Source organism: Zingiber officinale, chromosome 5B (assembly GCF_018446385.1).
Source record: "Zingiber officinale cultivar Zhangliang chromosome 5B, Zo_v1.1, whole genome shotgun sequence".
Classification (NCBI taxonomy): domain Eukaryota; kingdom Viridiplantae; phylum Streptophyta; class Magnoliopsida; order Zingiberales; family Zingiberaceae; genus Zingiber; species Zingiber officinale.
Genome location: NC_055995.1, coordinates 96,341,580 through 96,413,668, shown reverse-complemented (window position 1 = coordinate 96,413,668; position 72,089 = coordinate 96,341,580). Strand labels below are relative to the sequence as shown.

The 72,089-nt window shown below is 44.0% G+C and overlaps 1 protein-coding gene across 1 annotated transcript; it reads right to left on the bottom strand.

Moving 5' to 3' along the window:
• Window positions 1-49,952: 49,952 nt before the first annotated feature.
• On the bottom strand, window positions 49,953-51,309 carry LOC121985099 (probable WRKY transcription factor 41). Its single transcript, XM_042538376.1, has 3 exons — window positions 50,825-51,309; window positions 50,605-50,739; window positions 49,953-50,525 (listed from the first exon to the last, which is right to left on the bottom strand). The coding sequence occupies exons 1-3, from the start codon at window positions 51,106-51,108 to the stop codon at window positions 50,081-50,083; spliced, it is 864 nt and encodes a 287-aa protein (XP_042394310.1). The 5' UTR covers window positions 51,109-51,309; the 3' UTR covers window positions 49,953-50,080.
• Between the last annotated feature and the right edge of the window lie 20,780 nt (window positions 51,310-72,089).

The window sequence follows — 72,089 nt, the reverse complement described above, 5'->3', positions numbered from 1 at the left end:
TGCACCTCAGATGTCGCTGACTAGCCACTCGGAGTGCACAGTTGCTAGACTTCGTGCTCCAAAAATGTGAGCCTCTGGCACATGGTCAGGCTCTCGACCCAGTACTACAGCAATAGAAAAATGGTAAGAGCCAAGCGGATAAAAATAAGTAAGTTCAAAGGCAACTTACATACCCCAGTGAACATCTGGATATAGCTGTTTGCAAGCTCCCCTAGAGAAATGACTACTGTGTGAGCCAGCACATCAGCCTATATTTGCGCGAGCGGCCTTTGGAACCTTATCTGGTGCTTAGGGGTGTGGCATGTGACATCGTCTGGGCCGCACCACTCATATGTTGGCAAATGGATGATTATCGTTATTGGTCTATGACCACTCAAGCTAGAAGGTTCCAAGGTATCCCTGCCCGCAGACTGGGACGTTGGAACCGATTGGATGCGAGACACTTGGGTCGCCGGCAACGATTGTGGCAGCATGAAAGTGACTGGCAGTGCATAAATGGTCCCCAGTGGCATCCCGGACAACGATGGTGTCCGCTCGGATGAAAGGGAGGTGTGGAGCACTGTGGCTCCTTGTTCAAGAGGAGCATGTGTGGAGGTCTCGCCTCGCTCAAAGGATGGTCGCGAGCCACCTTGCACTGGAGTTTGTAGTGTGAAAGCGGTAAAACAGGAGGATGCTTCCGCATGGTGTCTCTTACGCAGTCGCAGTGGCTCGCTAGAAGTGGTCGACTCTGAAGCCACCGAGATTGGCAACATAGAAGGTCGCTTGGGAGGAAGATCTGCTTTAGTGGCCACTCCACTAGCAGCCTCTTGGCTAGCTCCTCGTTCGCTAGTCAACGCTTGCATTCCTTCGGCTTCACCGAGAAAATCCTCATGGGAACCGATTGGTTGTAGGATGTGACTCTCCAGCTCGATCACTGCCGCAGTGTTGATCTCCACATCCGCGAGCTTGCTCTTATCGGCCAGATGCCCCCTTAACATGATACAAGCTACAAAAATGAAAGAAAAATCAATTAGATTCAAAGGTGAAGAGAAGAAAGAACATACCTAGGTTGGACGAAAGCTGCGTACGGATCGGGCTCAAGCCAAACACGTAAAGAACACTTTCCAGCAGCAATTAATGAATGTGGTATTTTTGACCAGCCAAACTTGAAGCTGCATGGAGATAGTAAGATCGACTTTTGTATTTCCTAAGCGATGGGGGATTCCTCACCTCTAGTTTCCAGCCGGCCGAAATGTCTGGTCGCTTGGGAAAACGAAGGAAGAAGTAGTTGTCCCTCCAATGCTTATTGGAGGATGGTATTTTATCAAAAAAGACCAAGCTTACTCAGGCTTGGAACAAGAAGGTCGCCGACTTGGCCAACTTAAGGTAATAAAAATAATAGAAGAGTCGAGGAGTCAAAGGAATATCGTGCAGGTGGAACAAGACAATGATCCCACACAGCAGTCTGAAGGAGTTTAGTACTAACTGATTAAGAGAAATATGAAAACATTTGCAAATAGCAGAGAAGAACAGATGAATAGGGAACCACAGACCAGCGGTAAACTGATCTTTAAAGAAACACAAAAAACCTAGTAGTGGTTCATGTGGTCAGTTGAAGGCAGAAGGAATAGCAATATTGTAGTTGGAGGAAAATTGGTAGGCAGATTTCAGACTCTCAACGACATTCTCGTCGACCCTTGACTTGGTGGAAGTATACCAGAGCTCAGGGACGGGGACTGGGATGGGGACGGGGGGTTGTGAGGGACTGGCCATCGAAAATAGAGGAGTCGAAGAAGAACAATGAATAGATTCGAGTAAGAAAAAGGCAAAGAAGCTTACAGAAAAGATCACCGAAGAAGAAGAAAAAGTGAAGCATCGCGGAAGAAGGAAGAAGATGAAAGCATGAGGAAGGAAGAAGATTGTGACGCAAGTAAGGTTTATAAACCCTGCGGCTGATCGACCTGAGCCATCCAATCTAGGGTTGCAAAAAACTAGGATAAGAACTTACCGTTGAATTTAAAACGGGGCCACGTGCGGCGGTAGAAAGTGGGACACATGGAGTGCAGCTAGCGGAAGACATTAATGAGGCCTAATTAAAAGGTATGGTTGCATGCTTAGCCATATTTATCAAATATTTGTATGGTCTTCAAGAAATTTGGATAGCGTCAGGACGCTCAGCCGAAGGAGTGTAAGGAAAGGAGAAAATTTGCCAAGTGTTGTCGTCCATCGTCCGGACCAGGCATAGATAATGGACTGTTACACAGCCGAACAACTGAGACACCATATGCTTTGGGAGTCATGCTCTAAGTGGCAGCTACGGACCTAGCCTGGCGAAACAAAGCCAAACTGTGAAGACGTTTAGGCTGATCAGAAACTGGGGAGCATATGTAGGGTCCGATCGGTCGTGTAAGATACCAGAGGTGCTACTTGTCCAGTCAGTCGGACTTGCAGCCTCCTTCAACTAGACTTGAGAGGGAGACTTATGATGCGGTGATATAGGGAGGCCCACCTATCACGGGGTCAACTGTCAAGGTGGAGGTCAAAGTTAAGGTGGTCAACGCCAAGGTGTCAAAGGGCTGAACGGTGGATGATTGCAAAGACCAGTCGGAACAATCAATGCCCAACCAACAGGAGACATGTCCAAACGGACCACCCGTCCAGCTCGGGATAATATGATAAGATAATCTAACACTCAAGATGGAACAGTAGGATACAGAGGAGATCAGGGAGCTTGTCCAAACGGGGAGGTCACGCTATTATACAGTCATCGTAGGGAAGAGTAACTAAGGTTGACAGAGCGGAGGGGTCCCGACCGAGCGCCTACCCCGCTTGGCTAAGTAGTGGGACCTGGCCATCAATGGAGCGGAGTTTCGGCCGAGCAGCTACCCCGCTTGGCCAGGCAGCAGGACTATGGTCATATCACTTGATATCCTTCTGGGAGATAGTGTCGCTGACACGAGGCATGGTCAACAGGCAGATCGTATGACGGAAGCTTCTACTATCTTGTCAAGGATATGCACGTCCTATTAAGGTATAGTGTCAGAGGTACTTTCCTGATAGATCTCTTCATAAGGCATATTGGAGAACATGCCCACACCTCAAGGAGTGTGCATGTCGCCCGCCAGGGCTCTATATATAGGGGGGTCATCACTGGCGGAGGTAAGCGTTATTCACTATTTGCGCTAGGGTTACTGTTGTTCCACTATTCCGGTGACTTGAGCGTCGGAGGGCTAACACCAGTGACCCCTTTCCTGGTTCGGCACTGACGTTACTTATTTTATAGAGCGGAGCGAGATCTATAACCAATCAGTAAAACTACCACATCCCCAGCTTTCCACCTTCCTGCTTTCGGACAGGATCATCTTGGTTTCGGGTTCGAGTTCCCTTAGCAACAAATAAATCCTCCTTTGAAGGGTCTGTTGACTGAGGTGTTGTTTTGGCAGTAAGCTCTTATCAACACAATGGTAATGTGCCTCCAAAAAAATCCCTTAGGAGGTTTTCTGATAAAGAGTCGCTTTGGTGATAGGGCTGGTCACTATAAAAAGTTTACATGGATAGTTTTTGGTCCCCTCGGGGCGGTGCGGTGGTTAAGACATAGGGTGTTGCCACATGAGGTCATGGGGTTGAAACTTGGCACGTCCGAGCATGCCCTCCCCCATGCCTTGCTACTTGACTTATGGTTAGTAGTCACCCGTGATTTACCTCCTCGGTGTTGACCTAGGGATAGGTTGGTGAGGGCGCTGGGGGCGAGCGAATTGCCTTTTTCCACATGCCATATTGTAACAAGCAATTGGTCCTCTCGAAGTGGTACCATGGTTAAGCCATGATGTATTATCATATGAGATCTTGAAGTCGAAATTCGGCATGCCCGAGAATACCTCCCCCCATGCTTTGCCACTTGCATTAAAGGCTAGTAGACATCCGTGATTTACCTCCTCCGTGTTGGCCTATGGACGAGTTGGCGGGGTCTCTAGGGGTGAGCGAATTGTCTTTTACCACATTGTAACAAGCAGTTGTGTCCAAGGAGCTATGGTGTTGTGATAGGACATTCAGGTTGTCATCCAGACTCTCACGGTTTGATCACCAACTATGACATATTTATAGGAATTTTTTCTCCAAATGGGGGGGGGGGGGGGTATAATCAAAGGATATTGGGCTTCTAGGCTGGGCACCACGTGCGCTTCTAGATTTATCCTAGTGGTCGGTGGAAAACTTCTGTAGGACCAGGCTGGTCACCCCAAGGATAGTCAATGAGGTTAACTGGGATTATCATTTGTCCCCGGGGCTATGGTGCTGTGGTAAGACATTCAGGTTGTCACCCAGGCACCCGCTGTTCGATCCCCAGCTATGACATATTTGTAGAAATTTTTCCTCCAAATGGGGGGCGCAATCAAAGGATGATGGTTTTCTGAATTGGCCGCCGCATGCGCTTCCCGCTTTACCCTGGTAGCTGATGGAAAACTTCCATGGGATCGGACTGATCACCCCAAGGATAGTCAATGAGGCTAACAGGGATTATCATTTTTTTTATTGTAACAAGCAGTTATTTGAGTAGATCTCCAGGTTATAGTACCATGATAGGATATTTATATTATCACTCAGGTATTTACAGTTTGATCCTCAATTATAGCATATTTGTAAGAATTTTTTCTTCAAATGGGGCACGCAACCAAAGAATGTTGGGCTTCTAGGCTACCTGCAGTGTGCGCTTCCCGATTTACTCTAGTGGCCGGTAGAAAATTTTCATGGAGCAGAACCAGTCATCCACAGGGCTAGTCAATGAGGCTAACTAAGTTTATCATTTTTTTTATTATAACAAATAGTTGTTTGAGCAGGTCTTCCTTCCTGCTTTGGCCATTGTACTAATGGCTAATAGTTATTTATGATTTATCTCCTCCGTGTTGACCTGAGATGGGTTAGTGGAAGCACTGGGGTGAGCGAATCGCCTTTTATCACATTGTAATAAGCAGTTGTCCCTCATGCCTTGACCACTACACTAATGGTTAATAACCACCCATGATTTACCTCCTCTATATTGGCCTAGGGACGGGTTGATGGGGGTGCTGGGGGCGAGCAAATAGCCTTTTGCTGTAATACCCCAAATTTCCTCAATTAGAGTCCTAAAAGTAATTTAAAAATATTTAAAAATGCTATAGAAATATTCTAGGGATTTTTAGAAATTTTTAGAGTATTTTTATGTAATTTTTGGAGGTCGTTTGGTAATTTTACTAAACGAAGGAAGTTTCGACAAAAAAATGTCCAAGCCGAGAATTGAACCCACGACCTTTGACTCGGTCAAAACCCGACTGACCAGGTGTGCAAATGGATTTTTCTGTTTTAAAAAGGTAGCGAATTTATTTAAGATAATTAACAGAATATTGGATTATAAAAGGGATAAGTTGATGTTGGATTTGTCTGTTTAGAAAAGTTAGAAAAATTTATTTTAGGAGTTAACAGAATATTGGATTATAAAAGGGATAAGTTGATGTTGGATTTGTCTGTTAGAAAAGGTAGCGAATTTATTTAAGATAGTTAACAGAAATATTAAGTTATAAAAAGGGAGAACTTAGGGATTATTTTCCAAAACCTAAACCTCTCCTCTCCTTTTCTCTCCCGACGGCACAGCGTCTCCTGTTTGGGCGAAGGAAAAAAAAAAGGGGGGGGATCTAGGGTTCCTCTCTGGCGGCCGGCCAAGGGAGATTTCCGGGAGATCTTCACATGGTTGTGATCCTCTCGTCAAGGGGAAATCGTGAGCACGAAGGAAGGGTTGAAGCTTGCAATTCCCGCAAACCCTAGAGGTTTTCTTTCCGGTTGTAAGCCCAAGAACGCAAAGGTAAGTGCTTCTCACATGCAGTAGGAGTAGTTTCGGACCTTTGTTCTTCTTGAATTCGAAGCATGAGAAGCGTTTATAGTGCAGATTTTTAATTAAGCCTATAGTGCAAATTTTAATTAAGCTTATAGTGCAGATTTTTATGTAGGCTTATAGTGCAGATTTTAATTAAACTTGTAGTGCAGATTTTTAATTAAGCCTATAGTGCAGATTTTAATTAAGCTTATAGTGCAGATTTTTATGTAGGCTTATAGTGCAGATTTTAATTAAGCTTATAATGCAGATTTTTATGTAAGCTTATAGTGCAGATTTTTATGTAAGTTTATAGTGCAGATTTTAATTAAACTTATAGTGCAGATTTTAATTAAGCCTATAGTGCAGATTTTAATTAAGCTTATAGTGCATATTTTTAATTAAGCTTATAGTGCAGATTTTTATTTAAGCTTATAGTGCAGATTTTAATTAAGCCTATAGTGCAGATTTTTAATTAAGCTTATAGTGTAGATTTTTATGTAAGCTTATAGTGTAGATTTTAATTAAGCTTGTAGTGCATATTTCTTAGAGCTTAAAATGCAGATTTCTTTAGAGCTTGTAGTGCAGATCTCTTAAAGAGCTTATGGTGCAGATTTCTTTAAAGTTTATAGTGCAGATTTTTGGTGGAACTTGTAGTGCAGATTTTTGGTGAAATTTATAGTGCAGATTTTTTGTGAAACTTGTAGTGTAGATTTTTGGTGGAACTTATAGTGCAGTTTTTAAAGAAAAAGATTATAGTGCAGTTTAGTTAAGTATTATAGTGCAGAATTTATGTTTGCATAGTATGCAGAAATAGTGTAGCATAGAATGCAGAATCTTGATTAGTATAGTATACAGAATTTTGATTAGCATAGTATGCAGATTTTTGTTTATGCATTTCAAAGTTAGAATTTGTTTAAACATTTCAGTTTTTAAAGAAGTCTTCTTTTATTAGAGGTATTAACAAGTATAAGAAAGATAAAGAAAAGAAAGAAAAAGGCCAAGGCCTTAGGTAGATCCCAAAGTCAAGACTTTAGGGATTTTGGCATACAAGGTGCTTAAAGAAAATACCGAGGCATTATATATTAGAAGTATTAAAAGATAAGTAATTAAGATAAATCAGCTTATAAATCAGTATTTTACTTTTATCAGTGACACTGTGTTGGACTCTTAGTTGTCCTTGGGTTGGGCTCTCATAGTCGTCCCTAGGTTTAGATAACCTAGTAAACCCTACTAGATTCGGGACCAGCTATCTCGGATCTAGTTAGGGATGCGCGCATAGCAAGTACAGTTGTCGGGCCCATCAGCAGTTTGATTATTATTTTTATCTATTATGAAAATAGTTTTCAAAACTTCACAAATCAGTTTTAGATTTATCTTATTCACATGCATATTCGAGTTTTGTGAGTTAGATAACGCTTACTAAGCAATTTTGCTTATAGTTGCATTTCCTCTTATTGCAGATAAAGATAAAGGAAAAGTTATAGCAAAGGAAGGCGACAAGGAGGTGCGGATGGATGTGTGATGCCTGGACTATAGAAGCCTTGGGACCTAGCATAAGAATTTATTAAGATTGCCATTTATTAAGAATGTATTAGATGAGTCATTTAGTCTTCCGCTGCTAGTTAATTGTATGCTTTGAGTTCTCCGAGAGTTTTAGGAATTACTATCAACATGTGAATAAGGATAGTTAAGCAAAGTTAGTAGTCCAGTATCGCTCCGTCCTCACAGTCAGTAGTGAGGAGGGTGGGGTGTTACATTTGCCACATTGTAACAAGCTATTGTGCCTCCGGGGCTATGATACAGTGGTAAGGACGCTCAGTATTTCCTAGGTATGCACGATTCAATTCCTAACTACGACATATTTACAAGGATGTTTCCTCCAAATGAGACTTGTAACTAAGGGATGATGGACTTCTAGGTCGCCCATCGTAAGTGCTTTCTAATTTACCCTAATGGTCGATAAGAAACTTTCATGGGGCTGAGCGAGTCATCCCAGACTTGACATTACCCAGTCTGGTTAATCAATTTTTATTGTAAGAAGCAGTTTCACCCTTGGGGCTATGGTGTAGTGGTAAGGGCGCTCAGTTGTCTCCCAGGTACTCATGGTTTGATTCCCATTTATGGCATATTTGTAAGAACTTTGCATCCAAATGGGACTTGCAACTAAGGGATGCTAGGCTTCTGGGTCGCTTGCCGTATGTGCTTCTTGATTTACCCTGGTGGTCAGCGGGAAACTTCTGTGGGATTGGGCCAGTCACCCGAGGCTCAAAGTTACCTACCCTGGTTAATTATTTTTTTTTACAACAAGTTGTTGTTATTATTATATGATAAATTTATAGAATTGAGTAAGGACTGAATCTTGATAAAAATTGAGGAATTATCCTTATATGTGATGGTTAACTTCGATTTCCTGATTTACTCCCTTCTAATGGTATGAGACAGTCGTGGGGGGTTGTCAAAGTGACAGATTTCACATTTTTTAAGAATTGTAAGAGGCAGTTGGGTAAGAGATCAATTCCTAATGGACGCATGTTCTTGGAAAAAAATCCCTCCCACCCCCTATCCAATTTGACGGTCGACTATAAGCTGACCTTGTGATTTACCTCCCTTTATATAACCTGAGGACGGATTGTATGAGGCTCCTGCGGTGAGTGTAATCACCTTTTGCTATAATTGTAAAGGCAATTGTTTGGACCGTTTGGTGGGAGCGTCATCATCTTTTGCTCCAATTGTAAGAGGCAGTTGCTATAGGGATTGATGCGGTTGATATTTATATGAGTGGTTACTTTAATAGGTTTTAAGCTCAATTATCAGTAGATACAAAATGTCTTATTGGATGACTGATCTCTCCATACAAAGGGTTGTTGTGCTAAGACAAATGCCCCCTCCCCCCATGATTTACCCCTTTCCACAGAGTGTGGAACCATCTTGGAGGGGCCGCCAAGGTAACGACTTCACCTTTTTATTCTAATTGTAAGAGCCAGTTGATATCTACATGAGTGTTTACTTCAATAGATCTTGGGGTCAATTCTTAGTGGTGTAAAATGCTTTGTTGGGTGTCAGAACTCTCCTATGTAAAGGGTCATTAAGATAGGGTAAAATGCCCCCTGTGATTTATCTGTCTATATCTTAACGTGGGATCGATGATATTAGGTCGCTTGGGGTGAGCGATAACAACTTTTTACTCTAATTGTAAGAGGCAGTGCAATGTCAGGGTGTTCATGTAGTCTCCCAAATATTCACAATTTGATTTCTAGTTATAGTATATTATATGATATTTTATTTTAGTGGGATGACAAACTTAGAATGTTGGGCTGGTAAATCACCCGTTGTGAGTACTTCTGGATTCACTATGATTGTCGATGAGAAACTTCCATGAGACGAGGTCATTAGAGACTATTTTCTAGAATATTTCCTTAGTGAATATTTTTTAGAATATTTCTTTAGTTTGTTTATTTATTTGTTTCCTAGTATTTTAGGTGTTTTTCCTATTTGTCATCTGTAATGGTATTTATATACTACATACATCATTAATAAAGTTTTGTGCATTTAACTCTCAACATAGTATTAGAGCGCTAAGCTTAACAACAATTCTTTTTTTTTCCACAAACCCTAACCACACACCACTATAGCCACCACCCATAATGGCCACCACCGATACCATCATCCATCAGCCGCCTCCCATAAATGCTCCTGATTCATCTTCCAGTCTTATGGTTCTCAACGTCAATGCTCAAGCATCGTTGAAACTCACCATCTCCAATTATTCTACCTGACGCTTTACAATTCACATCTTTCTATTCGGGTATGACTTATTGGGATCTGTTGATGGCTCGCATCCTTGCCCCCTTCGCAGATAAAACCTATAGACGTCATGCTCCCTCAGGTGAATCATGATCATATTCTCCAGCTCTGCCAGGATTAACTTCTTCTCAATGCTATTGTTGGATCAATGTCTCCTACTCTTGTGTAGTTTATTTCAACATCCACTTCATCTAGAGACTTGCGCTGCTCCCTCACATGGCAGGATTATGACTCATTGTCAAAATCTTACAAGCCCTCACCAAGATAATAGATCTATCACTAATTATATACAAGACATCAAAAAAAAAATATTGACGCTCTTACGCTTATAAATGTCAAAGTTGACTTTGATGAACTCTTTATTCATGTCCAGAATAGTCATAGTCAATACTATTCCAATATCTCACATTCCTTGCAAGTTCGTGATGTCCCTATTACTTTTGACGAGCTCTTCGAGCAGCTCCTTAGCTATGATACCCGGTTACAAATCTCAACACTATCTCCATCTTTGGTACCGACAACTGCTCTTGTGGCTCCGATAGGTAATTCACTTACTCAATATTCAAACTCTTGTGGTGGTCGTCAACAAACTTTTAATTTGTATAATCGTAGGCATAGCAAATTTTGATGATGTCCTATCAGCTGCACCCACCTGCGTAGCCGACCATGTTCGATCCCAATCGCTATCTTGGGCATTGTCAGATCTGTGGTGTCACAGGTCACTATACTCGCTAGTGCATTCATATGACTACCTCAATGCTAGCCTTGCTTCAGCTGGCTCTGTCGCTTGCTTCAAGTGGTTGACTTTGGCACCTCTCATCATGTCACTACTGATTTCGCTACTCTATCATTACATGAGCCTTACTCTGGAAACGATAATGTTGTTATTGGTGATGGTTCTAGATTACATATTATCTACACTGGTTCTTTCTCTTTCTCCACTTTATATTTACTTTTAGTTTTTTCCAATTTTTATATTCGCCGACCATGTAGAAAAACTTGATTTCTATCGTTGCACTTTGTACTACGAATCTCATTACATTTCTTTTCTTTGATTTCTATTTTCAGGTGTTGGATCATATCGCGCGGGGGGGGGGGGGGCAACATTGGTCAATGGAGTCGGTAGAGATGATATCTATTACTAGCCAAAATTTTCATCTAAACTATCGTTTGCTTCTGCCCTTTTTACGTTTGTCTCATCATCTGTGTCCTTATGACATAGTTGTTTAGGTTATCCATTGTTAGGTATTTTGCTATAGTTTTTGTTTCCTATGAATATTTTGCCTAATTTTTCTTGCACTTCATGCTATATCAATAAAAGTCATAAGCTATTTTTTCATAAACCTAGTATTTCATCTCGTGCACTTTTGGATATTATCTTTTTTTATGTATGGACATCTCTTATTTCATCATTTGATGAACTAAGATATTATATTATCTTCGTTGATCATTTTACGAAGTATATATGGCTTTATCATTTACGTAAAAAATCATATGTATACTCTGCTTTTATTACGTTCAAAACTCTTGTTGAAAATCAGTTCTCAATGACTATAAAAACACTCTTCATTGACAATTCAGGTGAATTCTTAGTTCTTCGCTCCTTTCTTACTTCTCATGGTATCAATCACCTTACCAACCCTTCGCACACTCCAGAACACAATAGATAGTCTAAGGTGACGTTTGGTTTAGAGGTTTGGGAATGAGAGAATGAATTCATTCCCAAACCTTGTGTTTGGTTGATGGGAATGGAATCGAGATTTTGGAATGAAACACAAAAACTTGGGTATGAATGAAACTCACCCCCTCCCTTAGATTTTGATGGAATGGGAATAAGAATTAAGTTTTGGACGATAATACTCTTAATATATTTGTTCAATTTTTCTTTTATTTCATTCTCTCTCCTTGTTCTCTCTCATCTTCTTTCTCTCTCCTCATTCTATTATCACATTTTCTCTCTCAACACACTTTCTCTCTCCTCATTCTCTCTCATCACATATTTTCTACCATTTTCTCTCTGTATTCTCTCTCATCACACACTCTCTTTCATTATTTTCTCTCTCATCATTCTTTCTCTCTCCTCAATCTCTCTTACCATACTCTCTCTCCATATTTTATCTCATCACACTTTCTCTCTCTTCATTCTCTTCCATCACACTCTCTCTCCTCATTCTCTTTCATCACACATTCTCTATCATTTTCTCTTTGTATTCTCTCTCATCACGCACTCTCTCTCTCATTATTTTCTCTCTCTTCATTCTCTTCTCATTTTTTCATCATACTTTCTCTCTCATCATACTTTCTCTCTCCTCAATCTCTCTTACCATACTCTCTCTCCATATTTTCTCTCATCACACTTTCTCTCTCTTCATTCTCTTCCATCACACACTCTCTCCTCGTTTTCTCTCATCATACTTTCCCTCTCTTCATTTTTTCCCATCACACTTTCTCTCTCATCACATTTTCTCATCATACTTTCTCTCCTCAATCTCTCATTTTCTCTCATCATACTTTCTCTCTCTTCAAGTTTTACCCATCACTCTTTCTCTCTCAACACACTTTCTCTCTCATCATACTTTTTCTCTTCTCAATCTCTCCTATCACACTCTCTCTCCTCATTTTCTCTCATCATACTTTTTCTCTTCTCAATCTCTCCTATCACACTCTCTCTCCTCATTTTCTCTCATCACACTTTCCCTCTCTTCATTTTTTCCCATCACATTTTCTCTCTCATCATTCTCTCTCATCATATGTTTCTCTTACATTCAACTTTCTCTTCCATCTATTTTTTTCTCTTATTTTCCTCTAAGGGTAAAAAAAGAAATTTAAGTTCATTCTGATTGAAAATATTCAACTAACCGAACATTATTTTTAAGAATGATACCTAAGCTCATACTCATTCTCATTCCGCAATACTATGATATCCATTCCCATTCCGATTCCTCGGAGAGAACCAAACGCCACCTAAATGTTGTCACCATCATATAGTCGAAATTGGTCTCACTTTGTTGCACAGAGTGTCTATTCCACTCACTTTCTAACCTTATGTTTTTGTTGCGGTAGTCTATTTGATTAATAACATGCTTAAGGCCGATCTTTCTCACGTGTCCTCCTTTGAAAAATTGTTCACCACCGTTCCTGATCTTTGAAGCTTCATGTCTTCGAGTGTTTGCAATTTTTGGATTGCTTCCCTACTCCCACTATAAGCTTGATCCCAAGTCAACCTCCTGTGCCTTTCTTGGCTATTCTCTCACTCAAAGTGTCTTCCTGTGCTATGATCTCTCACTCAAAAAAGTCTTTGTATCTCGTCATGCTAAGTAATAGGCATTGACTTTAAGCTCTCTTTTACACATGTCCTCTTATGGGACCCTCCAACATTGATGTCACAACCTGCCACTAGCCGTAGTCGTCCGCAGCTGACTCCTTCACCGCCGCCTCCTGTCGGATCTTCCACGCTGCCTAGTGGCGACCGACCTCTAACCCATCACCTCTCTCTTCTTCTCTCACTTCCCTAAACCAACATCCCATGCAAACTCGTTCCAAAAATGTCAACTACAAATACGACCCAAAGTATATCCTTCATACTAGCCTTTCATAGTCCTGTGAACCATCCTCTGCCACATAGGATCTCAAAATCTGAATTGGGTAAAGGTCATGCATAACGAGTATGATGCTCTTCTCCATAATCAAACTTGGACTCTTGTCCTGCCTTCGCCATACTAGAAACTTGTGGATAATCGATGGGTGTTTCACATTAAGCACAAACCTAATGACTCTATTGATTGGTATAAGGCTCGCCTTATTGCCAAGGGTTTTCATTAATGTCCTAGTATTGACTTTCATGATACATTCAACTCTGTTATTAGCCTAGTGAACATTCATATTATTCTTAGTTTGACTATTAATCAGAGGTGGTGTCTTTGCCAACTTGATGTCAACAATGTATTTCTTAATGGTCATCGTACAGAGGAGGTTTATATGATATAACCTTCTAGCATGCGCAGTGCTGAATTTTCAGATCATGTGTGTTATTTTCATAAGACGCTTTATGGTCTGAAGTAGGCTCTGCGCGCTTGGTCTTTGGAGCTTCATGTCTTCTTGGTCTCTCTTGCCTTTATCACTTCTCGGGTTGACACCTTCTTATTTGTTTATCATCAGGATAGTAGTATTATTTATTTCCTGATATATGTTGATGATCTAATCATTACAGGTAGTGATGCTTTTTTTGTTGATGTCATCGTATGTCAAATTAGCGTAAAATTTGTAACTAAGAATCTTGGGGTTCTTTCCTTCTTCTGCGGGATTGAGATTTGCCCAACCTTAAATGATCTTATTTTATCCCAGCAGAAGTATGCCATTGATCTTCTCTCCAAACATAATATATTTGACTCAAAGCCAGCCTTCACTCCTATTACCACTGGCTCTCATTTTACTCTGTATGATGGGTCTTCATCCTTTGATGTGACTAAGTTCCGACAAGTGGTTGAAGGTTTACAACATCTTCATATGACCCATTCTGATATTTCCTTTTAGGGCAATAAACTCTCACAATTTATGCATACCTCTTTAGAGATGCACTGGGGTGCTCTGAAGTGTTTATTTCGGTATCTCAATGGTACTAGAGATCTTGACATTCGTCTTCTTGTAGATACACCTCTTGTTGGATCGATGAATTCGCTAGAGGGGGTGAATAGCGATTACAAAATATCGTAAAAACTTGAGTCGAGTGCACAACGGAAGAATAAAATGATCAATGCTAACAAGAGTCGTTTTACTTGGTTCGGAGCCTTAGTCGACTCCTACTCCAAGGCCCGCACTCGTTGAGTGTTTTTGTTAGGCAATCCACTAGCAATTCGAATAAGTTTTTACAAATTGAAAGTACATGAATGCTTAAGAAGATTAAATACCGACAATAATTAAGAAAGAAAAGAAATAGCGCAGTGTCGGAGAAGCTTCAGCGTCGCAGGAGCACAGCATGGCAGAGTAAGCTTTGGAAGGCTTTGTTGTCATTGTTCTTTGCTCCAGGGTGCATCCTCCTTATATAGGAGGCTCCGGGCGTCTGGATCCCTTCCAGGTGCCTAGAGTGTGACGTAGCCCGTCCAACCTGAGTGCTCCACGTGACGCCGTGCGTCGGCGATAACTTTTGCATTCCTGGCGCCCGGATCCCTTCCGAGCACCCGGATCCCTTCCGAGCGCCCAGACCTCTGGGCGCTCAGACCTTTGTTTTTTCAGCAACCTGCAAAAAACATTAGTCCTAGGAAAAATACAAAACTACCCTGCAAAACAAAGTGTTAGCACAGTTAAGTTATAAGAGTAATAAAAGCAGTAATTAGATTCCGTCTCCTCGAGACGGAATCTAGTCACGATCTCAACTTAGATTTTCGAAATGGATCTAAGTTTGATCAACGCATAATGTTCCCTTCCCGGGAACGCGTCCTCACAGTCACTCCCCTCCAGTGACTTACCTTAACTTACCTGCCAAACGTCCGATCAGCCCTTCGACCCGTCTGGACTTCGTGTCAGACGTCCGGTCAGCCCTTCGACCCGTCTGGACTTCGTGTCAACTATCAGGTCAACCCGTCGAAGTGTTAGATCAATATGAAACTAACGTAACTTAACTTACTTTGTCAATTATCAAAATTTGAGTTAAACCGTTAGTTCTAATCACACCAACAATCTCCCCTTTTTTGATGCAATGATAACCTGGGTTAAGTTAGTGAAAAAGATGCAAGTAAAACAAGCATTTTATAAGATTTTTAAGTTAGTCTTGTTTTTATATTTTGTATTTCGTTGTTTTAACTAACTTAAACCACTTAACCCTCCCCCTTTGATATTCATCAAAAATAACACAGAAAAAATAAGTAATTTTGGGAAGTAAAAGAAATTCATCAAAGAATTAAAGTCAGATTGACTTGGGGGAGTCTAAAGTAAAAAATATAGAACATTTTACTTTAAACTTTAGCTTTTTCAAAAATAGCTAAGTTTAAGAAATCATTAACTTAGAAAGATAATTTTAGAAAGATAACTTTGTAACTTTTAGAGTAATTTTCAAGGATAAACTTTTGCAAAATTAACCTAATTTTCAATATAAGCTTTGTAGGTTTAAAACAATTTTTAAACACAATCTTTCAAAAATAAGGATTATAAAGACTAATTTTCATATATACCATCTTTAAAAAAGTGAGATTATTAAAGCCAAGTTTATATAATCTAAATTTCAACTTAGTGGATAAACTTAATTTTCAAACTTAAGTTTGTAAAATCTAATTTTTAAAACTAACTTTAGAAAATCTAATTTTTAAAATTAAATAAAATCTAATTTTTAAAACTAAGTAAAATCCAATTTTCAAATCCTAATTTTAAAAGCTAAGTTAAACTTCAATTTTCAAAGCTAATAAGATTTAAATTTAAAAAAAAAAACTTAGTTAGTTAAAAAAAATTAAAATCTTTTTAAGGAAATATTTTTCAAAAACTAATTTCAAAATAAGTATTAAAACAGTTAATCCTCCCCCTGAACCTGACATAACAAAAACTGTCTAACCAATTAGTTACTTACTAACTATCAGAGGATAGCAGTTTTCACTTGGTTAGCCAAGTTAAGTCAACCGTAATCAGTTAGTGTTTGACTAAACTGAATAACTTAACCTAATTGATATGTATTTTGTATTTAACGCCCAGACTTATATCGATGCACTGAAATAAGCATCTTAAGTCCAGACAATCTGCCTATGCATCTCACCCCTTTCTATGTTCAACAATCACAAACAAGGTAGTCCTAGTGTGTTGGTGAGATGCTCAAATTCTAGTCCTATAGGAACATGCTTTTTAAGGAATTGAACTAGTCTAAGGCTAAAATTGATTTTTGAAATTCTAATAATGGGAAGTTTTGAAAGTTTTATCCTAGAATTTAAAAACACTATTTTTTAAAATAGTTTTTGTTATGTCAGGTTCAATTTAAAAATTGATACAACTTGTTAGATCAATGAATTCGCTAGAGGGGGGGGTGAATAGTGATTAAAAAATATCATAAAAACTCGAGTCGAGTGCACAGCGGAAGAATATAATGATCAATGCTAACAAGAGTCATTTTACTTGGTTCGGAGCCTTGATCGACTCCTACTCCAAGGCTCGCACTCGTCGAGTGCTTTCATTGGGCAATCCACTAGCAATTCGAATAAGTTTTTACAAATTGAAAGTATATGAATGCTTAAGAAGATTAAATACAGACAATAATTAAGAAAAAAAGGAAATAGCGTAGTGTCGGAGAAGCTTTAGCGTCGCAAGAGCATGGCAGAGCAAGCTCTGGAAGGCTTTGTTGTTCATTGTTCTTTGCTCCAGGGTGCATCCTCCTTATATAGGAGGCTCCGAGTGCCTGGAGTGTGACGTAGCCCGTCCAACCTAGTGCTCCATGTGGCGCCGTGTGTCGGGGATAGAATTTGCATTCCGAGTGCCCAAATCCCTTCCGAGCGCTTGGACCTTTGTTTTTTCAATAACCCGCAAAAAACATTAGTTCAAGGCAAAATGCAAAACTACCCTGCAAAACAAAGTGTTAGCACAGTTAAGTTATAAGAGTAATAAAAGTAGTAATTAGATTCCGTCTCCTCAAGACCGGAATCTAGTCACAATCTCAACTTAGATTTCCGAAATGGATCTAAGTTTGATCGACGCCTAATGTTCCCTTCCCGGGAACGCGTCCTCACAGTCACTTCCATCCAGTGACTTACCTTAACTTACCTGCCAGACGTCCGGTCAGCCTTTCGACCCGTCTGGACTTCGTGCTAGACGTCCAGTCAACCCTTCGACCCGTCTGGACTTCATGTCAGCTTTCAGGTCAGTCCGTCAACCTAGCTGGACTTCGTGCCAGACGGCAAGTCAGCCCGTCGACTCGTCTAGGCTTCTCCTTCACACTTGGTCAAAGTGTTAGATCAATATGAAACTAATTTAACCTACTTTATCATTCATAAAAAATTTAAGTTAGACCGTTAGTGTTAACCGCACCAACACGTTTCACTCTTCATGGCTTCTCCAATGTAGATAGGATAGGAGATCCGGATGATCGGTGTGCTACATGTGCATTTGTTATTTTTCTGGGTGCTAATCCGATTTTCGAAAATCTATCAAGCCACGCATGGTTGCACGCTCTTTTACTAAGGCTGAATATCACGTCATTGACTCTACGGCATCGGAGTTTCAATGGATTAAGTCACTTCTAACAGAACCGCTTCTTCCTATTATTACGCATGCCATGCTCTTCACAGATAATTTGGGTGTAATTTATCTCTCGGCTAACCCGGTCTTTCACTCTCGGATGAAACATCTTACTATTGATTATCACTTTGTTCATGATCTGGTGCAGTCCTCCGAACTACGAGTTACTTATATTCTTATTACTAATCAGTTTGTCAATGCACTCGCCAAGTTGCTTTCTCAACCTTGGCTACTAGCTATTTGCACCAAGAATAATGTCATATCCGGGACATCATCATGTGGGGGTGTATTAGAAAATATTTTTTCAAAATATTTTGTTAGTGAATATTTTTCAAAATATTTTTAAAATTTATTTATTTCCTAGTATTTTAGGTGTCTTTTTAAAATTTGTAATTGTACTTATACTGCACACATAATTAATAAAGTTTTATGCATTTATCTCTCAATCAATCATCTTTAAATTAGTCAATTTGAAGAGTTAGATATTTGATGTTAATAAAAAAATTATAATTAACAAGATACATTTCTCAATGGTTCAATTCCCATGTAGGATACGCCATGATTAAACTATCATTGAAATTAAGGCGCCATGTGAGGAGCCACCATGAATTGATCGTGATATACTCAACCTTTTTTTTTCTCGATATTCAATTCCATCCCATTGGATCAAATCTCTTTCAAGTAATTAAGACTTCCTGCTTTATATTATTATTATTATTATTATTATTTTTTATTAGAAACATCTACATTCACTCTCCTCTCCTTCAATCATCCCATGCTTGTCGTAACATTAGAAATTATTTTAGATTGCCTCAAATTCTCTATCATTCCAAACTTGCTGTAGGTGATCCCGGACTAAGTAGGTCTCGAATCTAAATCCTCGTTGACCTTTGCATCAATTTAAAATTTAGAAACCTTGTCGTATGACTCACCCCCAACGTGGCAAAACGACAGGCGAGATCTAATGAGAATCCAACAGCTGGGGCGGCCTGCTGATAGTCAAACCTTCCAAGGACGAAATTGTCGACGGCGGAATTCCGACCCACTCGGCGTGCTTGGCGGGGCGGGAACATTGACCGGACGGTCTCAAGAACAGCAAGGCGCAGCGTCGGCAGCAGGGAAATTCCACGAGAAATTAGGTGGGCGTGGAATAAAACCTGAGAAAAAAATGTGCATTGATTTTGATTTGCGAGATTAATTATAGAAGATTATCCTTCTCGAATGTGTATCGTTTTCTAACCAGATACCCAAACTATGGGTAAATTAATATCCACGTCCATCATTTGTTTCATGCGTCAGCAACATCCCTGTTAGTATATCACAGGATTAATACAGAAAAGATAAATCATGAATGATTGTTAATCTTTAAAATAACGTCTAGCATATAAGAGAAGATATTTATTTCAGTTATGTTGAGATTTAAATTTCAAATTTTATAATGATAATACTAACTACTAAATGATCCCGAGGAGAATATATATATACATGCATATAACTATTTTGGGCTAATTTAGAGAGGGAAAAACAGATAGCATACTTCAACAAAACAATTTCAACATGCAAATGAGATATAAGGCTCAACAATCAGTGTGCTTAGACAATAGAAAAAGGTTGTATACCTTCACCGGCCCATATGAATAGCCGACTTTTAGATCAGACGGAGGGAGAGTGGGAAAAAACTTCATTGTGCACCTTCGGCATGTGCCGTCCACTCATGTCCTCAGAACATGGGCAGTTTGGATTGAGCTATCTCATTTTTTTGGGACGGTCTAGTAACTAACATATAAATTACTATCATCATAAAATTTAGGATTCGAATCTCGACATAATCAAAATAAATATCTTCCTCATACGTCATTCATTATTCCAAAGATTAATAGTCATATGTGACAAGTGTAATATCTTTTGCCATCATAGTTGCATGACCCGTCTTGAGATTTGAGGATTGATCTGACCCAAAATCTTTGGGTTGGACTCAGACGCGGGATCTGTTCTAACCAGCACCCTTGCATGGCCCTTCCTCCATGTCAGATAATTATCTGATTAATTGGATTAATGGTGGTTTAATTTGTCAAGAGATCTTTTTAGTCGATCGGAAGTTATTTGTAAATTAGGCTGAATATGTACCAGATCGAAGCTTTGCCGGTGATCCTTTGAACCATGAGTCACGAGTTGCCGGTCGAGGACGCCGGCGACGAATAAACAGTTGGGTGCTGATAAGGATATTAAAATTAAATTTGATTTTAGATAAAAATAATAATAAATTAATATGGAGTTAGTGGATAGAGATAGAATTTGATAAGATGGTAATGAATAAGAGTTCGTGGAGATAGAATTTGATGAGGTGATAATTTTGATAAGGATAAGAGTTCGTGAAGATATAATAAAGAAAAATAAAATCTAGCTAGGTTCAATGTATCTGAGATTAGTGCTTATCCAATAAGTCTATAAATATGTATTTTTTCCTCAATAAATGAAGCAAGTTGAGTTCTTTTGTTTTATTCTTCTCTTCCGTATAGAGTGAATTCTTCTTCTATAATTTTTTTTCCAACAAGTGATATCAGAACTATGTCTAATAGTGGTATGATTCCCTTTCAAGTTCCGGTACTCAAGTATGGTTCCCTTTCAAGTTCCAGTACTCAAGGTAAATAATTATGATAATTGGAGTATCAAGATTAAGACACTTCTTGGAGCTCATGATGTTTGAGAGATTATAGAAAAAGGCTACGTTGAGCCGCGTGATGACTCGACGCTATTTCCGACTGAAAAAGACAATCTAAAAAGGAGAGATAAGAAGACTTTCTTCCTCATTTATCAAGCTTTAGATGAGGATGATTTTGAGAAGATCTCAAGTACTACTTCAACCAAGCAAGCATGGGAAAAGATCCAAGTCTCATATCAAGGTGAAGAAAAAGTAAAAAAAAAAAGTACGATTACAGACATTAAGAAGTCAATTTGATGCTCTTCGTATGAAAGAAGGTGAGTTATAATATCTTATTATTTTTCTAGAGTCTCTATCATTTCCAATCAACTAAGAGAAATAGTGAGAAACTAGGAGTAACTATCATTGAGAAAATTCTTAGATCATTGGATTCAAAATTTGATAGCATCACAACCATCATCGAAGAGACCAAGGATCTATAAGCCATGACCATAGAGCAACTCCTAGGTTCTTTACAAACCTTTCTATGGTCAACTCCTAGGTTCTTTACAAACCCATGAAGAAAAGAAGAAGATAAATGAAGAAATTACACAACTCCTAAATACGGCTCTTCATCCCACAAAAAAAAAAGATGAAAGTTTCAGTAACAATAGAAGTCAACATGGAAGAGGTCGTGGATATGGACGAAACCGTCCTAATGAGCAAGGATGGGTTTCCAACAACAACAATGAAAGAAGAGAACATTCAACAAGAGAGCGTGGAAAAGGGTATACAAACTCGAGGTACGATAAGTTTCAAGTTAAGTGATACAATTGTGACAAATTTGGACATTATGCTAAAGAATATAGATCACCCAAGAATAAAGTATATGAAAGAGCAAACTATATGGAAAAAAGGAAAGAAGAAGATGACACCCTACTGTTAGCATATAAAGATAATGAAAGAGGCGAAGATACAATAGCTGGTATCTCGATACTGATGTAAGCAATCATATGTGTGGAAAAAGAAATATGTTCGTAAAGCTTGATGAATCAATTGGTAATAATGTATCCTTCGGAGATGAATCAAAGATCGAGGTGAAAGACAAAGGTAACATTCTCATCCGTTTGAAAAATGAAAAACATGAATATATTTCAATTTTTTTTTTTGCGCCAAATATAAAGAAAAACATTTTGAGCTTAGGACAACTTTTGAAAAAGGATATGATATTCATCTAAAAGATAATATGCTTATCTTGAAAGATAGTATTGGTTGCTTGATTGCTAAGGTGCTTATGTTAAGAAATAGAATGCTCTTGCTTAATATTCAAAATGATGTTGTCAATTGTCTCAAAACTTGTTATAAAGACATCACTTGGCTATGACATCTTCAATTTGGGCATCTCAATTTTGGAGGACTAGAATTGCTTTCAAAGAAAGAGATGGTGAGAGGACTACCTTGCATCAAACATCCTGATCAATTATATGAAACATGTCTACGTGGGAAGCAATTCAGAAGAGGTTTTCCAAATGAGTCAAGTACAAGAGCCCAGAAGCTGCTTGAACTTATACATACGGATGTTTGCGGTCCGATAAAGCCAAGTTCACTTGGTAAGAGTAATTAGTTCATTCTTTTCATAAATGACTTTTTTCGAAAAACATGGATATATCTTGAAGCAAAAATCGGAGGTCTTCAGTATATTCAAGAAATTTAAAGCTACCATAGAAAAGGAGAGAGGTCTAGAGATCAAAGCTATGCGTTCTGATCGAGGAGGAGAATTTACCTCAAAGAAGTTCTAAGAATTTTGTGAAGCCAATGGAATACGACGACCCTTGACTGTTCCAAGATCCCCTCAACAAAATGGAGTAGCGGAAAGAAAGAATCGAACCATCCTTGACATGGCAAGGAGTATTCTCAAAAGCAAGGGGCTACCAAAAGAACTTTAGGCAGAAGCGGTTGCATGTGCAGTATACTTATCCAACATATCACCAACAAGGAGTGTGTGGGGCAAGACACCACAAGAAGCATGGGGCGGAAGGAAACCTGAGATTTCTCATCTAAGAGTTTTTAGGAGTATAGCTCACGTTCATGTGTCTGATAAAGCAAGAAGCAAACTGGATGATAAAAGTAAGAAGTTTATTTTTATTAGCTATGATACTAACTCAAAAGGGTATATATAAGTTATACAATCCAGATACTGGGAAGATAATCATCAGCCGGGATATCATATTTAATAAAGAAGAAGAATGGAATTGGAAATCTCAAAATGTAGATTACAACTTCTTCCCGTACTTTGAAGAAGAAGATGTGGAGTAATCAAGGGTGGAACAAACAAGAGAGGATCCTACTACTCCACTAGTAACACCAACATCAAGTACTCAAGAGAATTTATCTGCATCAACTTTAAGTGAAAGAGTACCATGCTTTAGAAGCTTATGGGATATTTATGAGGTAATCGAAAATCAAGAAAATCTTACTCTATGTTGCTTCTTTGTCAATTGCGGGCCTATAGATTTACAAGAAGCTATAAAGAGCAAAAGGTTGAAAGATGTGATGGATGAAGTAGTCAAGGTGATCAAAAAGAAAGGTACATGGAAGTTAACTCCACTTCCTGAAGGGCGACAACTAAGATTCGAGTTGATAATAAAGTCTTCCATGATAGAAGAAAGCACATTGATATGCGCTATCACTATATCAGAGAGTGTATTACAAGAAAGGAGGTGTAAGTGGAATATATAAAATCTCAAGATCAAGTTGCTGATATTTTTAATAAGTCTATCAAATTTGAAGACTTCATCAAGATACAAAATTTACTTTGAGTTACAAAATCAAGTTTAAAAAGGGGTGTTGAAATTAAATTTGATTTTAGATAAAAATAATAATAAATTAATATAGAGTTAGTGGACGGAGATAAAATTTGATGAGGTGACAATCTTGATAAGAATAAGAGTCCGTGGAGATAGAATTTAAGGAGGTGACAATCTTGATAAGGACAAGGGTTCGTGGAGATAGAATAAAGAAAAATAAAGTCTAGATTCAATGTATCTGAGATTAGTGCTTATCCAATAAGCTTATTAATCCTGTCCGAAAGTCGATGAGAGGATACAAACACTAATGGTTCCACTGTACAAAAATAAAAGAGAATACAAACACTAACAAGAACCAATTTATTTGGTTCGGAACCTTGGTCGACTCCTACTCCAAGGCCCGCACTCATCGAGTGCTTTCGTTGGGTAATCACTAATAATTTGTAAAAGGTTTACAAAGTTGAGTACAAGAACTATATAAAAAAAATGAACAATACCGACAACAATAAACAAAACTTGAGCCGCAGGTTGTCAGAGAAGCAGCGTTGCAGGAGCACAGCGCAGTAGAGCAGAAGTCGTTGTTGTATTATGCTTCAGGACTCACCCTCCTTATATAGGAGGCTCTGGGCGCTCGGATCCCTTCCGAACGCCTAGACCGTAACGTAGCCCAACCAACCAGTGAGCTCCACGTGCGACGACTGCGTCAGGATGAAATTTGCCTTCCGGGCACCTAGACCAGTTTTGGGCGCTCAGACCAACTCCGTGCGTCCGGATCCCTTCCGGGCGCCCGAACCACCTTTTTCCAAAATGTCCTTCTCCTGCAAGAAAGAGTTAGTCCGAGGCAAAAATAATAGTTTAAACTACCATATAAAACAGAAGTTAGCACAATAGAAGAAGAGTAGTAATTAGATTCCGTCTCACCGAGACCGGAATCTAGTCAAGATCTCAACTTAGAGTTTCGAAATGGTTCTAAGTTGGATCAGTGCCTAAGTTTGCTAACCGTGAACGCTTCCTCACTAAGTCACTCCCCTCCAGTGACTTATCTTAACTTACCTGGCAGACGTCCGGTCAACCCGTCTAGACTTCGTGCCAGCTATCATGTCAGCCCGTTGATCTAGCTGGACTTCGTGTCAGACATCCGATCAGCCCATCGACCAGTCTAGGCTTCTCCTGCAACACTGAGTTAGCACAATAAATGAAACAGTGCAATAAACTTAGGGTTACCTCCCTATGGTTGCCTAGCTTCACTCACTAGGACTTCCATTGTCTGGCTTCACTCACCAGGACTTCCTCCACCTAGCTTCACTTACTAGGGTCTGGCTTTACTCACCAGGACTTTCTCCACCTAGCTTCACTCACTAGGGCCCAGCTTCACTCACCAAAACTTTCACCACCTAGCTTCACTCACTAGGGCCCGGCTTCACTCACCAGGACTTCCACTTTGCCTAACCTTTGGTTAGAACTTACCTTTGCTAGTCATCTAGTCCTGACTAGACTTCTCTCTCCCAAACATCAAGTCCTGTTTAGGTCATCCCTTGGTCATATTATCAAACATCGAAACCCTAGAGGTCGATTGTACCAACAACTAGCTCCCAAAAGGATGTTGAAAGATATCCTGCTGTGTTTGTTGCTTGGTCGAGCGGAATAGCCGCTCGATCGGAACTCTACTGTCCCTGTGTTGTCTGCTGTCGGGCTTAGCGAGATAGTTGCTCGGCCGAAAGTCCACTGTCCAAGTGTTGTTTGTTGTCGGGTTGAGCGGGAAAGCTGCTCGACCGGAAGTCCACTGCCGCATTATCTATTGCTGGGCCAAGCGGGATAGCCGCTCGGCCGGAAGTATACTATCTGTGTGCTCGACTGATGTTGATTCTATTGTTAGGCCGAGCAGAGGAGCCGCTTGGTTGAAGTTGAACTCTGTCGATGTCATGCCTTGTTGTCAGGCTGAGCGGGGTAGCCGCTCGGCTCGGTTTCTGCACATCATTCTCCCTTGAGCGTCGAGTGTTTGAATGCTCCTTGTGTCGAGGGCAACGGTGGATAATATCCTTCTCCTTGGTCGGGGCATGCTTCGTCCGACCGGCCGATGCCGACCGGCCGATGCCATATACGCGTTGATCGCCTTGACTTTGACCTCCACCATGGCAGTAGGGTAGGGTCCCTCATTATCATCGCATCACAAGTCTCCCCCTCAAGTCTAGTCGAAGAAGGTTGTGGTTCGACTGACTAGACAATTGTGTGAGCCAATTTCCTCCCAACCGGCCTTCCCACATATGGCACCAAATATGATCATGTCCGAAAGTTGATGAGATGGATGTTGGGGATGTGACACTCTTGCTGACCTCCTGTGGACTTCACTCCCGCCTGCAACACAAGTAGCGTCAGTGCTGAGCCAGGAAAGGGGTCCCCGGCAATGGTGCTCCGACGCTCAAGTCAGTCTCCGGCGAAGAAGAAGAAGAAGCAGTAAACGGAGCAACAAGAACTGTAGCACAATAGTAAGCTATCGCATATAATGTGTACCTCCGCCGATGCTTGAACCCCCCTTATATAAAGCTCCTATAGCGCACGTGCACGCTTCCCAAAGTAGACACGTGTCTCAAAACTTTCCCTGAAAATATGTGTCAATAAAGCATCCCTGACACAGTACCTTAACGGGCCGAGCATATCTCTGAAGTGACGGTGGAAGTTTTCGTCGTACGATCTCCGTCTGACCATGTCACCTGTTAGCGGCACTAGTTCCCAAAAGGATGTCGAAAGATATCCTGATATGTCTGTTGCTTGGTCGAGTAGAATAGCCGCTCTGCTGGAACTCCACTGTCCACGTCCTATCTACTATCAGGCCGAGTGGGATAGCCGCTCGGTCGGAAGTCCACTATCCAAGTGTTGTCTATTGCCGAGCCGAGTGGAAAAGTCGCTCGGTCGGAAGTCCACTGTCGCATTCTCTGTTGCTGGGCCGAGCGGGATAGCTTCTCGGCCAGAAGTATACTGTCCGTGTGCTCGGATGATGTTGATTCTGTTGTCAGGTTGAGCAGAGGAGTCGCTCGGTCGAAGTTGAACTCTGTTGATACCATGCCTCGTTGTCTGGCCGAGCGGGGTAGCCACTCAGCTCAATTTTTGCACATCATTCTCCCTTGAGCATCGGGTGTTTGAATGCTCCTCGTGTCGAGGGTAACGGTGGATTGGATCCTTCTCTCTGGTCGGGGCATGTTTCACCCGACCGATCGGTGCCATATACGCATTGACCACCTTGACTTTGACCTCCACATTGGCAACAGAGTAGGGCCCCTCATTATCACCACATCACAAGCCTCCCCCTTAAGTCTAGTCGAAGGAGGCTGTAGTCCGACTGACTGGATAATTGTGTGAGCTGATTTCCACCCAACTGGCCTTTGAGACTGTGTGTTTTCTATTCGAGTGGCGACTTTACCCTGCCGGTCGACCTATTGAAGTTTGTTGTTCGGCTGTAGGTGAGCTCCATTAAGACGATCGGCATGACAGGCCTTCATACTTGAGCTTCTTTTCTAAGACTTTGCTAGGCAAGTGCGATTCGGCTAACGTCACCCAAATTTCTTGGAAATTGTGCAAATCCCTGCGCATTAAGGTTGAGCGCTCTTCCATGCCATCATTAAATGCTGACCCATGATAGTGCGCCACGTGTCACGCCCGCTACCGTCGCATGCCTGACGTGACAGGCATGATGTGACGTTTGGCAGTTTTAATTCAACGATGAGATCTTGGCCTGGATTTCCGCGACCTATATCGAACGGCTCCGGTTAGCCGAGCCTGATCCTTATAAGCCCACTGTGTCGTTTCATTCACACACTTCTTTGAGTTCAAGTTCTCTGGCAGCCATATGTTCCCGTTTCCTTCGTTCTCCGATGATCCTCTGTTCCGGTGCATCCTTAGCTCCTCGGCAACCTTCTTCATAGTAAGCTTTCTTCCAATCGCGGACATCTTCGTGCTTTCCGTCCTTTCTTTTTGTCCCGACAGTATTCCATCAACCTTTTCGATCGCATTTCTTCCCCTCAACCTCCTTTCTGTTTTATGCTTTCGCGATGGCAAGTTATTCGCAGCCGTCTTCCTCTGTCCCTAGACTCTGGTACACATCCATGGAGTCTAGGTTTGATCGGGGTGACGCTGAGAGCGTACGAGATGTCTTTGAAATTCCTTCCCATTATCATATCATTCTGCCTTCTTCGTCCGATCGGCCAAACTTTCCGCCAATTGGTTGTATCTGCTTCTTCCGGAATCAGTTTATCGCTGGCCTGCGGTTTCCCCTTCATCCCTTCATTCTTGCAGTCTGTAAATATTTTCATATTTCCCTTAATCAACTTGTGTTGAACTCCTTCAGATTGTTGTGCGGCGTTGTTGTTTTGTTTCGTCTGCATGGCACCCCCTTACTCCTCGGGTCTCCACTATTTTTGCTATCCCAAACTGTCCGATCTGGGGACTTTCCTCTTCCAGTCTCGAGTCAGTTTAGTTTTCTTCGACAAGATGCCGACCTCCAACAAGCACTGGAAAGAGTATTTTTTTTCTTCATGTGTCTTCCAGAGGGGCCAGATTTCCCGACCAATTGGTAGCTTGAAGTGGCGCCTCAACCTCCCCTAAAAAGCTACAAGAGCTGATCAAGCTACTTGAATGCAGCCTCCATGCAAGCCGGTCAAAAATATGACATTCATAAGCTGCTGCTGGAGGGTGTCCTGTATATCTTCGGCCTGAGTCCAATCCGCACCTGGCTGCCGACCAACCTAGGTATGAAGCTTCTTTAATTTTTTCCTTTGATGCTAACTGATTTCTCTTTCTCTTTTGCAGCTGATGTTATGATGCGAGCACGTCCGACCGACAGGGTGAAGCTTGAGGATGCCACGATCAATGCGACAACTGTTGAGGAACTGGCAAGCCACGACCTGCAACCGGTCGGCTCACATAAAGAGCCCCAAGATGAGGGTGATGCGACGCTCGCTGTGGTGGGCGAAGGGACGACCAGCCGGACTCGCAGTGTTGGGGCGGCTGAGGGTTAGCAACAACCCCCTGATCAATTGAAGTCCGTCCACGTTGAGGGAGCATCCGACTCAGCTTCCTCAGGAGAGTCATTGATCCATCAAAAAAGGTGTCGCGCGAAGCCTTTGTCACATTCCGCTTCCTCAGGGGTGAGGACTGCCGAGCGGGTAGAGACTTCGACCCCTATTCCAGAGACTACAGCCGCTACATCATCCGACCAGACTCCCTCATTATCTGAGCTACCGCAGGGAACCCTCGCCGCACCTCCGATGGCTTCTTTGAAGCCCTCAAAGGTTAAGAAGTCCGACATCCTACTGGTGTCCGCGTCTCGCCCGTCTTGTCGGGTGACCTCGGCACAATCGGCCCTGAGCGGCCAGCGCCACATAACGACAATCCTCAATCTACCCACCGAAGAGTATAGCGAGCCGAGCATCGGGTCTCGAGGCCTCGAGCATTAGATCATTATCCAGGGGTTGCTCGCTAAAATCTGGGAGGATACCCGAGCTCTTGCGGCGATGATGCCACCGAGCGCGCTCGCTAACAGCCACACCCAGATGTCCACTGGGGTAAGTGTTCCATTTGTTATACTTTCTTACCTTACTTCCGCTCGGCGCTGACCCCTTCTTGCTTGTTGTGTGCAATACTGGGTGGAGAGCCTGGCCATGTGCCATAGGCTCACATTTTTGGAGGAGGAAGTAAAGCAGTTAAAGGCATCGAGTAGTCAATCCTCCGCCGCTCAGGAAAAGATAGACGCCGAGGTGACCAGATTGCAGGCCGCTCTGGAGAAAAGTGACAAACTTCTTGAGGCTGAATGGGCCAAGAGCGTCGGGCAGACCACAATGCTGGAGCGACTTAATAAACAGGTCACCACTTTTGACAATAAGATCGAGTCGACAATCGTGTGGAAGAACTGGGCCATCGTGGACCTCGATAAAAAGAATAAGGAGGCTCAGGCCCTTGTCCAAAAACTTAAGGAGGCCGAAGACTTTTTGGTAGTCGAGCGGAACAACCGCTCGACCGAAGAAACAACCATTCGTGGCTAAATTACCTCCAAAGATATTGCGCTAGCCACCACCAAGGAAGAGCTAGAGGACTCCCTAGCGGCTTTGAAGATTTACCAAGACGCCGAGTCAAGTAGGTTTGAGACCAGGAAGCAAGCCTACATCCAATCGGGCTCATTCTGGGACAAAGTCATCGACCAGGCACTCCAGCTGTTCTATCTGGCGATTGACGGGACAATCAGCCAGCTACAAAAAGGAGACCATTTACCAGCTGCTCTGACCAGCAACATCATCAGTCGGGACAAGCTCACTGCCTCTTTACTAGACGACGCCTTAGATTATCTTGAGTGAGGCCGAGCATTCCTGAGTGAGGCTGAGCATTCCTGTAAGATACAAAATTTTGAAGTTTAAATGCATGCTCGTCTGTTCAGACGAGCTTTACCTCCTTGCATATTTTTTAACCCCTTTTGATTATTTGCAAAAGCTCTTGGCCTTGTTCATAATTATTCTATCAGCCGATCGACCCCTCTGGTATGTTGGTGCAATATTCCCTAGGTCAAGGTTGACCTGGTTGACTGAGCTTGAATTGGTTCAGGCTCGAGTCTTGATGTTTGACAATACATGTAGACAACACATGGAGATTGCAGGTGTGATTATTCATGTGGATAGATTGTGAAGAAGAGTCAAGTAGATCAAGGTTGACTGGATACTTGATTGGAAAATTCTGGTGAGTGAAGCCAGGTGAAAGTCCTAACTGGGAGGTTAGGCAGACTAGAAGGTCCTGGTGAGTGAAGCCAGGCAGTTGCGGAAAGTCCTGGTGAGTGAAGTCAGGCAGTTGTGGAAAGTCCTAGTGAGTGAAGCCAGGCAGTTGCGGAAAGTCCTGGTGAGTGAAGCTAGGCAGAAGGAAAATCCTGGTGAGTGAAGCCAGGTGAAAGACCTAGTGAGTGAAGCTAGGCAGTAAGGAAAGTCCCGGTGAGTGAAGTCGGGCAGCTGGAAAATCCTGGTGAGTGAAGGCAGGTGAAAGACCTAGTGAGTGAAGCTAGGCAGTATGAGAAGTTCTGGTGAGTGAAGCCAGGCAAATAAGAAGACCTAGTGAGTGAAGCTAGGCAGAAGGAAAATCCTAGTGAGTGAAGCTAGGTGAAAGTCCCGGTGAGTGAAGCCAGGCACAGAAAATCCAGATGGATCAAGTTTGATCAGACATCTGGTGTTGTGAAGCCCAAGTAGGTCAAAGGGATTGACCGGATACTTGGCACGGGAAATCCAGGTAGATTAAGGTTGATTGGACACCTGGAGGAGATAAATCCAAGTGGGTCAAGGATGAGCGGACACTTAGCATGAGGAGAAAAGTCCAAGTAGGTCAAAGGGATTGACCGGACACTTGGTGAGGGAGTTCTAGCAAGTCAAGGGTGACCAGATGCTAGACATGATGTACCAACAGGTCATGGTGTTGGTTGCTACTCGGAAAACCTAGAGATTCCACTGTACAAAAATTTTGTACAAAGGTCTGAACCTTTTCCTAGCTACCATGTGTTCTTTTAAATTAAATTTTGGATCGCCTGCGGAACTTAACACGTTTGATCCAAAACTTAATCTATTCATTCTTTTAGGTTTTGACTTGGGTCTCCTGCGGAACTTAACACATTCGACTCAAATCACCTTAAGTTATTAATTCCATTAAATATTAATTTCCATAATTGGTTCCCAGTACTGACGTGGCGAGGCACACGACCTTCTTGGATATGGGAGCAACCACCACCGACTAGATAAAACCTTTTATGGAAAGCTAATATTTAATTTCCTAAAATAACTTTAGGTTAACCGAAAAGAACAATCAAATCACAAGGAAAAATAAAATAAAAGAACACAACATCGAAAAACATATTCGAAACACTAGAATCGTAAGCCTCTTGTATTTGGTATTATTTCCATAAATAACTAGTATGATGCGGAAAGGAAAAATTACTAGTTATACCTTCTAGAAAGACCTCTTGATCTTCTACCGTATTCCTCTTCTAACCTCGAACGTTGTGTGGGCAACGATCTTCCGAGATGAGAAACCACCAACCACCTTCTTCTCCTCCTAGCTAGGTTCGGCCAACAATAAGGAAGCTTTACCAAGGATGAAGAACAAAACACCAACCAAGCTCCAAGAGATGCAAGCTTTCTCTCCTTCTTCTTCTTCTTCTCCAAGTAGTATCCGGCCACCACAAGAGCTCCAAGGGAGATGAAGGATTCGGCCACCACGAGAGGAAGAGAGGGAGAGGATGATGGCCGGCCACAACACAAAGGAAAAGAGGGAGAGAAATAATAGAGATTCACCTCATGAAGGCACCCCCACCCCTTCTTTTATATTCCTTGGCCTTGGCAAATTAGGAAATTTAATTACAATAAAATTTTCTTAATTTCCTTGACATTATTTAATTGAGAAAAATAAAATAAAATTTTCCAATTAAAAACATAATGGCCGGCCACATCATGAGGAAAAAAATTAGACAAGTTTTAATCAACAAATTAAAACTTCCTAATTTGTTTCCGGAAATTTTTTAAAAATAAAATTTCTCTTCAAAAATCTCTTCATGGTTGATTAAAAGAAATTTCTATAATTTTAATTTTTCAACATGTGAATAATTTTTAAAGAGAAAATAAAATATCTCACCAATCTACAAATAAGGAAAGAAATCTAATCTCTTTCTTTAATCTTTTGTAGATCTTTTACAAGAGAGATATTTTAATTTTAATCCTCTTTAAATTATATCTTCCACATAATAAAAATTAAAATTAAAATTCTTTTAAATTTAATTTGGCCGGCCCCTCTAGCTTGGGTTCAAGCTAGGGTCGGCCACCTTAAACCATGCTTAGGCTGGCCCTAGCTTGATTCCAAGCTAGCTTGGCCGGCCCCCTTTAGGTGGGTATAGAAGGTGGGTATAGGTGGGTATAGTACTCTATAAATAAGAGGCTACGATAGGGACCGAGAGGAGGAATTGGTTTTGATCTCCCGATAAAATTAAGGGTCCCGTGTTCGCCCCGAACACACAACTTAATTTTATCAATAATAATTCATTCCACTAGAGAACTATTATTGAACTACCGCACCAATCCCAAATTATATTTTTGGGCTCCTTCTTATTATGAGTGTATTAGTCTCCCTGTGTTTAAGATATCGAATGACCACTAATTAAGTGAGTTACTGACAACTCATTTAATTAATATCTTAGTCCAAGAGTAGTACTACTCAACCTTATCGTCATGTCAGACTAAGTCCACCTGCAGGGTTTAACATGACAATTCTTATGAGCTCCTCTTGGGGACATTATCAACCTAGTATCTCTAGGACACAGTTTCCTTCTATAATCAACAACACACACTATAAGTGATATCATTTCCCAACTTATCGGGTTTATTGATTCATCGAACTAAATCTCACCCATTGATAAATTAAAGAAATAAATATCAAATATATGTGCTTGTTATTATATTAGGATTAAGAGCACACACTTCCATAATAACTGAGGTATTTGTTCCTTTATAAAGTCAGTATAAAAGAAACAACCTCAAATGGTCCTACTCAATACACTCTAAGTGTACTAGTGTAATTATATAGTCAAGATAAACTAATTCCTAATTACACTACGACCTTCTAATGGTTTGTTCTTTTCCATTTTTGTCGTGAGCTACTGTTTATAATTTATAAGGTACTGATAACATCATCTTCTATATGTGACACCACATACTATGTTATCTACAATATAAATTAATTGAACAACTATAAACAAATGTAGATAAATTGACCAAATGTGATTCTTTATTTAACATAAATATTTACAAAAGCTTAGGCTTTCAGTATACACTCCAACACATGGTTGACCGGATGTTGGTTTAGGGGGCTTTGGACTTGATTTTAGGCGAAATCATGAGCTGGATCGATCAGTCGATTGGCTCATGCTCAATCGATTAGCTGATCGATTGGGCGAGTCTTTGTTACAAGCCCCCTCACAATCGATCAGTGGATCGATTGGGAGAATCGCACGATCGCACAGAACAGCTCTGGATCGATCGGCCGATCGATCCAGATCCTCCAATCGATCGGGTGATCGATTGGGAGGTTCTATTTTCGTGCGATAAGGGCTGTATCGATCGGCCGATCGATCTAGGCAATTCCCAGGAGCACAGAGGCGCTCTGGATCGATCGGTCGATCGATCCAAAGCCTCCCTGATCGATTGCGAGCAATCCAATCGATTGGGATCCGACCGTTGGCGCAAGATATAGCTGTTGGCATGTGTTCATCTTCAGAGAGCTCACGATTTTCATCTCAGATCTTGACAGCGCTTCCACAGCTTCTCGATAAAGTTCTCACAGCCAGTCCTTGAAGTTCTTGGAGGTTTTTCCAAGTCAAGAGATGGATTTACAGCAAGAAGAAGAAAGCTAGGGTTAGAGTTTTCTTGTGCAAACTTATAAGCTTTTGCTTATATTTTGTTTCCGGCCCTTTCTTCTTGTAGTGTGAACTTGTAGGACTTCTCCGCCTTCGGTAGTTACCATAAATGAGTGTTTTATTAGTGGAGGGTGTGTGAGTGTGTGGATCCTTGGATTAGTCATCTCTTCTTGAGGTGGATACCAAGTAAATCTACGTGTTAGCGTTGTATGTGTTGTTTCTTGTATTTCCGCTGCATATCTTTGAAGAAACAAGCAACGAATAGCACGATGAGCGCGAAGAGCTATTCCCCCCCCCCCCCCCCCCCCCCCGCGGCTACATTTCGACCCCAACATGGTATTCAAAGTCCATGGTTATGCGGTCTCCCACTTGGCCTGGGTGTATTTTAAAAAATAGCGTTGAATAGTCACTATATTCTAAAGAATTCGAGCTTTTGAGTAACCCAAGCTCACGGTCAGTTGTTCATCGACGCTTGCTTGCTCACTGAGCCTTTGAACGCTGCTTGACCCTGAAAGGGGGGGGGGGGACAAGGAATCAGATAAGCTAACCCGAGACTAGTGAAGACTACTCGACCCCGAACGGGGGAGATATGAGATTCGATAAAATAGCTTACGAAACTAGCAAAGACCACTTGACCTTGAACAAGGGAGATATGAGAGTTTCAAACCCGGCCGATCGGCACGGGAGTCTCTGACTCAAGGGTTTATAGTTGCCGCTTGACTTCTAAAGTCTGTGGCTCTAATATAGCTCAAACCCGGCCGATCGACACGGGAGTCTCTGACTCAAGGGTTTATAGTCTCCTTTCAACTGCTGATGAAGACACGTGTTTAACATCACCGCTAGATATTTTAACTAAGACTTGGGTTTAAGGTCGCCACTCGACCGTCTGTGGAGACAAGGGTTTAACGTCGTCGCTCGATGATTTGATGTAGATCCACGTTTAACATCGTCGCTCGACGATTTGAGGTAGACTCACGTTTAACGTCGTCACTCGATGATTTGATGTAGACCCGCGTTTAACGTCACCGTTCGACGATTTGATGAAGACTCAACTTTAAGGTCGCGGCTCGACTGTTAGTGGAGACAAGGGTTTAACGTCGCCACTCGACGGTTTGGTGTAGACTCGGGTTTAAGGTCGCCGCTCGACCATTGATGGAGACAAGGGTTTAAGATCATCACTCGACCGTCGGTGGAAACAAGGGTTTAATGTCATCGCTCGACGATTTGATGTAATCTTGGGTTTAAGGTTGTCGGTCGACCGTCAGTGGAGACAAGGGTTTAACATCCCCGCTCAACAATTTGATGTAATCTCAGGTTTAAGGTCGTCACTCGACTGTCGATGGAGACAAGGATTTAAGGTCGCCACTCAACCGTCGGTGGAAATAAGGGTTTAATGTTGCCGCTCAATGATTTGATGTAGACTCATGTTTAATGTCGCCGCTCGACAATCTAATGTAGACCTGCATTTAACGTCGCCGCTCGACGGTTTGACGAAGACTCAGGTTTAAGGTCGCCGCTCGACCGTCGATGGAGACAAGGGCTTAACGTCGCTGCTCGACGGTTTGGTGTAGACTCGGGTTTAAGGTCGTCGCTTGACCGTTGATGGAGACAAGGATTTAAGGTCGCCGCTCAACCGTCGGTGGAGACAAGGGTTTAACATTGCCGCTCAATGATTTGATGTAATCTCGGGTTTAAGGTCGCAGCTCGACCGTTGAGGGAGATGCACTTAAAGAGGCCTTTGCTTTTTTTTATTCAAACTTTGTCCTGTGTTTGTGAGACACACAAAAGATAAAAAAAGTACAATATTCACTTGCACACCTCTCATCCAACCCTGTTGGATTGGAGATGATTTGCGCTCTATAGCCGTTCTGCCTTCTTCTCATGTTCTAGATCGGCCGTAATTAATATGGTGACCCCCGTCCGGCTCCAAGCGCAGATTCTTCCGAGCACTTCTTGCTTCGGTGTTGACCATCTCGATGTAGTATCGTCGAGATGCCAGCTGATCGCCTCTAATTTCACCTATACGATCGTCCACCGGGAAATTGATCTTTTGGTAGTACGTAGACACCACTGCTCGAAATTCATTGAGAGACGGTCGGCCCAGGATGACGTTGTAAGCCGACTATGCGTCCACCACGATGAAGTTTATGGTCCTAGTTCCCCTCAGTGGCTCTTCTCCGAGAGAGACGGCCAGTCATGCCTATCCGAGCTGCAGTACCTCGTTGCCTGTGAAGTCGTATAGTGGAGTCATCATGGACAGCAGCTCATTTCGATCAATTTGTAATTGATCGAATGCCTTCTTGAAAATAATGTTCACCGAACTCCCTGTATCAACGAAAGTACGATGAATACTGTAATTAGCAATTATCGTTCGGATGATCAATACGTCATCGTGAGAGATCTCCACTCCCTCCAAGTCACTTGGGCCAAAGTTAATCTGGGGTCCTTTGGCCTTCTCCTTGCTGCATCACACGGCATGGATCTCTAATCGTCAAGCATATGACTTCCTGGCTCGGTTGGAGTAGTCGCCGGTCGGGCCACCGGCAATCATGCCATTTCTCCTCAGGCGGCGTTGCTCCTGTTTTCTTCTCCCCGAGTGGAGTATCTATTTCGCTCGGCCGGGACTTGGGAGGGGTTGGTGTCGTCCCTCTGCTAATGGTGATGACGCTCGAGCTCCCTTCTTTCTTCCTCTCGCCACCCGGTCGATCGATGCCTCTATCACCGATCGGGAGTTGGAGATCAGCAGTGGTATCCTCTTGAGGCCGACCGGCTGACGACTGGTATCAGACTGCGACAATCTCGCGTGTTGTGGGTTGGCGATTGGTGAAAGGAGAAAAATATGGGTATCCATATCTTGCTTCTTGTCATTTTTGGCCGATCAGAGGCTACATGCTACACGACATCTGTCCTAGCCTCCTAGTATGGTCGTGCTCCTTCAGCCCTCGGCCCTTTGGGTGGTTGATGGCTACTTGATGGTCGATGCTTGGTCGGCGCCGAATGCTCGGTTGGCGCCTCCTTTCTTCTGGCCGTCCGGGCTTCTTCCATGTTGATGTATTCGTTGGCCTTCTTGAGCATGTGGTCGAAGGTGGCTTCCTGATGAGTGATCGGAAGAAATCTCCCTCGGCGAGCCCTGGGTGAAGTCATTCATCATGGTCTCGGACGAGACCGAGGGGATGTCCATGGCCACTTGATTGAAGCGTTGAATATACGCTCGGAGCGCTTCCTTTGGCCTTTGCTTCAGGGCAAAGAGGCTGACGCTTGTCTTCTGTTAGCGTCGGCTGTTGGCGAAGTGGTGCTGGAACGCGCCTCGAAAATCCATGAAACTTCGTATCGAGCTGTCCGACAGTCTTCTGAATCAGTGTTGTGCCGATCCGGAGAAAGTCGTGAGGAAGACACGGCACTTCACTTCGTCCGTGTATTGGTGCAGCGTGGCTTAGCTTCGTTATCGAACCGATCCAGATGATAATCTGGGTCGGTTGTCCCGTTGTACGTCCCGATCGCCAACAGGGCGTAATGTCGGGGTAGAGGGTCTTGTAAGATCTTCTCCGAGAACTGTCTATTGATCCGTTCGGGAGAAGTGTTGCTTCGAGGTGCTTTGCCTTTTCGTGCATCCCGAACAGGAGCATTGTCTGAAGATCCCCGCTCCTGGTGTGCTTGGGCTATCTCCGAGGGGGTTTGGAATAAGGCGCGATGGAAGGGGATCAGTGTAGGCGGCACTTCCCCTTGTGTGTCAGTCAGCCTTCGATTCTGTCCCCATACGAAGAGTTGCTCCGCTTGATCTTCTGGGCCCGCTCGCCTATCGGCTGCCGATGTTGCAGGCTGCGACGTTGGCCGATCGGCCAGCACCTGTTGTTGTTGCTCGATCATTTTTACTTCTCGGATCTGAACGAGCATCTCAAGCTCCTCCTGAGTGAGCGTCACGATGGTGAGTCGTCCAACACCTTCCATCCTCTCAGCTCGGATGCAGGTGACGTTCCCACAGACGGCGTCAAATATGATCATGTCCGAAAGTCGTTGAAACGGATGTTGGGGATGTGGCGCTCCTGCTGACCTCCTGTGGACTTCGCTCCCGCCTGCAACACAAGTAGCGTCAGTACTGAGACAGGGAAGGGGTTCTCGGCGATGATCCTCCAACGCTCAAGTCAGTCTCTGATGAAGAAGAAGAAGCAGTAAACGGAGCAACAAGAACTGTAGCGCAACAATAAGCTATCGCATGTAACGCGTACCTCCGTCGATGTTTGGACATCCTTTATATAGAGCTCTTGTAGCACGTGTACACGCTTCCCAAGGTGGGCATGCATCTCAAAGTTTTCCCTGAAAACACGTGTTAATAAAGCGTCCCTGATACAACATCTTAATGGGCTAAGCATATCTCTGAAGTGACAGTGGAATCTTCCGCCGTACACCTGTCAACGACACTAGCTCCTAAAAGGATGTCGAAAGATATCCTGCTGTGTCTGTTGTTTGGCCGAACGAAATGGCCGCTCGGCCAGAACTCTACTGTCCATGTGTTGTTTGCTGTCGGGCCGAGTGGGATAGCCGCTCGACCAGAAGTCCACTGTCCAAGTGTTGTCTGTTGCTGGGTCGAGCGGTTTTGTCGGGCCGAGTGGGATAGCCGCTCGACCGGAAGTCCATTGTCCAAGTGTTGTCTGTTGCTGGGCCGAACGGGAAAGCCGCTCAGCCTGAAGTCCACTGCGACATTCTCTGTTGCTGGGCCGAGCGGGATAGCCGATCGGTCGGAAGTATATTGTCTGTGTGTTCGGCTCGGCTGATGTTGATTCTGTTGTCAGGCTGAGCAGAGGAGCCACTCGGCCAAAGTTGAACTCTGTCGATGTCATGTCTCGCTGTCTGGCTAAGCGAGGTAGCTGCTCGGCTCGGTTTCTGCACATCATTTTTCCTCAAGCGTCGGGTGTTTGAATGCTCCCTGTGTCGAGGGCAACGATGGATCGGATCCTTCTCCCTGGTCGGGACATGCTTCATCCGACCGACCGATACCATATACACATTGATCATCTTGACTTTGACATTCTTTAACTTTCACCGTGACAACAAGATAGAATCTCTCATCATCATCGTATCATCTATAATTATGTATTTTTCCCATGAAGTAAGTTGGAGTTTTTTTTTATTTTATTCTCCCCTTTCACGAATTCTTCTTCCACCATTCTTTTTCCAACGCAGAAGCTGCGCCACGTTGACGACGACCTGGATGAAGAGGAACAGAATTCTGAGGAAGGTGACGACGGAGCCGACGGCTAGGAGCAGAGGCACCGCCGCGAACTCGACGTGGCCTAGTTGGAGGTCGTACGTAGCGGACGAGGCCTGGACGGAAGTCTGCGCCGGAGGAAAGCGGGGCGGCGGAGAAGGCGAGAGGGCCGGTGTCGACGCACTCCCACCGGTTGCAGAGAGGGCGGAGGCCGTACAGGCGGACATCGGGCCCGTAGCGAGCTTCGCCATGAGGCGGAGAGGAGGGCGACGGCGGAGGTGGGTGGCGATAAATTGTGCCCGGATAAGACACGTGGCAACGTGCATGGGGGCGTTGGTGAAGCGCGACGCCTCGTTACCTTTACCGACCCAATTCCAGAACTCAAGACAGTTCGTTCGTTCTGAAGCTGACTGAAGATGATGTCAAAAATTGGGGACAAAAAATAAAAAAAAAACATTCTTTTATACAAATAATTCGAATATATATATATATATAAATGAAACATTAGAATGATACGACACTCTAGTCTTGGTCAAGGGATGATGGCAGTGGTCGTCCTCTGAATTATTTAGTACACAAAATATAGGCGTATAAAAATGAAAGACGGATACGCTCTACAACATAAATACTTATCTTTTACTCTCTAATATAAAATTTCTGACTACGTCTTTACTCTTGGATTTTCACAAGTTATGTCAACTCAAGTTTCACTATGAAAGTCTAAGTCTATTAGGCACTTATTTAATGACTCAAAATCAATCTATTTGTTGAGTTGAATCAAAGTCTTATATTAAAAAAATTTAAGGAAGATCATAAATTTAAAAGTATATATGATATTTTTATTGGAATGAGATCTTTTGGAGAGAAATCAAGAGTAAAGTCATGAGAATCTAGGTCCAAAGTGGACAATATATCATTATAGAGATATGTGAACATCCTTTAGGTGCAATAAATGGTATCAGAGCTATGATCCAAATCAGATACAATGTGGAGTGACCTTGAACGAAATTCAGGGTAGGCTTGGTGATTCTGTCCGGAATCTGAGTTAGACAGACCGTGGGGTGAGATGGATGGAATGTTGACGGAATCGCGACGTCCAGGAGGGGAGTGTGCTGATGTTGACCAAGTCGTCAGAAGTCCTCTGGTCAACGCTACCTACAGCCAGCGATCGATCGGGTTACCCTGATCTCTGGTACTCCTAGACTCGAGGCAGCTCCAACGAATATATAAGTAACATACTAATACTAGAATAATAGAATGAATAGAGAGTAAGTACGAGAACGTACCCTGGCCCAAGGGGCGCCCTCGGATGGGACGCTGGTCGACTTGTTGTGATCCGGAAGAGCAGATGACTTTGACTCGACTAGAGAGCTAGATTTGACGACGTGGAGCCGGATGCGATGGCATGAACCCGGATGCAACCTCGGTACGTCGGCCGGGATATGACATCGACACGTAGGTCAGGATATGATAACGACATGCAGACCGGGATAATGCGAAGACTGGAACATAATCTCGACTTGAAGGCCGGAAACATAATATCGACTCGAAGGTCGGAAGCACAATATTGACTCGAAGGTCGGAAGAACAATATTGACTCGAAGGTCGGAAGCACAATATCGGCTCGGAGGTCGGCACACCCCAGTGGACCACATGTCGAGGGCATACAACGACGAAGAATCTGCACCGGATAAGCGTTGAATTCTCAAAGATAGCGACCATCAACCATAATGCGCAGGGGGCAACAACTGTGGTGTGAAGGCCTCGGCTGTGGTGGGCGACCGCGGCGCCCCTAGGCGTTGGGGCTGGTCGAGATGGCCGGCTATGGCACTAAGGGACGGCTGTCATATGATGGTGGAGAGGGAGAGACACTTAGGAGAGGGAAAGACGCACCGGCATGGAGACAGCGAGAGAGGCATCGCTGAGGAAGAAGAGGACTGCTGCTTGTGTAAGGGAAGACAGCGACGAGGTGCGTCCTGGTGGTCAGATGCCATGGCAGCCGCTGGCGATGGCCGCCGGGGAGAGAGGAAGAGGAGAGTGTGGACGACGCTGGTGGTGACCTGAGAAGACGGTGTGCGCGGAGCTACAGACGGAGGCAGCGGTCGAGATGGAGAAAAGGGGTGGTTGGCCTTGGAGGCAGCCGACTTTGGAGGAGAGCCGAAGTGACGATGTTAGCGGTTTACGGGGAGAAGAAGACCCAACCTTTTCACGTGCAACTTTGGCGGCGGCAATGGGAGAAAGAGAGGGAGGGGAACGATGGTCGGCGTTAACAAGGAGAGGAGCGCAAGAGGGAGAGCCGTCGGTGATGTCTTTGGCCATGATCGCGTCTCCCAGCGACGAGGGAGAAAGCCAGTGGAGAAGGAGGCTCCCCCTTCCAGTGGCGGCGGAAAAACCTCAGCGACCTTCCCCCTTTGTTCGTGGTGAACAGTGGCCTAAAAGGGGCTCCCCAAAATGACAAAAATACCCTTGCCTCTTATCATAATTCCTCCTCTGCCCTTTATCTATATCTGTATCACAAGCGTCCCCTTCAAGTCTAGTCGAAGGAGGCGTAAGTCCGACTGAAGCCTAACATAATGCGGAATTGCTCCTATCAGATCGCTGGGCCTATCGCATAGCATCAAACGAATAATGATGAACGACGATTGCCTGGCAAAACGATGTGAAAGACAAGTGTCAGCCAAGCGATGAAAAATAGTACCGAGAGTATGCCAAGTAGACGATCAGTTGCATATCGAGCAAGAGATTGAGAAATATTGAGCGAATGATCGAGCGATACTGAGTCAAGTGAACAACCGAGTGATACTTATTGGGTGGCTACAAAGATGCTAGCAGTCATGACAATGTCGAGTAGGCGAAAAGAGAACGAGGAACGAAATCGCTCGCGCGACCGAGAAAATGTAGACCGAGCGATAGTAATCACGATTGGGTAATAAAAAAATGTCGATTGGGCAATAGATAGAATGTCGATCGGGCGGAATAAGAATGGGCGAGCGATGTCGAGCGCGTGACCGAGAAAATGTCGACTGAGCGACAGTAATCGCTATCAGACGATCGAAAAAATATTGACCGGGCGATCAGAGAATGTAACCAAGCGACCCAAAAATGTCGATCGGGCAATGGAGAGAATGTCGAGCGAGTTAAAAGACGATGGTCGAGCGGTGTCAAGCGCACGACCGAAAAAATACCAACGAGGCAACATAGATAATGTCGATCGAGTGGAATGGGAAAGGGTGAGCGAAGGGTTCCTAAGGCACAACTGAAAAAGTGCTAACCGAGCGATAGTAAATCGCAACCAGACAATAGAGAGAATGATGGACGAGCAGAGTCGTGAGCGCGACCGAGAAAAATACTGACCGAGCGACAATAAATCATGACCAGGTAATAGAGACAATGATGGGCGAGCAGAGCCGTGAGCGCGACCGAGAAAAATACCGACCGAGCGTTAATAAATCACGACTGGGCAATAGAGAAAATGATGGACGAGCAGAGTTGTGAGCGTGACCGAGAAAAATACCGACCAAGCGACAATAAATCACGACCGAGCAATAGAGAGAATGATGGACGAGCAGAGCCGTGAGCGTCACCGAGAAAAATGCCGACCCAGCATCAGTAAATCGCAACCGGGCGATTATGTTAGTGCTAAGCAAGATGTAAAACGGGTACCGACCAAGCAGAAAAAAATAATGTCGAGCAAGTGGAAAGACGAAGGGCAAGCGACAAGTGAGGCAAGAGCGATGAGTGCCGGGAATAGTGGTTATTGAGACGCGAATGGTGAGTGTCGGGCAGAGCGGCAAGTGAGTCACGAATGATGAGTGTCAGGCAGAGCGGCGAGTGGAGCGAGTGTGATGAGTGTCGGGCAAAGCGGCGAGTGAGACGAGTATGGTGAGGGTCGGGCAGAGCGGCGAGCGTCAGTAAATCGCAACCAGGCGATTATGTGAGTGCTAAGCAAGATGTAAAACGGGTACTGACCAAGCAGCAAAAAATAATGTCGACCAAGTGGAAAGACGAAGGGCAAGCGGCAAGTGAGGCAAGAGCGGTGAGTGTCGGGCATAGCGGTTATTGAGACGCGAATGGTGAGTGTCGGGCAGAGCAGCAAGCGAGTCACGAATGATGAGTGTCGGGCAAACCGGCGAGTGGAGCGAGTGTGATGAGTGTCGGGCAAAGCGGCAAGTGAGGCGAGTATGGTGAGTGTCGGGCAGAGCGGCGAGTGAGTAGTGAGTGCCAACCGAGCAATAACGGTGAGTAAAAACGTGAATAGAGAGTGTCGGGCAAAGCGGCGAGTAAAGCAAGTGTGATGAGTGTCGGGCAGAGTGGCGAGTGAGGCGAGTATGGTGAGTGCCTGGCAGAGCGGCAAGTGAGATGAGTATGGTGAGTGTCGGACAGAGCGGCGAGTGAGGCGAGCCCCAAACTAGGGAGTAACGTGACCAACTAATAGTTGAGCATGAGAGCCTGACCAAGAGGCCATTGGTCGTAAGAGCATGCTCACTTATAACTCGCACTGGAGCGAGAGTCTGGACGCGTGAGAGCATGCTCACTTATAACTCGCACTGGGGCAAGGGGCAAGAGTTTGGAGCCCGACTGGGAGGTCGTTAGAGATACTTCGGTCTGAGACCAATGACGATACTCTAGTCCAAGACTAGTGGCAATATTATGGTCCGAGACCAGTGGCGATACTCTGGTCCGAGACCAATGGCGATACTCTGGTCCGAGACCAGTGGCGATACTCTGATCCGAGACCAGTGGCGATACTCTGATCCGAGACCAGTGGCGATACTCTGATCCAAGACTAGTGGCGATATTCCGGCCCGAGATCGGTGGAGATACTTTGGTCCGAGACCAGTGACGATACTCTGGTCTGAGACTAGTGGCGATACTCTGGTCTGAGACCAGTGGCGATACTCTGGTCCAAGACCAGTGTACTTTGGTTCGAGACCAGTGGCGATACTCTGGTCTGAGACTAGTGGCGATATTCTGATCCGAGACCGGTGGCGACAACTCAACCCCAAACGGGAGAAGTGAGAGATCCGATAAGTTGGTCCGAGACTAATGAAGACCGCTCGACCCCGAACGGGGGAGATAAGGGATCCGATAGGCTGGTCTGAGACCAGTAAAGACCGCTCAACCCCGAACGGGGGAGGTTAAGCCTTGAAGTCCATAAAAGTGGATCCTATAACAATATAAGGGAGCAGAGCCTTTGTCATACCTTGTAACACCCCACCCTCCTCACTACTAGTCTGCAAGGGCGGAGCGCTACTGGACTACTAACTTTACTTAATTAGAGTTGTTCACATGTAAAGATCAATACATAAACTCTAAAAAAACTCAAAACATACAATTAACTAGCAGCGGAAGACAAAATGACTCATCTAATACATTCTACTCAACTCTTTGTTAATAAATTCTTATGCTAAATCTCAAGGCTTCTATAGTCCAAGCATCACACATCCATCCGCACCTCCTTGTCGCATTCCTTTACTATAGCTTTTCCTTTCCTTTATCTGCAGTAAGAGGAAATGTATCTATAAGCAAAATTGCTTAGTAAGCGCTATCTAACTCACAAAACTCGAGTATGCATGTAAGCTAAAAGAAATCTAGAAACTAAATGCTCATCTAATAGCAAATGAAACATAGCATACTGAAATACTAAACATGTAAGCAAATCTAAACAACATGTCAGTATATAAGAAAGCTAAACTTGCTGAATTTTAAACTTATGTGAAGCTTATTTCTTTTGTTTGAAAACTTATACTTTAATACTTCAAAATAATAATCAACATTCTTCTTGGACCCGGCAACTATACTTGCTATGCGCGCATCCCTAACTAGACCCGAGATAGCTGGTCCCGAATCTAGTAGGGTTTACTAGGTTATCTAAACCTAGGGACGACTATGGGAGCCCAGCCCAAGGACAACTGAGAGTCCTGCATACTAGGTTATCTAAACCTAGGGACGACTATGGGAGCCCAACCCAAGGACAACTGAGAGTCCAGTATAGTGCCACTGATAAAAGTAAAATACTTGTTATCTTTTAATACTTCTAATATATAATGCCTCGGCATTTTAACGAGCACCTTGTGTGCCAAAATCCCTAAAGTCTTGACTTTGGGATCTACTTAAGGCCTTGGCCTTTTTCTTTCTTTTCTTTATCTTTCTTATACTTGTTAATACTTCTAATAAAAGAATGCTTCTTTAAAAATTGAAATGTTTAAACAAATTCTAACTTTGAAATGCATAAACAAAAATCTGCATACTATGCTAATCAAAATTCTGCATACTATTCTAATCAAGATTCTGCATTCTATGCTACACTATTTCTGCATACTATGCAAACATAAAATCTGCACTATAAGCTTAATTAAAATCTGCACTATAAGCCTACATAAAAATCTGCACTATAAGTTTAATTAAAATTTGTACTATAGGCTTAATTAAAAATCCGCACTATAAGCGCTTAATTAAAATCTACAATATAAGCTCTACATAAAAATCTGCACTATAAGCTTAATTAAAATATGTACTATAGACTTAATTAAAAATATGCACTATAAGCACTTAATTAAAATATGCAATATAAGCTCTACATAAAAATCTGCATTATAAGCTTAATTAAAATCTGAACTATAGGCTTAATTAAAAATCTGCACTATAAGCGCTTAATTAAAATCTGCAATATAAGCTCTACATAAAAATCTACATTATAAGCTTAATTAAAATCTGCATTATAGGCTTAATTAAAAATCTGCACTATAAGCGCTTCTTATGCTTCAAATTCAAGAAGAACAAAGGTTCGAAACTACTCCTACTGCAGGTGAGAAGCACTTATCTTGATTCTTGGACTCACAACCGAACAAAAAGGGCTTCTAGGACCTTGGCCGGCCGCCGGAGATGATGCCCTAACTCCCTTTCGTTTTCTGCCCGGGCTCCGCCATCGTACGCAGAAGAGAATGAGAGAATGGTTTAAGTCATGGGAAAACAGAGCATCAACTTATCCCTTTTTATAACTTATTATTTTTGTTAACTCCTTAAATAAAGTCGTTATCTTTTCTAAACAGACAAATCCAACATCAACTTATCCCTTTTATAATCCAATATTCTGTTAATTATCTTAAATAAATTCGCTACCTTTCTAAACAAACAAATCCAACATCAACTTATCCCTTTTATAATATTCTGTTAATTATCTTAAATAAATTCGCTACCTTTTCTAAACAGACAAATCCAAGATCAACTTATCCCTTTTATAATCCAATATTCTGTTAACTATCTTAAATAAATTCGCTGCCTTTTCTAAATAGAAAAATTCATTTGCCCACCTGGTCAGCTGGGTTTTGACCGAGTCAAAGGTCATGAGTTCAATTCTGGGCTTGGACATTTTTTTGTCGAAACTTCCTTCATTTAGTAAAAATACCAAACGACCTCCAAAAATTATATAAAAATACTCTAAAAATTTCTAAAAATCCCTAGAATATTTCTATAGCATTTTTAAATATTTTTAAATTACTTTTAGGACTCTAATTGAGGAAATTTGGGTCGTTACATACCTGATCGCAAAGTGGTGTCGACCAACCGAGGATCTGTCTCGATCCCTCAACTCCCGAATACCTGTGGAGCGAGGGGGGAAGATAATAATCTGAGCCCTGCCCGTCAAAGGGAGCGAAGCCTATGACATTATAAGGGAGCAAAGTCCATAACAGTAGAAGGAAGCAGAGCACCGTGGGTAAAGGGAGCAGGGCCTGTAGACGTAAAATGATGCAAAACAGGTGTAGGATGCAGAGCATATAGAAGTAATAGAATGCAGCGCCTATCGCAGTAAGACGATGCAGAGCCCCATGGTGAAGGGTGCAAAGCCTATAGCAGTAAGAGGATGTAAAGCCCCATGGTGAAGGGTGCAGAGCTTGTAACACACCTGATCGGGAAGCTGGGCCCCTAGTCCCTGATCGGAGAGTAAGTCTCCTAGCCTGTAATCAAAGAGTGAGACCCCTAGATCTTGATCAAGAAGCTGTACTACGAGTCACTGATCGGGAAGCTGTGCCCCTAGTGTCTGATCGAAAATCGAAGCCCCTAGTTTTTTATCAAGGAACTAGAATTTTACTCTCTTATCAGGAAGCTATAGCAGATCCTATAATTGTAAAAAGGGAGTAGAGCCCGTAACGTACCTGATTGAGGAGTCGTGCCAACCAGCTGAGGGTTTGTCTTGGTCCCTTGACTCCTAAATACCAGTGGAGTTAGGAAAAAAATATAATAGAAAAAGTAACCTGTTGGCCAACTGAAGTTCCAACTCAATCTCTCGACTCCCGAATACCCGTTGAGTGAGGGTAAAAGATAATATGTTCGTCAAGATCCTCTGGGGCTATGATAATGGTGGAGACCTTCCCAACGTCGTCCATCTTCAAGTTTCAGAACAGGTGGAGAAGATTCCCACAAACGGTGTCAAATTGATCTTGTCCGAAATTTGAGTCAGACACACCGCCAGGTGAGGTGGATGGAATGTTGACAGAATCGCGACATCCCGGAGGGGGTGTGCTGAGATGGCATTTTTGTTGACTAAGTCGTCAGAAGTCCTCTAGTTAACGCTACCTGCAGCCAGCGACCGGGTTGCCCCGGTCTCTAGTACCCCTAGGCTCGAAGCAGATCCAACGAATATATAAGTAACAGACTAATACTAGAATAATAGAATGAATGGAGAGTGAGTACGAGAATGTACCCTAGCCCAGGGGGTGCCCTCGGATGGGACATTGGTCGAGTTGTCGTGACTCGGACGAGCAGATGACTCTGACCCGACTAGAGAGTTGGATCTGACGACACAGAGTCGGACGTGATGACATGAAACTGGATGCAACCTCGGCACACCGGCCGAGATATGACATCGGCACGCAGGCCGGTATATGATAACAGCACACAGGCCGGGATAATGAGAAGATGGGAACATAATCTCGACTCGAAGGCCGGAAACACGATATCGGCTCGAAGGCCAGAAGCATAATATCGACTCGAAGGCCGGAAGCACAATATTGGCTTAGAGGCCAGAAGCACAATATAGGCTCAGAGGCCGGAAGCATAATATCGACTCGAAGGCCGGAAGCATAATATTGGCTCAGAGGCCAGAAGCACAATATAGGCTCAGAGGCCGAAAGCACAATATCGGCTCGGAGGTCGGCACACCCCAATGGCACACATGTCGAGGGCATACAGCGACAAGGAATCTGCACCAGATGAACATCGAATTCTCAAAGATAGCAACCATCAGCCATAATGCGGAGGGGGCAGCGACTGTGGTGGGCGACCGCGACACCCCTAGGCGCTGGGGTTGGTCGAGATGGCCGACTATAGCACTAAGGGACGACTGTCATACGCTGGTGGAGAGGGAGAGACACTTAGGAGAGGGAAAGACGCATCATCATGGAGACAGCGAGAGAGGCGATGCTGAGGAGGAAGAGGACTGCTTCTTGTGTAAGGGAAGACAAAGACGAGGTGTGTCCTGGTAGTTAGATGCCATGGCAGTCGCTGGCGATGTCCGCTGGGGAGAGAGGAAGAGGAGAGCGTGGGTGTTGGCTCCGGTGACGTTGGTGGTGACCTGAGAAGACGATGTGCGCAGAGCTATAGACGGAGGCAGCAGTCGAGATGGAGAAAAGGGGTGGTTGGCCTTGGAGGCAGCTAGCTTTGGAGGAGAGCCAAGGTGGCGATGTCAGCGGTCTACGGGGAGAAGAAGACCCTCCCTTTGTGCGTGCACCTTTGGTGGCGGTGATGGGAGGAAGAGAGGGAGGGGAGCGACGGTCGGCGTTGGCAAGGAGAGGAGCGCAAGAGGGAGAGCAGTCGGTGATGACTTTGGACACAATCGCGTCTCCCAACGATGAGGGAGAAGGCCAGCGGAGAAGGAGGCTCCCCCTTCCGGTGGCGGAGAAAAAACCTCAACGACCTCCCCCTTTGTTCGTGGTGAATAGTGTCTTAAAGGGGCTCCCCCAAATGACAAAAATGCCCTTGCCTCTTATCATAATTCCTCCTCTGCCCTTATATCTATATCCGTATCACCCGGGGTAAGTTAGGTTGATCGGATGCTTGTAGGAAAGACCCCGAAGTAGGTTAGGGTGACCGGATACTCGCGGGGAGTTTCGGATCATGTCAGGATGACTGGATGCTTGCGGAGAAGGCTGGAGTAGGTCAGGGTGACCAGATACTTGTGAGAAAACGAGTAGGTCAGGGTGATCGGATGCTCGCGGGGAGGCCTGGAGTAAGTCAAGGTAATCGGGTGCGGATGCTTGCGGGGAGGCTTAGAGCAGGTCAGGATAACCGGATGCTCACAAGAAGACCCGAACCATGATAGTAATTATGGTCCTTCGTTTGAGGGGAGGATTGTTAGATTCAATCAAAGTCTCACATTGGAAAGATTTGAGAAAGATCATAAGTTTAAAAGGATGCGTCATATTTCCATTGGAATGAAACCTTTTAGGGAAAACCCAAAAGTAAAATAATGAGAGTTTATGCCCAAAGTGAATAATATTATGCTATTATATAGATATGTGAACATCTTTTAAGTGCAACACTATTAAATTCTAGTGAATATATGTTTTACTCAATGTCAAACATATTCACTAATAAATTTAATCTCTTTCAAATGACTTAATTATGATAATAAATTTATCCGTCTATAAAAATAGATTTATGCACCAACACACTTCAACTATGTAATTTTTTTTAATATCAGACAGTTTTTTTTGGATAAAAATTAATGAAAATGACCTTTACACTAATGTAAACCCATAGCGCTTTTTTATTAGAATGATTCCATAAAGTGCTCTTCTATTAGAATGATTCCATTATCAACCCACACATCGAGTATGACTTATGGAAGAATGGTTCTTACAGGATATTCAGTTGAGTTGATTAGAGAGTACTAAATTTACTATAATAACACAGAGATCAATTATCTCTCGGGAAAAGGTCTTTCCATTTCATAATCATTTAATGGCCGATTATGAATTGATTTCATGATTTATTTCTTTTACATAGTGCACGACAAACTGTGTGAGAGACCACCGAGAAGAGATAATCATAATTTCCTACAATGACTAATCGAATAATGATTCCACGAACCATTCCTTCAAACACAGGTGACTGAACAGTGATCGATTGATCGATACTTCTACCCTATTTACCAAAAAATAAATCCTTATGTGGAGAAGCTTGAGGCATCGAATTGGAAGCTCTGTTCCAAGTCGAGCTCATCGAGCAAGAAATCCATGTCGACGACAGACGAATTGCCCCAGTCGAGGCTAGTTACCATAGGACACGGCGACATGAAGTAGGCGGACTCGGAGGTGACCGGAGACAGAAAATCCGGCGACGAAGTGCCGATTATGGAGAAGATCTCCGCCGGCATTTCGTCGGATACGGACGCAAAAGATAGAGAAGCATCGCCGTCCAAGCCTTCAGTTTTAACTTTCAGCTCCGGGCTCCGCTTCCTCTGCTGCTGCTCCTTGTTCTGTGGCCTTTGCAGGCACGAGTGCGTTCCCAGGTAGGTGATGTCGAACAGCAGCGGGTCGTCGTCCGATCGCTGCACTTGCTTCGTCGCCGGACAGCCCTGTGTTTTCCGGTGGGTGCATCTGTAATAGGCTCTGCAAGTACACATCAAACGTAATGAGGAAGGCTGCAGATGAACTCTGTTTTAGTGCGGCAGTGGAGGAAATCGGTGACCTTGGGTGTTTGGCTCCGAGGATGTCTTTCTGGCCGTACTTTCTCCAACTGTAGCCGTCGTCCACCGGCCCTTCGACGCCTCCATCGGCGCCGGGGGTGAGCTTCACTTGTCTCGTCCACTTGTGAAGCGTCTTCCTGCAAAGATCAACGCCAAAGGTGTGATTTTTTTAATCTCCGGGGAAGCGAGTCCGTGGATTTCAGAGACGACTCAAGGTCTCACCTTTTCTTCATCATCTCCTTTCGTTCTTGATCCCGGAACGCCGGGCTGGAGCTATCGCTCCGGGGACTGCCGCCGGCGGACGCCGGCGAGCCGGGGTTGCTCGACTGAGCCATCAAGATCGATTTTTGAATGGAGGAGAGGATATCGGGCGCCAAGGACTTGCAGGACTCGGCCGGCGAAGGGCAGGAGAGATGGGAATCGAGCTGCTGCACGAGGCGCAGCGCCCGAGCCAGCTCCGCCATTAAAGGACTGATCCCCTGCTCAACTCCGGCGCCGTTCTCCATCCCCGCAGGCCTCCTTCAACCGCGAAACTCGAAGCAGAGAAGGACCATAAGCTAACCGTCAGATCGATGGTGGCGGAGCTCAAACTGAAAGCAACCTTTTTTATAAGGATCGAGTGGGGAGAAAAGCGCGTCGCGAGCTCTCACTGGGAGAGAATTCTGCAACATTGACCGTTTCTTCGCAGAATTAATACCAATAGGAACACGCGAAGGACGTTGCTTCGAGGCTTTGATTGGCAGCCAATATCTTAGAGAAATTCAGTTATTTAAATGCAGAAATATGCAGAGGAGACTGCGATTGATGTTGCTAGGAATCGACCGGGAAATTTCTCGCTCGGTTTGCGCGTTTGGATGAGGGAGAAAAACAAAGACGAGATGAATGTGGACCCCACAAAAGGTCACTGTCAAAGTTAACTAAATGCGCTCAAGAGTTATTAAATTATAAAAAAAATAATTAACTGAGAAATATAAAATAATTTTATTTTTTTTAATCACAATGAAAATGACAATGCTACGCGGATTATAAGTGGAAAATGTTTAGTCGAAACAGGAAAAATAAGTGGGAAGAGAGAGAGAACGAAAAAAAAATCTCAAATTTAGTGAAAGAAAACAAAATCCGACAGTAGATTTCGACAGAATCTTTTAAGATCGCTCTCTCACAGCGAATTGGCACGAGAAAAACGGCTGCTTCGAAGTATGGCTGTTCTTATCAATTGAATGGGTCGCAGCACAAATTTGTTAAAAGTTCTTCATTTCCCCTCTTATATTTTTTTTTGTTAAATTATCTTTTTTTATTGGATTAAAGTAAAAGATGATTCATTAGTCTTAATAAATTAGATAGCTACTAACTAATTATTAGTATAGATAATCAAGACATGAAAGACAATATATTTGGACGTGCTAAGTTTAGTCCCCAAAATCTCCTATAATTTTATGATAAGGATATGTATGAGGATGTAACGATCAGAGTAAAGATTTCAGGCGGAATAACTGAAGCATTTCTAATAAAGATAGGGTTACATCAAGGATCAGCTCTAAGTCCCTATCTTTTTACACTAATTATGGACGAACTCACTGCGCAAATTCAAGACACAGTACCGTGGTGCATGTTGTTTGCAGATGATATTATTTTGGTAGATGAGACACGTGAAGGAGTACATGCTAAGCTAGAATCTTGGAGGGAAACACTAGAAGGGAAAGGTTTTAAGGTTAGTAGATTAAAAACAGAATATATGGAATTTAAGTTTAGCAATATTAGAAGTAATGAAACAATTGTTAAGATAGGAGAGGACGAGTTGCTTGGAATCGAGCGATTTAAATATTTAGGATCATTTTTACAAAATGATGGAGGGATTGAGAGAGATGTCTTACATAGAATACAAGCAGGATGGGTGAAATGGAGGGGAGCGTCGAGTGTTTTATGTGACCGTAAAGTACCTCTTAAACTTAAAGATAAGTTCTATAAAATCGCAGTTAGACCTGCTATGTTATATGGAGCTGAATGTTGGGCTATGACTCGAGCACACGAGCAGAAGATGAGAGTTGTAGAGATGAGGATGTTAAGGTGGATGTGTGGATTAGAAATGAGAGCATTAGAGAGAAAGTCAGAGTTGTATCTATTGAGGAAAAACTTCGAGAGACACGTTTAAGATGGTACGGACATGTACTTAGACGACCAATAAATGCTCCAGTTAGGCGATGTGAAACTATGATAAACATGCATATCAAACGAGGAAGAGGAAGACCAAAAAAGACTTGGTTAGCAACAATAAAACAAGATAAAATTTATTTAAATATAGATGATGATATAATAGGAGATAGAGCTCAATGGCGTAAAAAGATTCATACAGCCGACCCCACCTAGTGAGAAAAGACTTGGTTGTTGTTGTTATTATTGTATATGTCTCAATCATCGTACTATCCTGAGGGACCTATTGAATTATCTTCTAAGAACATTCATTAAACAAATATGATGAATATTTATTGATTTCTTAATCATCCAAATAAAATTACACTAAACCTAGACTTATAAAAACACTAATTAAAGTCAAACAGTCAAGTAGAATAATTCAATTAAATAAATATGATGAATTTAGAGCAAAAGAACTCGAGGGGAAATCGTAAGGTAATTTATATATGATATGGATCATAATATGGTGGAGAAAGTCAACATGGTGTGATATAATCAAGTCAAAAGTTAAATTGAGTTAGAAGTCATGTCAAGATGGGCTAGATCAAATCGAGCTCAAGCTAGGTTTGATCGAGCTCAGGTCAACTTAGCCCTCCTAAAAGACCAAGTCTCTTCTGTTGGTGTAGTCAGGATCGATAATCGAACTTGTATTTTCATGTCTGACATGATGTGCTTGATATATTAGTTAAGTGTGCTTGTCACTTAATATGAAAAGTTCTAATGGGTCAGGAAAACTAGATATTAGGCATCAAAAAGACCTAGTGAGACAGGAGGACCAAACACTAAACAAGGGAATCTTAGTGGATCAAAAGGATAAGACACCAGGTAGAAAACCACATAAGCTAATCTAACAGAGCACTTGATGGGTCAACTGGAACATACATCGAGTAAAAAAAAATCTTGGTGGGTCGATCGGATACTAAGTAGAAGAAGAAGTCTAAATAGGGCAATCAGACTGGATGTTTGTCATGTAAGCAAGGTAAATCCTAGAAAGACTTTTCAGTTATGGAAGACAGTAAGAATGCATCCTAGTTGGGACAATCTTAGACGTTAATCCAACTGAATAAACCAACAGAGGTTTTTAAGTCGAGATCAAACAGTCCTAACTGTCAAACTCATTCATGCATAATCATATATTTCTAGCTCAGTTTTGCAGGTCTATTATTGGTATTCTTGTTGTGCTAACTTTGTTTTACAAAGAACAAAGTTTGGATTGACCAAATAGGGTGGTTCGGTTGACCGATTTAGGCAAATAAGTACAATTAGATTACGATCAAGTTCAAAGATTAGTAGATCAAACAAATATGACAAGTGTATGACAAATATGATTAGATCGAATGGTAAAGGAACCCTTGGGTCTAGTCACTTGAATAGGTTCAGTCTACTGAAAAAGTGAATTTCGCAAGATCGATCAAAACAAATAAGGAAAGAAGAGGGGTCAATCATCTTATAGAGGCTCAATTGACCATAATGGTTTAGTCGATCGGTTGAAGCCTATAAAAGAAACCTTAGGATCCGAAGCTTAGCAATCAACTCTCTCTTCGATCCCTTTTCTCTTGTTGCTCATATCGTGCAAGTTCTACTACTACTACTGATCCGGATATGTGAAGAGGTCAAAGGTAATTAAGAGGAAGAAGAAGGGCATTTTTGTAATTGGATGTTTAGGTTTCTTTGGGGGATTAAGGCAAGCACGAGAGAGAGAGAACGGGGGGGGGGGGGGGGCCCGCGTTTTTGTGGCTGGCGCCGCCAGGGAGAAACGGAGGAGGGGGAAAGGGTTTTTTCTGCCGCCAGCCAAGGAGGGAGCTGCCCCTTGCGTACTTCGCCGGCGCCTGACGCAGCCACTGGAGCTGCTTTTCTTCTCTCCCCTACCTCCCTTCAGCGCCAGCGCCGACGCTGGTCATCTACCCCCGCATACCGCCGGTGCACGGGAAGCGGCTGCCCTTAGGATACCGTCGTCCACTGAAGTCAGCGGTTGCGACCGCAAGGGGAGGCAGTGGTGACTGCCGACGGGTCAGGACGGCTGCCCGGAAGTGCCGGTGGCTATATCCGCAGTCACTGGAGGCGGCAATAACAGCTGGAAGTGTCGGCGAACGCTGGCGTGATAGGATGGCCGCGACAGCAGTGGCTTGAGGCGGCCCTGGTCGCTGGGACAGCGCCCATTGGGGCGGCGCTGGTCGCTGCGGACGGCGTCCGCTGGGGCGGCGCTGGTCGCCAGGGACGGAGCCTACCGGGGCGGCGCTGATCAGGCTCTGAGGTGATGCCCGCATGGAGAAGACACAGCAGCCCCCCTCCCTGTGCTTGACGGCGGCTCCCTCGAAAACCACCCCTCTATGGAGGGGAGAAGAGATGGAGACCGGCGGTATGCGGGGGTAGATGACCAGCGTCGGCGCTGGCGCTGAAGGGAAACCTTTCTCCCTGGCGGCAGCCGCCCCCAAAACGCGAGCCCTCTCTCCCCCAAAGAAACCTAAACATCCAATTACAAAAATGCCCTTCTTCTTCCTCTTAATTACCTTTGACCTCTTCACATATCCGGATCACAAGCCTCCCCTTCAAGTCTAGTCGAAGGAGGCGTGAGTCCGACTGACTGGACAGTCTATTGCAAAGAATTGAATCACTCTCGATGTCAAAGCCAAATCGCTGAACCAATAATATAATGTCGCTCGAGCGGTCGCTATAATAGTGGTGTCGTAGGAGATGGTAATGATACCGAGTGGACCAAGTCTGTAATCGAACCAATGCCGAGTGCGCAGCCACGAAGATACCGACCGGGCGATCGAAGTGATGCCGATCGGGTGGATAGATGCTGAGCGGAAGATGCTGAGCGAACGACAACACGCTGAGCGCTCGACATGTAAACTGACAGCCGACCGAGCGACACGTGGGACGCTGAGTAGACCGGCACGAGGCCGGGCGTGCGACCTAGATCAAGCGGTGTGGCCGAACGGATGATCGGAAAGATGTCGATCGAGTGAGTAGACGGCGAGCGGACAACGCCGAACGAGCGACAGAGAAAATGACGATCAGTCGATCATGAAATGCTGGCCTGACGTGCTGAATGAGCAGCATCGAGAATGGTCAACGAGCAAACATAAAATGCTGGTCCGGCAGTCGAGTAGCGAGGAGTTGGCAATGCTGAACGAGCGATCGGAATGATGCCGATCGGATGGATAGATGCCGGACGAATGCTGTCGTGCGAACGATCGTAATGCTGCCGATCGGATGTATAGATGCCGGCCGTGGTGCTGTCGAGCGGTTAGATAGACGCCGGGCGACGATGCCGCGCATGCGACCGTGGTGACGCCGATCGGTCAGATAGATGCCGGGCCGCGAGGATCGCTCGACGGGAGATAGATGTCGCGACGGCTACTCGACCCAAACGGGAGATAGATGATATATCGTCCGATATCGTCCTCCTACCGAACGTCGGGGCCTTCGGCCGAGCGCTGGCTTGATAATAACCTTCTACGAACGGCTTTGGGGCTTGGCCCCGAGCCCGTGGCTCTGATATAAACCTCCCACGATCACTGGGGCCTGTGATAACTCGACCCAACAGGAGATAGAATATATGATATGTCGTCCGTAGAGGTCTTCACCGAGGTTTAGTCGCCCTGATCGCGTCCCGACTTTGGTCGGTCGCCGGAGGTTTAGTCACGACTCGATTTTTAACGACGGTCGCCGGTCTCAGTGAGATTACACACCGAACCACGGACCTTCATCGTCGAAGCGCTGGCCGAAAACATACCCGGCCGCGCTTCATCGCCGAGCGCTGGTCGAAACCATATACGGCCGACGGCCTTCACATCGAGCGCTGGCTCAGATAATCCTCCCGAGGAGTCCGCAATGTACCGGTCGAGGCCAGTCATCCTCGAGGAAGCTAATGTTACCGCCGCAGCTGCCGCCTCGAGTATCACGAATACCGATCAGCCAGCCCTCGAGGTAGCATCACCATATACCGTCGGCCAGCCGCCCCGAAGCATCACCAAAATGCTCGTCGAGCCCTCGAGTTAGCATCACAGCCGGTCAGCCGCTCCCGAGTAGCACTCAGCCGCCTCCCGAAGCACTCACCAGTCGCCCCGAGCCGGGCCCCCCGAGGTAGCATCATCAGCTCGCCCAGCCGGCTCAGCTCCCTAGCGCGGAGACATTCGAACACCCGGAGTTGGGAGAACATAGCAGCATAACCTTCTATCATCTCGCGGTTTGGTTTCCCATCCGCCATAGCCGGCCGGTTCTTCCGCCGAACGGCCGGATATTTACGATATCCGATCGGTTGAGGTCTCGATTCACGCAGCCGGTTCGCCCGATTCAACGCCGCCATTTAGCGGCCAGTCTTCGCTTCGAACGCCGATCTTCATTTCGCATCGCCGATCCCATACCCGCCAAACGGCTCGGTTCCTCGCCCGCCGATCGGCTCGGCCTTCGCCTGGCTCGGCCGATCGGCTCGGGGCCGGCTCGCCTCGGATATAAACCTCCGCCGATCGGCCGGGGCCTCGAGCTCGCTGGCTCGATAAACCTCGGCCGATCGGCTCGGGTCCGCCAGCCTTGGCTCGATAGAATCCCGCCGAGCCTTGGCTCGATATAAACCTCCGATCGCTCGGGGCCTTGGCTCTGATATAAACCTCGGCCAACGGCCGGGGCTCGGTCCTCGAGCTCGGAAACGGCCGGCCTGGCCGAGCCCTGGCTCGATATAAACCTCCCGAGCCGCTCACCAAAGGTTATTATCCGAGCCAAGGGCTCGGTCGGCCCCGAGGAACCCGAGGTTTATATCCGAGCCAAGGGCTCGTCAAGGCCCCGAGCCGATCGGCCGGGAGGTTTATATCCGAGCCACAGGCTCGAGGACCGAAGGCCCCCGAGCCGTTCGGCCGAAAGGTTTATATCCGAGCCAAGGGCTCGAAGCCGAAGGCCCCCGAGCCGATCGGCCGGGAGGTTTATATCCGAGCCAAGGGCTCGAAGCCGAAGGCCCCCGAGCCGATCGGCCGGGAGGTTTATATCCGAGCCAAGGGCTCGAAGCCGAAGGCCCCCGAGCCGATCGGCCGGGAGGTTTATATCCGAGCCACAGGCTCGAGGACCGAAGGCCCCCGAGCCGTTCGGCCGAAAGGTTATTATCCGAGCCAAGCGCTCGAAGCCGAAGGCCCCCGAGCCGATCGGCCGGGAGGTTTATATCCGAGCCAAGGGCTTGAGGCCGAAGGCCCCCGAGCCGATCGGCCGGGAGGTTTATATCCGAGCCAAGGGCTTGAAGCTGAAGGCCCCCGAGCCGATCGGCCGGGAGGTTTATATCCGAGCCAGGGGCTCGAACCCGAAGACCCCGAGCCGTTTGGCCGGGCTGCGTATGGGATGCGAGCGATGCTTGAAATAGAAGATCCCGAGCCGTTCGGTCGGGAAGGATATCCCGAAGACCCCAGGCCGCTCGGCCGGGCTGCGCATAGAATATAAGCAGCGTTCGAAATCGAAGACCCCGAACCACTAGGCAGGGCTGCGTAGGTGATACGGGCTAGACGCTTGAAATCTGAGACCTCAACCATTCGGTTAGGTCGAGATTATCGTAAATATCCCCGAGCCGTTCGGCCGGGAAGGGTATCACGAAGACCCCGAGCTGTTCGACCGGGCTGCATACTATTATTGCAGGATGGGAAACCAAAACCCTGCGCTGTTCAGGATGATAGAGGGAGGTTATTGCCTTATATTCTGAAGAGTGTCTTATGTTCTCCTAACTCCACGGGTGTTCGGGAGTAGGTAGCTAATGCAGATCTCCGCTGGTCGCTAGGGAGCGAAGGCCCCGAGCCGGCCAGTGCACATTTTAGCCGAGTACTTGGAGCGGGCCCGAGCCGGCCAGTACATTTTAGCCGAGTACTGTGAGCGAAGGCCCCGAGCCGGCCAGTACATTATAGCCGAGTACCACTGGGGAAGGCCCCAGCCGCCAGTACATTTTAGCCGAGTACTGTGGAGCGAAGGCCCGAGCCGCTGTGCACATTATAGCCGAGTACTACTGTGAGCGAAGGCCCGAGCCGCCAGTACATTATAGCCGAGTACTCACTGTGGAGCGAAGGCCCCAGCCTCTCAGTACATTTTAGCCGAGTACTGTGGAGCGAAGGCCCCGAGCCGCCAGTACATTTTAGCCGAGTACTGTGAGCGAAGGCCCCGAGCCGCCAGTACATTTTAGCCGAGTACTGTGAGCGAAGGCCCGAGCCCCGCCAGTACATTATAGCTGAGTACTACCGGGGAGCGAAGGCCCGAGCCGCCAGTACATTTTAGCCGAGTACTGTGGAGCGAAGGCCCGAGCCGCCGCCAGGTACATTTTAGCTGAGTACTTTCTCAGGGAGCGAAGGCCTGAGCCGCTCGGCCAGGTACATTTTAGCCGAGACTACCTCGAGGAGGATTATATACGAGCCAAGCGCTCGATATGAAGGCCCGAGCCGGTCGGCCGGGTATATGGTTTTCCGAGCCAAGCGCTCGACGACGAAGGCCCGAGCCGGCCGGCCGGGTGTGTAGTCTCACGAGACCGACGAGCTCCGTCGTTAAAAATCGAGTCGGGCCATGTTAAAATCGTCGGCCGGCGACTATAAACCTCCCGGCCAAGAGTCGGACGCAATCGGGCCGGTGACTATAAACCTCCCGGCGATCGACCAAGAGGCGCCATGACCGGCGACTATAAACCTCCGGTCAAGACCGTCGGACCAGCATATCATATATTCTATCTCCCCTGTTCGGGGTCGAGTTATCACCGAAGGCCCCCGAGCTGATCGGCCGGGAGGTTTATATCCGAGCCACAGGCTCGAGGACCGAAGGCCCCCGAGCCGTTCGGCCGAAAGGTTATTATCCAAGCCAAGCGCTCGAAGCCGAAGGCCCCCGAGCCGTTCGGCCGGGAGGACCAGTATATCGGACCAGTATATCATACATCTATCTCCCCCGTTTGGGTCGAGTAGCCGTCGCGAGCATCTATCTCCCCCGTTCGGGGTCGAGCAGTCCTCGCGGCCCGGCATCTATCTGACCGATCGACGTCACCACGGTCGCACGCGCGGCATCGTCCGCCCGGCATCTATCTAACCGATCGACATCACCGCAGTCGCACGCACGGCATCGTCCGTCCGACATCTATACATCCGATCGGCAGCATTACGATCGTTCGCACGACAGCATTCGTCCGGCATCTATCCATCCGATCGGCATCATTCCGATCGCTCGTTCAGCATTGCCAACTCCTCGCTACTCGACTGCCGGACCAGCATTTTATGTTTGCTCGTTGACCATTCTCGATGCTGCTCATTCAGCACGTCAGGCCAGCATTTCATGATCGACTGATCGTCATTTTCTCTGTCGCTCGTTCGGCGTTGTCCGCTCGCCGTCTACTCACTCGATCGACATCTTTCTGATCATCCGTTCGACCACACCACTTGATCTAGGTCGCACGCCCGGCCTCGTGCCGGTCTACTCAGCGTCCCACGTGCCGCTCGGTCGGCTGTCAGTTTACATGTCGAGCACTCAGCGTGTTGTCGTTCGCTCAGCATCTTCCGCTCAGCATCTATCCACCCGATCGGCATCACTTCGATCGCCCGGTCGGTATCTTCGTGGCTGCGCACTCGGCATTGGTTCGATTACAGACTTGGTCCACTCGGTATCGTTACCATCTCCTACGACACCACTATTATAGCGACCGCTCGAGCGACATTATATTATTGGTTCAGCGATTTGGCTTTGACATCGAGAGTGATTCAATTCTTTGCAATAGACTGTCCAGTCAGTCGGACTCACGCCTCCTTCGACTAGACTTGAAGGGGAGGCTTGTGATCCGGATATGTGAAGAGGTCAAAGGTAATTAAGAGGAAGAAGAAGGGCATTTTTGTAATTGGATGTTTAGGTTTCTTTGGGGGATTAAGGCAAGCACGAGAGAGAGAGAACAGGGGGGGCTCGCGTTTTTGTGGCTGGCGCCGCCAGGGAGAAACGGAGCAGGGGGAAAGGGTTTTTTCCGCCGCCAGCCAAGGAGGGAGCTGCCCCTTGCGTACTTCGCCGGCGCCTGACGCAGCCACCGGAGCTGCTTTTCTTCTCTCCCCTACCTCCCTTCAGCGCCAGCACCGACGCTGGTCATCTACCGCCGCATACCGCCGGTCTCCATCTCTTCTCCCCTCCATAGAGGGGTGGTTTTCGAGGGAGCCGCCGTCAAGCACAGGGAGGGGGGCTACTGTGTCTTCTCCACGCGGGCATCACCTCAGAGCCTGATCAGCGCCGCCCCGGTAGGCTCCGTCCCTGGCGACCAGCGCCGCCCCAGCGGACGCCGTCCGCAGCGACCAGCGTAGCCCCAGCGGACGCCGTCCACAGCGACCAGCGCCGCCCCAATGGGCGCTGTCCCAGCGACCAAGGCCGCCTCAAGCCACTGCTGTCGCGGCCATCCTATCACGCCAGCGTTCGCCGACACTTCCAGCTGTTATTGCCGCCTCTAGTGACTGCAGATATAGCCACCGGCACCTCCAGGCAGCCATTGTCAACTGCCGGTAGCCACCACTACCTCCCCCTGCGGTCACAACCGCTGTCTTCAGTGGACGTTGGTATCCTTAGGGCAGCCACCACCCACGCATTGTTTGTTCGCTTCGACCTCCGAGCCGAGATGGGGTTTTAGCCATAGAGCCGTGTTGTGTTTCGCTATTTATATTGTTATTTTGCTTGTGAGTTATTCGTATCATCTGGCCTGCGAGCCACCGCCATATATCGGCCTGTGAGCCGTTGCATTGTTCCGGGCCGCTGCGACTCGATTAGCGACGCGACCAGCTCATCCATCCATCCGAGGGCGCCCCCCCGGGGCCAGGGTACGTTCTCGTACTCGGTATCTGTTTATTTTACTACTATTCTGTTATTATCTGGTTACTCATACATTTGTGGGATTCGCCTCGAGCACCGAGGTACCAGAGACCAGGGGAACCCGGTCGCTGGATACAGGTACAGTTGACCGGAGGAGGACTTCAGACGACTTGGTCAACGCAGCGGACAGATCATCAACCGGGTCATGGGGATGCGGTCAACCTTCCAGACACGTCACACCGGCAGATTCGTCTTCTCAGCTTCCAGACAGGATCAACTACATATAGAAATTTTCCGACAACCTATGCCTACATTTTACTTTACATTGTCAGTATAATCTATTACTTGCATTTATTTAAGGAGATAGTTGTCACGCCCCAAAGCATAATATAGCCTACATAACTAGAAATAAACACAGTGGAAGATAAAAGATAACAACTATGCAATAGATGGATATACATAATCCCACACAACATAGAAAACATAAATGAATTGTGTACCAGCATGACTTAATACAACGAATATCACAATCGCATATAGATACACCGTAAAACTAAAATCCATGAACCAAAACCAAATGTAAGTACAAAACAGCAAGGCATAACATGGGAAACACAATCTCGAGTGTGAAGTGAGACCAATGGCCAAGATCTCTGAGCGACATGACATACTCTGTACTTGCTAACCTGGAAATAAAGGGAAAGCAAGGGGTAGTGAGTACAAAAAAAAAAACTCAGCGTGTATAAGACAAATAGTGCATAATCAATATAGTGTAAGGAGATTCAAAATAGGTGTATATATAGTTTCAAAGGAAAATACTCACTATCTGAAGATATCACATGAATGTATCTATTATATACATCTACCCACGCAAATATAAATGACATCATAAGTATAGTAGGAACTGATGAACATGAGTACTACTTACCTTAAGCATGTGCTTGTTCAAATAACAAAAATATATCATCATATATGAGAGCAGTGCTCCATGACAAAAATAGAAGTGACCAAGACACTTAGCTATATAGCTATAGACTGTGGGAGAAACACTCTACCACGAATGATCTCGTGAGCAGTCTGAAATATCAAGTCTCTGTCTATGGGAAAACACTCTTTACGAATGGTTTCATGGGCAGACATGTAGTAGCTATCTAGCTATGGGCAATGAGAGAACGCTCTACCATAGATGCTCGTGGGCAGCCCAGAGTATAACAACCCAAAATGACAGTGTGGCAAACATACCAATAAACATATTCCAATCACCGATGATACTCTCAACCATAAATAGGAGACATGGTCATCAGAAAACAAGCAATTCAAGTGTTACTTAAATGGTAACTGATCTTGTCCGGGCGCTGAGTCGATGGGCGCTGGGGACGTGACACTCGGTCAGAGGAAGGCATTTAACGAGCCCCATCACGAGGCAGAACCCGCGTGCTCAACCATAATGGTGGAGATTTGCACGTATTTCGAGAAGATCTCGCGGGCATCATCACAGGCCAGTTGGCTAGCCCTCGGCAATTAGCCGACCGGCGCTATGCGACCCCATAATGGCCGAGCGGAGGTACACTTTCGGAGGTGGCAGGATGGCTATCTCTCGGCCAAACTCATAGTCCAATCAGTCGGACTTAGCGCCTCCTTCGACTAGACTTGAGGGAGAGGCATGTGATCCGGTGGTAAGGACGGGGGACCCTCGTTGGCGGGAGGTCAACGACACGTGGAGGTCAATGGTTAAGAGGGTCAGCCCTAAGGTCGTGCCGGGCGGACAGAGGTCACGCGGAGCTGACTGGCGAGCCGACCGAGCATTCGGCCGACCGAACACCCGGCCGGGAGGCTCCCAGGCCGGACGAAAGACAGCCCGACCAGGGGTCGGGTTTCCGATGCTCAAGGTAAAAGAGTCTCTGGGCCGAGCGGACAGACCGCTCAGACGAGTCACAGGATAATAAGGCGCAATCCCATTCGAGCACATGAGCAGGACTTTCTCGCCCGGGCCGAGGTATGCGCATTCCTTGTGGCCATGAGCGCCGAGCGGCTAGTCCGCTCGGCCCAGGAGCAGGCAAGAGCGCAAAGGGACAAAAAGGACAGCTGGTAATATCATCCTCGTGACACCTGCCGTCGACAAGCAGCATGGTCGGCGGCCAGAGCGGACAAAGTATCGTACGGTGGAAGTTTACACCGTCACATCAGGGATATGCTCGGACGATTGCGGAATGACGTCAGACATGCTTTTCTGACACAACCCTACTAATGTATGTTTGGGGAAGCGCGCACCCATCGAGAAGCGTGCCCGCGCCTCCCCAGGGTCCTATATAAGGACCCCCAGACTTCGACAGAGGTATGCGATTCTCATCACTGTAGCCACAGTAGCATTACTCCTCTTCTGCTTCATTGCCTGACTTGAGCGTCGGAGGGTCGTCGCCGGGAAACCCCTCCCGGCTCGGCTTCTTTGCAGGTTCGTTGGAGGTCTACACCATCATCAGAGGACAGCGGAGAGTGCCATGTCCCCAGCGTCCATCGACTCAGCGCCCGGACAGGATCAGTAACCAATCACATCAGCAGAGATATAGGAACTCTAAGCACCAATACCCAATCAATACCAATAAGATATACTATTATCAACACACGCCACACGCGTGTGCATTACTAGCAGGATATGTAAAGCTATAATGTCAACATCCTATTGTACATACCATACATGTGCATATACTACATGATGTTTATAACCAAATATAAACATCATCCTATCGTACACACCATACACACGTGTATACTATATGATATGCATAACTAAACATAAGTATCATCCTATTGTACACATCATACACGTGCATACCCTACATGAGATGAATAGCAAAGACGAGACTACATGAATATAACTGATAAATTCGAAGATCAACAAGACAAGTATCAACTAAGGAATAAATGGAATAGAGTCAAGGTAAATGCAGTTTACCATCTAATATAACAATCGTACACCAAGACCAATGACTAACAAAAGCAAGGGAAGAAGGTACCCGGTGTAATTGTAGATGGTTACTGAATGTCCTCAGGTCTGAGAGTCCGCTTCCAATTAGAATCAAAACCCCTTCGGATCTTCATTACTCTAGCAGTGGCAGTTCGGATCCTCCGGCGGCTGCTTCCAGCTGCCAAATAGCCTGCGGCTTGTGGAACACACCACTGTGCATGGAGGCTTCTGAGGTGGGATGATACTGGTTGTCAATGGCCTAGACAAAAAGGGATGGCGCAATGGGAAAGTTGATGAGTCACTGTGCTGGTCGGCAGCAGTGGTCATGCCTACTAGCGATTGCTCACGAGCAAGAGGGGAGGCGTAGTCTATGGTGAGGATGAGTCAGCATCGGCAAAGAGAGGGCTCTGCATAATTGGAGAGGGAGAAGGCTCGTGGCAGCTACTGTGGTGGCGAGCAGGGACGAAGAGGGTGGCGGCGGCTGGGAGATCTGCAACTCTCGCAAAGGCTTGTGGCATCACCTCCCATGACAGTTGGGATTGTGACGTCGAGCAAGGGGTACTTCGACGACGTCGAGGAAGATAACGACGGTGAATCGGGACGGCGCGAGTTGGGGAGAGAGGCGATCGGGAGAAAGAGAGCATCGACAACTTTAAGTTTAGGAAAATAAAAGGAAATAAAACCAATTTAAAAATATAAATATTTCCCCATTTAAATAAATTCACAAAACGTGCTTTCCTCTTACTTGTGTATCCCCATATATTATAAAAGGGTTTATTTAAAATTTAGAAAAAATTATAAAAAATTTTAGAAAATTTTATAGGGTTATGTCTCAATTAAGCATATTATTAAATTATTATTTATTTGTCATATTTAACATTCTCCTCTACTAATAAAAATTTGATCCCTAAATTTTCTACTTAAGTGGAATAAGTATACAATACATGTTTAATTAATCAAGTACTGAAGAAACTACACACACCTTAAGTGACCAAGTGAGGGTATTGAGCTTGAATTTTTTCTTCAAGCTCCCAAGTTACTTCTTCATCAATATGATGTTGTCATTCGATCTCAACAAGTTGGATGGTTTTGTTCCGCAACTGGCACTCCTTGTGACCCAGATTTCACACAAGAAACTCTTCATAGATTGCCTCTGACTAAATTGAGATTGACACATTTTTCAAAATGTGAGAAGGATGCGGCACATACAACACATTATGCACTCTGGCAAGTGTCGGTAGTAGCGCCAATCGATAGGCCACCTCACCCCTATACTAGTTTATTCTAGTATCTCAAAAAGTCTATAATGGTTTGGGATCCCTTACACATTACATGATCTATTTCTAATATAGATAATCATCGCTTTATGGATTATGAACTCATTATGCTACCGCTACTCCCACATTGCTATCTAGTTAACAGTTGTAGATAGAATCCACTAGGTGTACAGGGTCCTCTTAGCTACATCAAAGTTCTTTGTGTATGTTCGAATACTTTATGCATGCAGGAAAATCATGATGCACTTATCAAGTGTCTCTCAAAATGTAATATATCAAAAGTATAGATAAGGATTTAAAATAATTAAAGGTTGATATATTTAAAATAATTAAGGAGAAATAAATATATTTTAGTTGATAATATATCCGGAAATAAGTTTATATGAATTTTGAGAATTTACTAGATTTTTTTTTAAAAAAAATTTGGAATTAAAATTTGATGATATGGGGATAAATGGGTAGTATATAAGACTTGTTTAGAATACCTACTTAAATGAAGAGTTGATTGATTATAAAGTTAGTTTTTTTTATTAAACAGTAAGTGGAGCAAGTTATCATAGCCGCCTCCTTCTTGCGCACGTGCACGACGTTGTGCACTAGACCATCGCCGCGTTTCCTACCGTTCACCCGGAAACCCATCCTTCGACCATCAAGAACAACCCTACCTCATGAGCACCAGTGGTTGTCCGTCGCCACACCGGTCTCCTCCGCCCCTGCTCCGCAGCGTAATCCGACACTACCGTGGCACCATGTAACGACGACATTGACTGCACCTCCGCGGACGCTGCGTCTCTTTTGTTCCCGGTGATGACCTCCTGACTGTTGATGTGCGACAACGTTGCCATGCATCGACGCCGCTGTGCGATGATGCCGCTGTGCAATGATGTCACTGCTGTGTATCTTTGTAGACTGCCGCAACCTCAAGCCACCGCGTCGCCTCCCATTGCCTACCGCGTGACGTCTCAAAGGCCACATCACCGCTTGTTATGACCATCGTCCTTCTCACTTGACGTCGTCGCTGGACATCACCAATCCTGTTCAAGAAATGGCGCACTTAGCCACCGCTGCTGCGACACAAGCCTCTATCGCCATTGCTAGTAGTAATTGTTGGTGCAGTTTGCACTAATGGTCTAACTCGAGTTTTGATGAATGACAAGTAAATTAAGTTAGGTTCTATTGTGATCTAATTACATGATTAAGTGTGTAGTACGAAGTCCAGATAGGTCGACTGACCGACCAGATATCTGGCAGGAAACTCAGCTAGGTCAACAGGCCGACTAAATAGGTGGTACGAAGTTCAGATAGGTCGATAGGCTGACCAGATATCTGGCAAGAAATCCAATTAGGTCAATGGGCCAATCAGATAGTTGGTACGAAGTCCAGACAGGTCGACAAGCTGATCGAATATCTGGCAAAAAATCCAGCTAGGTCAATGGGCCGACCGGATAGCTGGTGTAAAGTCTAGACAGGTCGACGGGTTGATCGGATGCCTGACAAGTTGGTAAGTTAAGGTAAGTCACTAGAGGAGAGTGACCTTATGAGGATGTGTCCCAGTTTGAGGGACAATAGGCGTCAGTGCAGTTTAGGTCCATTTGGGATCCCTAAACTGAGACCTTGACTAGTTCCTGGTCCTAAGAGGACAGGAACTAATTACTACTCTTTATTATTAAATTATTATTATTGTCCTAATACTTATTTTACAAGTTATTTGGACTAACGTTATTTTGCAGGACAAAAGGAGAAAAGTTGCATGAAGGCGCCTTCGTACTGTTCATAGAAGGTGACTTTTATGGCTATGGAAGGTGCCTTCCCCAGGATAAATTTTGGTCGAAGTCGTGAATAAGTACCAGGTTGTTCGGGATTGAATTTGCCTCATCAGAGCCGCCTTCCATGACTTTTATAAGGTTGTCTCGAGAAGACATTGACACAACACTGACATACGAGCTTTTGCGCATCCTTTTGAGCTTCCGACTGCTCTAAGCTTCTACTGCGACCCTGTTGCAAAGCTACTATGCCCGACGACTGTTTCGAGGACTTCTGATCGCTGCTGGTAGATTCACAATGACACACGAATGCTCCCACACTTGATCCTATGTGTCGGTAACAAGTTCTATTTGTGTACTTATTTACTGCAAAAGGACAAGTGCAGTGTGTTGCACTTGTTTTAATCTTCTTGTACTTGATTCCCTCTTCCGGAGGTACCGGAAGAGGTTTCTTAGTGGATTACCTATTGATAGGTCCATGGGATCTGGGTCTTGGAGTAGGAGTCGCCGAAAGCTCCGAACCAAGTAAACTGACCGTGTCTTCTTGCGGTATGTGTTCTCTCTTTCTTATTTCTTATTTCTTTTTCTGCTACGTACTCGTAATTTTAAAACTGAAAAATAAGTTTTTTAAAACCACGTGATTCACCCTTCTCTCACGTGCGTATTTGAGCAAACAAGTGGTGTCAGAGCAGGTTGTGCTATGATTTGGTGCAACCACCAATCAAGCCGGGGGAATCACTTTCAGATTTCTTTGCATTCCATTTAAATTGGTAAAACTTTTCAGATAATTTGTTTCCATTCATTTTTAATTTGAGGTTGGTGCAACACCTTTCAAATTTTTCTATATTTTTATATTTATATCTTAAACTCTGCTAATCCAAGACCAAGTCTTGGTACCTTCTTTAGTTTATCTTTTCAACACTCAAATGACACAACTTGAAGAGTACAACACCATCCGTCCTCCCTTATTCAATGATGACGACTTCTCATACTGGAAGAAGCGGATGGAAGTATACCTGAAAACTGATTTTGACCAGTGGTTTAGCATCACCAGAGCCTATAAGGCTCCTATCGACACTGCCGAAATTCTAATGGACCCGAAACAGTGGAATCTGGAAATGAAGAAGAACGCTCAGATCGACTTCAAGGCTCTCAACACACTCCAATGTGGGCTAATGAAGGAAGAACTGAACCGCGTTGACCCACATGAAAATGTGAAGGAGCTGTGGGATAAACTTATCGAATTGCACGAGGGAACCAACGATGCGAAGGTAACAAAAAGGGATCTTTATTTAAATAAATTATTTAATATAAAAAAGCAGGAAGGAGAATCTGTGAGTCAACTACACGTGAGGATAAAAGACATCCTCAACAGACTTCACACCATCGACCACTAGATGAAAATCGCGACCTGATAAGGTATGCCCTAAACACGCTTCCTCGAAATGCACTGTGGGCATCCATCGTGAATGCCTATAAAATTTCGAAGAACTTATCTAAATTAAAACTAGATGAACTATTTTGTGAACTTAAACTCCATGAACAGGCTAACTCAAAGCAGGTCGAGAAAGATGTTGCTCTTCTTGCAGGACCCTCAAAAGAAGCTAAACATAAGAACATACCAGAATCAGAAGTTGAGTCTGATCAACAATTAGAGGATGAAGAATACTTGGTGAACCTGGTAAGAAAGATGTTCACTAGGAGAAAGAAGAATTTCAGCAAAAAAGACCTGCAGAAGATCAACTCCACCACCAACTCTAACAACAAGAATGTGACCTACTTTGGGTGTAACAAAAAGGGGCACTACAAGACTGACTGCCCGAATCTGAAGAAGAAGAAGACCCTCAAAGCGACGTGGGATGAATCGTTCGGAGATGAATCAAATGGTGGAGAGCCGAAGCACTCCAACTATCTCGCGCTGATGGCTTACGAAACAGAATCAAAGAACGAATCAGAAGATAGGTCCGAACTCAAATCAAGCCATGAGTCCGTACTCATTTCCGAAGGTTCTGATGAGGTATATCTTCATTTAAGCAAAATATTTTTTAAAATCATTATATGTTAAATAAGAAATTAACTAACTCTGAAAATTGCATAAATGAACTAACAAAAGAAAATTACAAACTTAATGAACAACTAAAATCAAATTCAACAACTGAACCAATTGAAGCTAAAATTCCAACTCAAGTTATAAAACTTGAGGAGGACAATCTCAAACTGAAAAATGAAATAATTGAACTAAAAGAATTACTACAAAAATTCACAACTAGATCCAAGTATCTCGACATGATACTTAGGTCACAAAGAGCTGTGTACAACAAGTCTAGACTCGGATACAAGTCCAGTTCAACCAACAAATCCTTTATATCATTAGTTAAACAAAATAAGACTCAAACTAAAGCTTGGGTTCTAAAAACATGCTTAACCACGCAAGTAGGAATCAATCAATATTATGTACCTAAAAATGAGATCCACTACATAAAATCAAATCCAACTAAAACATTAAATTCAAATAAATCTACAAAACTAAATTCTGAAATTAAAAATAAAATAAAATCAAACAAATTTAATTACCATCAAGTCCACTATAATTACAAAAGTAATCGACACAAATTCAAAACTTGAAACTCAAGCTCAATAATTCAGGGGGAGACTCTAAATTAGTTGACACCTCCAAAATAATAACTTACCCAACAGGGTAATTAGGACTAACTAAAATAGGACAACAATTTAACTTGACAAATGTACTGGTGAAGTTTTGGATGATAGTAGATTAGGGAAAGTCTGTCTATGCATATCTAGGAATATATGACTTCGACTGGTGCATTTGGCTCAGTGGAACTAATTGAAGCTATCCCTTACGGATCCTAACTAGTTAGACCAAAGTTTTGTACTAAGTTTAGTGGATAGAACTATTTGGAAAACCTCGATGGCATGGTTACTCTAATGATGTCCAGGTGACTCACCATAGCTCAGAAATTTATCCAAAGAATATACGTTTGTTGAACCCAAGGCTAAACTTGAATTTAACACAAAGTTAAACCAAACTTTGAAATTAAACTTAATTCATCTCACAAAATTATAGCATTCCCTAATTGAAAACGTAGATCGGGTGAGATGACTAAAGAATTTAAAAATAAAAATTAAATTTAAATTTAAAAATTTAAACTTAAAATTAAAAATTAAAACTTAAAATTTAAAATTTAAAATTTAAAATTTAAACAAAAAAATTAAAATTAAATTTAAAATTAAATTAAAACATGAAAATTTAACTTAATTAAAAATTTATCTTAAAATTAAAAATTAAATTTAAACTTAAAATTAAAAATTAAATTTAAACTTAAAATTAAAAATTAAATTTAAACTTAAACATTTAAACATAAAATTTTAAAAATAAAAATTTAAAATTAAATTTAAACTTAAAATTTAAACTTAAAATTTAAAATTTAAACTTAAAAATTTAATTTAAAATTAAAAATTTTAAATTAAAACTTAAATTTAAACTTAAAATTAAAAATTAAAAATTAAATTCAAAATTAAATTTAAGCTTAAAATTAAAAATTAAATTTAAACTTAAAATTTTAACTTAAAATTAAAATTAAACTAGTTTTTAATTTAAACTTAAATATAAACATAAAAATTTAAGCTTAAAATTAAAAATTAAAAATTAAATTTAAACTTAAAATTAAAAAATAAAAATTTAAAATTTATTTAAACTTGAAATTTTAACTTAAAATTAAAAAGTAAAAAATTAAAATTAAATTTAAACATAAAATTTAATTTAAAATTTAAAATTTAAAATTATAATTAAAATGAAAAATTAAAATTAAAATGAAAACTAAATATTAAATAAAAATAAAAATAAAAATTAACATTAAAATTTAAAATGAAATTCATTATTTAAATTGGAAATTAAAATTGAAAATTAAATTTTAAATTAAAATTAAAACTAGAAATTAAATTTTAAAAAATTAAAATGAAACTAAAAATGAAATTAAAATTTAAAATTAAATTCAAAATTAAAATTGAAAATTAAATTTAAAATTAAAACTAAAACTAAAAATTAAATAAAAAATTCAAATTTTAAAATTCAAAATTAAATTAAATATTAAAATTAAATTAAAAATTAAAAACTTAAATTAAAATTAAAATTTAAATTAAACTGAAAATTAAAATTTTTTAAAAAATTAAAATTTAAACTTAAAAAAAAAGGTGCCTCCCGAAGGCGTCCTCAGGAGAGGCGGGAAAAATCCCGCCTAAGTGGTGGAAGGCGCCTTCAACCGCTTAAAGGCGCCCTCCATAACCTATGGAAGGCGCCTTCAAACAATATTTTTCTAGCGAACAGAACATCTTTTGTTTGCTATCTCGGGCATGACAAGGCACCTTCCAGCCACGATTTCTCAATGTTTTCATCCCTAACATCTCAAAATTCCTCCTAGGTATAACCTCAACTTAGTTTATGTAATATACCAAAAATATAACTAAGGATTTAAAATAATTAA

Coding starts and splice junctions, on each gene's coding strand:
- LOC121985099 (XM_042538376.1), bottom strand. CDS start 51,108: ATGGAGAACGGCGCCGGAGTTGAGCAGGGGATCAGTCCTTTAATGGCG. Junction 50,740..50,824: donor AAGGAGATGATGAAGAAAAG/GTGAGACCTTGA, acceptor TGATCTTTGCAG/GAAGACGCTTCACAAGTGGA. Junction 50,526..50,604: donor CTCGGAGCCAAACACCCAAG/GTCACCGATTTC, acceptor GTGTACTTGCAG/AGCCTATTACAGATGCACCC.